At 43.0% G+C, this 72,089-nt stretch overlaps 1 protein-coding gene across 1 annotated transcript; it reads right to left on the minus strand.

Annotated features, from left to right (window-relative positions):
* Positions 1-18,763: 18,763 nt before the first annotated feature.
* olfml2a (olfactomedin-like 2A) lies at positions 18,764-53,702 on the minus strand. The gene is made up of 8 exons (XM_034092036.2): positions 53,470-53,702; positions 36,983-37,246; positions 36,217-36,324; positions 35,376-35,552; positions 34,596-34,842; positions 26,026-26,337; positions 25,705-25,890; positions 18,764-21,048 (listed from the first exon to the last, which is right to left on the minus strand). Exons 1-8 carry the CDS (start codon positions 53,536-53,538, stop codon positions 20,444-20,446), a joined length of 1,968 nt encoding a protein of 655 aa, XP_033947927.1. The 5' UTR covers positions 53,539-53,702; the 3' UTR covers positions 18,764-20,443.
* Between the last annotated feature and the right edge of the window lie 18,387 nt (positions 53,703-72,089).

Consider the following 72,089-nt stretch of genomic DNA (forward strand, 5'->3'; position numbering starts at 1 on the left):
TGTTTATTAGAAGCATCATATAGTTGAGTTTGGCGACTAGGCTCGGGCATCATCACTCCATAGATATACATAGCACGATGAGTGATGATTAAATAACTAACCCCCGAGCCTACAGGTGGAAGCTGGGGTGGTGGTGGGGCAGGCAAGCAGCAGCAACATGAAACACAGCAGCACGAACATGAACGCAGCAATAGCAAATGAACGCAGCAATAGCAAGTGAACGCAGCAAGCAGCAGCGACGTAGCTGCAGCAATAGCAGCAGCAAGCAATGCATGGAGAGAGATCTGGCAGGTTAAATAGAGCGGCTTATTAAGGAGACTCTGATTGGTTGGTTGTAGAGCGGCAAGGGGGCGTTATGTATGAATGCAGCATAAGTGCTCGAGTTGATTGCCTGAACTAGCTCGCAGGCTTCGCCCCATTTAAGTCAGACAACTCACGTGTTCCTTTAACATGTTTATTAGAAGCAGCATATAGTTGAGTTTGGCGACTAGGCTCGGGCATCATCACTCCATAGATATACATAGCACGATGAGTGATGATTAAATAACTAACCCCCAAAACTGCGTGGAGATTAGATACTATCCCCCAAAACTGCGTAGCCCGAGCCTGACGCTGGTGATGTGAGACTGATAAGTAGAGGGCCTGGCGAGCTGCCATGTGGCCATTCCCCCTAAGCACAGCGGCTTTAAGGGGAATATACTACTAAGTGAGACTGCTATGTGTAGGCCTGAGGAATAGCCCAGAGCCGATTCTTCCCTGAGCACAGCGGCTTTGAGAGGAATATACTACCTATATATGCTACCTAATGAAACTGCCATGTGAAGGCCCGGGAACAGCCCGAAAAGCCATCCCCCTTAAGCACCGCGGCTTTGAGGGGAATATACTACCTAGTGACTGCTATGTGAAGGCCCGGGAACAGCCCGAAAAGCCATCCCCCTTAAGCACCGCGGCTTTGAGGGGAATATACTACCTAGCGAGACTGCTATGTGTAGGCCTGGAAGTGACCAGTGCCGACCCCCCCCCCCAGCACCGCGGCTTTGAGGGGAATATACTACCCATCAAGACTGCCGTGTCTAGGTCTTTGAGGCAGCGACAATGAGCTTTCCCCCCCAAGCATGCAGCTATGAGGGGAATATACTATAATGAAATAAATATAATCTAACCCAGCAACCACCTGGTATGCAATAACAGGATTCTACAGATATACATCTTGAACGTTACTCATCATCGAGTAGTGCAAGAGCTCATGGTTGTTTGTGCTGAAAGGATCTCATTCATGTGAGGCATGATATAGCGCTGGTGGGCAGAAGATGACCGACGGCCCAGGATACTCAGGGTTGAGGTAGGCGGATATAGAGCTGCGGTTGTGGCTGTGCAGATTCTTAAACCGTGGGAATAGCGATCTGGGGCAGGTCGCAGCTTAGGCAGAGATCACGCAGCTTGGAGGAGAACCCTCGTCGTTGGGTTTGCAGCCATCGAATAAACATGGGTGCCAACGCATGTGTCAGAGGGCAATGATGCGAGAAGTTCAGCATGGAAGATAAAGGACAAAGAAAACAGTGTTAGTTTTAGCAATGATTATTCGGGGTTCCTTGACTCCCCAATCAGAAATGTCAGACATTGAATGTTTCAAAAAAGTGTGTATATTTGATCTCCAAAGTTAATTCAGTAAGGGAGAGATTATGCTGAGGATTAAAAGGTGAGAGGTCTGTGTATATTCGCCACCTGAGAAACCAATAGAAAGCTGTAACAACTGCATCGGACGTTTATCAATGTATAGTGAAACCCCTTTGGCTGAACTTATACATTAACCTTTGCACGGGTGCGAAGTTAAGAGGCAGTCTTTATCATTGCGTGGAGGACCTGCCTTCTTAAGGCCCTTGAGGAGCAAATTAATTAACTCTAGCGTGGCTTAATACTTAGCACTTGAAGATTGCAGGATTCGAATGAAAATACAATTAATGCATGAACAACTATTATATCTATTGCATAAGTACACAGAGGAGGTTGGGACAGAAGAAGATAAAGTACCAAGCTGAATTGTATGCTTTGAATCATGCTCCTGGTTGGAGGCAGAATATGGGAAATCCTTGAGGGCTTGACGTGTAGATCCAGAGTCATTTGGTTGAACGAGGGCATGGCAAGCTGGTGGGGCAAACCACTCATTGTGAAATCCCCCGAACCAGCAGAAGGCGCAGCATCTGTAAGTAACTAGAGAGGATCTGAGGACACCGCAAGGTCATTATAAAAGAATGAACATAACCTTCTACTCATCGCAGAGGGGCTAAGACCAAAGATCTGAGCAATAGCCATCTCTAAGATTGCATTCATGCCGAATAGTCCGCGTCTTTACACCAGACGCAAGTGTATTACATCGTTTCATTTGCAGAAGGTTGGGTTTGCGTTCACCCAGGCAACCTCAAACAGACTATGAACTGTAAACTAAAGTCATTGTACGGAGATGCTTTTTCAACAATTGGCGGGACATTAAGCGGATAAAATGCAGATCCCAGCCATTTCTACAGTAGCCTGCATCATGGAGCATTGGCAGGTTATTTTCATACTGCTGTTAATCTGGAGAGTACCTCAACAGACTATGCGGCCGGCGCATAGGATTATAAATCAGACAACGTGCATTAAAAACATTATAACACATAATGAGACGTTATGCAGTGAGGAGGTTTCACCGATGACAGGTGGCTCTGATGAAATTGTACCACTGCCTTTTCTCTGTACACAGGGGACCAGTGAGGTAAGCAGTCACCAGAAGGAATGCATGACCCTCTAGGTTACTGGATGTTCACAGCATAGATAGCAAAACAAGCGATGACGCGCAAATAGTTGTTTCCCATGTTTTGATGCGGACTATGTCACACCAGCAATGAACCTCTCCAGAGTTTACTAGCGAGCGACCCGAGACCACCTCTTTTAGGCGGAGCAGAGGTATCGGACTGCTTCCACACCAATCCAACGAACCGCATCAAGGGGTTAACGCTACAGGGACCGATTCAATAGTACTAACAAAGCAGGTGTGAACGTGACCTAAGACTATGGTGCCTTAAGGTCATCACGTCATTGGAGGCAGTCACAATTTCTACAGGCTCGCACTACCTGTTAGCATCTGGCATCTGTTAGCATCTAGCTCTCCTGCTTACAAACTTTTAGCCATCCCTGCTTATACAAGTAGTAGTTTTAATTGTCTGCGATCTGCCGAGGCCGGCTGTACTGAGGTGTTTTACCTCCGGAGACGGAGCGAAGAGACGGAGCGGCTCCACCTGTTGCTGCCTGCGATCTGCGATCTACGGAGGCCTGCTCCCACCTGTAGAATACAGCTGTACTGGAGAGGTTTTTACCTTAGAGTCGTCGCGGAGAGACGGAGTGGATCCACGCTTCGGGCTTGGCCTGCTTCCACCGGGCGTGTGCTGCTGTACGGAGGAGGATTTTACCACCGCTGGGGCCTGCTTTCCACCTGTCCTGGTTCTGCTGTTGCAGAACCTGCTTTCACCCCGGGGATACCACGGAGGGACCGGAGCGCTTCCACGCTGCTGTTTTCGCCTGTCCTTTGCTGCTGTGCTGATTTTGCTCCAGGAACATCGCGGATACATACGGGATTCTGCTGTGCCTGTTAACTGTTTTGGACTATGAGAAGATCTCTAGTCACCCTGAGAAGACTACTGGATTCAGGTCTGTTCTGCCACCTGCAGTGGGCATCCCCTGCAAAGGTTCGGATGTGTTGCTCAAACAATTACCGGTTGCCTTGTCACAGACAATCTGCTCGACAAAATATGTTTGTCTATTTTGTTTTCCTGCGATGATGGTTCTTCAGGACTGCTTCTTAAGCTCAAATCACACTCTCGCAGACTTTTCCGGTGTTTCTAAATGAGATGACAATGTATATGTGTCGTAGAGAATCCAGCATAATGCTTCTGGTGTCAAAGAAACGTGGGCTACTATGGCAACCAAATGCACATTTGATTGTAAAACCTTAAAATATATATGCCACAGAAGGCATATGGGATGTCTGCTTTCCCTGCCATGTCATCTACAGCGCAAAGAAACGGGAACAATTTTAGTAGTTAATACTCTTAACAGAATAATTGTGAGGAACTAACGGCTCAATAAAGAAACGTTGCTAGAATAATTCCTCCTAGCACTAGGCTAGGGGCCTGTTGTGTTTTTAAACGTTTAAATAGCAGCACGTGTAATACTCCTGGCTCCTTCAGTGCAAACTTCAGTCTTGAGTGCAGGTTTCAACAGACATGGGTCCCTGGGAGCCAGCATAACTTGCTAAGAAACCTTGATTTAAGCCTGTGATAAGGTAATTTGACGAACATCTGTGATTAGGAAGAGCTTGGAAACGATTTGCAGCATGAAGCCTCCTGAGGCACACCCAGCGAGGGGCAGATATTGCAGGTAGAGCTTAATTCCTGTGAGGAAAAACTCTTCTTTGGTAGGTGATTAAATGTACATGGCCGTTTGGCAGAGAATGATTCATGGTATTCATAGAAAAGACACTGTAGGAGATTGAAGTCTAAAATGATGGTCAAAAATGTATCGAGCTTCCCTTCATATTCACGTGATGGAAATTATTAATTTATTTCCGTTTTTAATTTCATTGATTTATAGTAGGCCTAGTATAAATACTTATATACAATCAACTTCTGTATAATTGCCTCAAATATGACTTACTGCAGGCCAAATATTTCCATAATAAAACATTGCTTATGCAGAATAGTATTATATACCTGTCAGGAAGCAAGAACTCGTGGCTGGATCTGGGACTCCAATTCCCAGACTCCCCGGGAGTGTGACGTCAGCGGCACAACGTGGTTGAACGCGGAAGTAGAAACATTTGTTTACATTGCAGGGAGAGGAAATCGAGTTTGTTCACGGGAATATATTGTGCAATTAAAGGCTTCAAGCGCTGATTTTACTTCGAGAAGGTAGGACAGGATGGCAGGTACTTTGGGAATGCAGGAGTCAGCTTGCTCCTGCCTTTTTTGGTGTTTAAATACCCACCGACCGAGAGACAGTGCGACTCTTAGCTGACACACAAGAGAAGGGTTGTTACCAGAGCTGGCGTAGAACTCGGGACTTCCTCTGGCCCAAAGGATATTAAAAGTTACTCCAGATGAGGACGGAAGGGACACCTGAATGTGTGTCGTGCGGGAGCTGTGGCTCGTTCCAGCGGCGTCTGAACCATGCTCTGAGCTAGCCTGTGTTTCGGGAATGAGGCATTTCTTACGGCTTCTTGCGTATGATGATTCGGTTCCGGAGTCGGAGATTGCAATAGACATTTGCAAGGACAGCACCGGCAGGCAAGCAGCAGCAACATGAAACACAGCAGCACGAACATGAACGCAGCAATAGCAAATGGACGCAGCAATAGCAAGTGAACGCAGCAAGCAGCAGCGACGTAGCTGCAGCAATAGCAGCAGCAAGCAATGCATGGAGAGAGATCTGGCAGGTTAAATAGAGCGGCTTATTAAGGAGACTCTGTTTGGTTGGTTGTAGAGCGGCAAGGGGGCGTTATGTATGAATGCAGCATAAGTGCTCGAGTTGATTGCCTGAACTAGCTCGCAGGCTTCGCCCCATATCTGAGTACTTCTACTTTTATTCAAGTACAAGATCTGAGTACTTCTACTTTTACTAAGTACAAGATCTGAGTACTTCTACTTTTACTCAAGTACAAGATCTGAGTACTTCTCCCACCTCTGGCTGAACATAATTTGAACAGTGCAGCATTAATTTGCTGACATGTTGAAGTGCATTCACACAGTGAGTGTTTGGCTCAGCTCTCTTTGAATGGAGCTGAAGAAGTGACTCATCAGCAAAGTGATTTCTGATGCTTCTTTCATTTCTCAACCCAGGACGGGAGGTGCTTTTAGAGAAGCAAGCTCTTGCTCTTTTGTCCTCACATGTTCTACAATATAACATAAAGCAACCTCTCCGGTATTGTTTGTTTTTCATTGGTTTCTATTGCTTTTCTTCACAGCAGATGAGCTGTGAACAACCTCCTCTGTGGGTTCATGTGTGGGGACTTAAACGGCCTGCATTAGATGGATCATTGTAGGACTGAGTTGTGGAATGACATAACACCAGGCCATGCTTTACTGTTGTGTTGTTTCTGGAAGAAGTACAACAAATCAATCCTGTTTCCGATGAGGCGACATCTCAACACCCCCCCCCAAAACAGCTGCAAAGTGGTGTTGATGTAGCGCCTGATTGGAGCTGGCGTCTGTGCTGGGTGGGGCTGGGTGGGGCTGGGGGGGCTGGGGGCAGCTGCTGGGATGGATGTGAGGAGGGGAGAGCATTCACTCTCTGAACCCGCGGTACATTGTAAGTGTCCTTACCGAAATGTCCCCCACCCACACACCATCAGGTTTTCCATTTTCACACAGTCCAATTCTCTCCCTCTCCTGCTCAGCCTAGAAACTTTGTTTGTTTTCTATATATTTGTTCTTTTGTTTCTCCAAAATGTAAAACAATAGGAGGTGTTGCCAACTAAGAATGCGATCTGGAAGTCATTTGTAGATACAAAAAAAAGGGGGATTTCTGTCTGTGAACTCCACCTTTCTGTCTGAGCCCGCGTAAAAGGGTCGTCCCTGCCTCAGTTCTTAGAGACATGGGTTATTACAGTAACAACAGAGCAGTGGAATATCACATTGACCACAACGCAAACAAAAAGCAATGAGAGCATGACCAACTGTTGAACAAGAGACACTCACTTGCAGTGGTAACTACCGTCATTTACAAGCTTTTATTGTTTTTTTAGTGATGTTGTTGTTCTTTGAGCTCACAGGCCTACTTATGAGAAACGTACTGCAGTGTTCTTAGCGGACAGGATGTGGAGGGAATGATCTCCATACATGTTGGACTGCTGCAGTCAATGTGTTCGCATGATGTCATCATTCAGACTTGTGTAAGTGTTTTTATACTCAGTCCAACCGATTGCCATCATGACTCTGAAGGGGCCCTATCCTGCTGACGTCCAGTTTCATATTAGTATTTAGTGTCTCTACTGGGACATGTCTGCATGCGTTAATGTTCAAAAAGTATGTCTGTCAGAAAACTAATGAAAATCCTAGAGAAGCCAGACAAACAAAACCAAACATGACACAAAGCTGCACAGTGTTGATGGCTCCTGGAGGTGCTGGTTGAAGTCTGGAGGACCCTCAGCGCAGAGTCCTGCACGGGTCTGATTTTCAAGACCCGCTCCCGCCCCGCACCCGCGACGTGCAATACCGAACCCGCCCCGCTACCCGCACATATTGCCAATTAGTTCCGCAACCCGACCCGACCTGTCGGCACAAGATCCGCGACCCGACCCGAACCCGCATAGCCTATATATGAGCAGTGAAAACGTGAAATTATTAACACACGCAGTTGCATATTTGTCTCAAAAAGCGTGGGATGTTGGTTATTTTCTCCATCTAGGAACCAAAAGCCTCCCAGACGCTGGGTTTCGCTCTTGAGGAAGTGTTATTGAAAATGCTGTATTCTCCGCTAGAGAGCTTCACCTCAGCCATTTTGAATGTGGCGCGCTCAGCAGCAGATTGATGCGCTGCAGAGGTTATGATTATGCACGGTCCCGCGGTGGAGAGGTCTGAGGATTTAAACATTAAACTAAATTATCATTATTTCAATATATTTACTATGCAACACCCGCGACCCGACCCGCATCATCTTTGTTTTACCCAGAACCGAACCCGGAAAAAAGCGTTTGGAAAAATACCACCCGCGAATCACCTTTTTTGCGGGTCACCCGTCGGGTACCCGCGGGTACCCGACCCGATGCAGGACTCTGCCTCAGAGCCTGCCAGTGCTCTGACTGAAGCTAACTCTGTGAAGCATATGTCTTTGCACGGATGGACTGTATTACCAATGCTCGGTTTGTCCTGCCTTTCATGTTTCCATCACTTTCATCTTTACCACTACAGAGCATTGATCCAGCTGGAGCAGCTCTATTGTTCCTGTGTGTTGACAGATGTATTTGACTGTCACCACAGTGAACAGCTGGAGCTCCCCTCCTTGCCAAAACATTCATCTTCAATCTATTTAGGAAAGAAGTACAAGATTCCATGTGGTGTTTTATTAAGGGCTCCTTTATCCTGTTATCGCATCATCTCATCTGAAGGCTTTTATTATCAGATTGAAGTGAAGCGTGTGCAAAAGTTCACTTCATCGAGAGGACTAATGGATGAAGTTGAACGATTATTTCACTTTGATAAATAGCATTTGTTTCCAAGCTCACATGCCAACATGTGTGGGTGTTTTGGGGTAATCTTTGTCTCTGTCTCTGCTACAGAATGTTAATGTGAGATCCTGGCACAACCTCCTCCTCCATGACTTCCAGAGGAATCCATTGTATCTGGTACAAAGGACTTCTTTGGAGTTGCTCGCCTCAACATGAGGAAAGCCCCTTCTGCAATGAACTTGAGCCATTGTTGAGTGTGTGTCAGCTTCCATGGACAAGCTCAGAGAACAGAACTTCCTAACAGGATGGTTATTGAGTATGAGACCCCCGGGCTTTATTTTACACATGAGATTCCATAAAGCTTAGTGGATTGACTGAAGGTTGACCAAGCAAAAGTGTCCATGCAGCTCTGAAGGATGGTGCTGCATGTTCGCTGTCTCCGCTCCGCTCGTACATCCTGCTCAGCCAACCTTTTCTCTAAAATGACTGCTACGGGAAATAGTCCAAAGGGCCTTAGTTAAAGTCACGTTGAAGTTCTCTACATTCTGTTCTGCTCAACACTAGAGCTGTCACAAGCCCCATTTCCGTTTACACATTCATTTAATTTCATTTCAAACCTTTATTTATACAGTTAAATCCCATTGAGATAATTGATCTCTTTTTCAAGGGAGACCTGCTCAAGTAGTTCCACATGAAACATAAACACATAAACAGAACAACAAAAGGACATCATACAGAAAAGGACATCATACAGCACTCCAATGTGAGCACTAATGTGTTTGCAATGCATGTTATTGAGGAGATTTCCAAATATGAACCTAAAGGATCCTTCTGTAGGATCTGTATGGAACACACATCGCTCTGCAGCGCTTTACACCTTTGAAAGCTTGGGATATTTCATCTCCCTGTAAAAGCGTATGAAAGAGAGAGCTGCATTTTGATTGACAGCAGAAATATATGCCATGTCAGTCATGGTGTTCATCCCTTTGGATCGATTCGTGCAAAGGAAGGACAAGGTGAGTTTTTACAAGTCTCAAGTTGGTCTTAACCCTGACTCGTCTTGAGTCAACACAGAGAAGATGCAAATCAATTCTCATGTCCTGAACAAGGCACGAGAGCATTTGATCAAAACTGAATTTACATTTGAATCCCTGATTTAAAGACATGCCTCACAAATGTCGGCAGTAGAGACTCTAGCTATAGAACATTAACAAGACGACAGAAAATACTTTCAAATAACTTAAACTGTTCATATGTATTAGCCACATCTGAAATATAAAGAATGTTGTGTTTTAACGTGTAGAAATATACAAAGTAGTAGTTTGCTTAATGGAATTCTTCTTGTCTGAAAGTGCTGGACTTCACTGCCGAACGTTGCCTTCTGCATTTGCAACGTTATTTCTGCTGTTTTTGTTATTTATTAAAATAAAGGAATAAATGTGTCAGTTAATCACTTCTTTATTAAATGATGTTACAGTTTACTTTGCAAAGCTATCACTTGATGTATCGATTTGACATTGCTGGTCAAAAGGCGATCATTGGTGATAAACAGACCATAACAGTGCACTGCAGAGGAATAGCTACAACACACTGAATGCTTCACTCATCTTTCTGTCATGTTCTTTTCACAGTCTGCAGAGGTGATGCAGAATCGAAATCTGCAGAATTAAGCTTTTTTTACGTGGATAATTGTTATGGAATGCTAATTTAAGATAACAAAGTAACATTGCTGCTTTGATGGAATTCTTGGGAAAATCTGCCGATGTTGTCCGTGTTAAAGAGCCCGTGACACGGTTTTCCCCCATCATCCAAACCCATCAATTTGAGTAAATATTGTCCCCTTGAAAACCGTTACTGAACTGATTTTGGATATTTGTACTTTGATAACCATTAATCTGCCCTTCAATGTCCCGCCAAATGATGTGTGACGTCATTGCGGGCACAGCGCTCCAGCTGCACCGTTCAGGATCCCAGCTTCTGCATGTAAACGCACGATGGCGCACACAGCAGCAAGCTCAGACAGCGATGACAGGTTAATGTTGAACGTGTCTGAGAGCTCATATGAGGCTGAAGGATCGGTTTATGTTGTATCTGTTAGAAGTTTAGGAATTAGGTGCGTCAATATGGGCGATCATACGGTCATGTAGCCAGTGGTGGAATGGGACTAAAAATCATCCCGGGACTCTCGACCGGCCCACTTCGGTACCGCTAGTGAATTGTCAACGGGGGGAGTGGGGGGTGTGCTAGTGACTTATCCGACCGGCCCACTGCGGTACCGGCCCATCGGGATTCGTCCTGATGGCCAGTCCGCCACTGCACCTAGCCCAGTCCATGTAAACTATCAACGGGGGGAGCCTCGCTGCGGGGAAACGGTGGACCTAGTGTCCCGATCGGAGTGGGAATAAAACTAATAATAATAATCCGTGCATTTTATCCATTAATTTCCCCAACATTGTGGTAAAAAAACCACACGTTTAATCCATGTTGGTGTACTACAACTACAAAAAGCATCGGTTTGTTTTCTCATCAGGAAATGCAGACCGGCTCAAACAAACGATCATTTAATGTATCATATGTTCGCCGAATTGACATGAAAGCACTAATAAATGTAGTTTCATCCACTTGAGTTTACAACTACAAAAATAATCGGTTTGTTTTTATATCACATCCGACGGGAGGAAATTCAGCAGCTCTCACTCCCGATTTTTAATCCTAATGTAATCATCATCTTCACCACGATCATTTAATGTATCATATGTTCGCCGAATTGACATGAAAGCACTGACACATATGAATATACTGTAGTCAACTTCATTACAACGTTATTAACGTGCCTAAACTCAGTAATTCACCATTTCTACGCATGACAACACACGTTGTCCGTGTTTGGCTCTCTCGCGCACAGTGAAGCGTTCCCGCATTGACGTCACTTCCGGCTTCCCCCAAAACTTCAAAATGAGTTGAAGGAATTTCCCCGCGATGTTCGAAATGATTGATATTTATCGGAACGGTATTGCACCTTCTTTTTTAAACTGACGGTTCGAGATGACTAGTAGCCCAATATTTCATTGCACAGCAGTTGTTGGGATGCTGTCACAGGCTCTTTAAGTAACAGTCAAGCTGGGTCATGGTGGCCCTGAAGTGCAAGACACCGCAGCATTTCAGAAAACACTACAGCATTTCAGAAAACACTGCAGCTGTGATTGGTTGTTTTTGCTGCCAGTCAAGAAATTACGCTTTGTGATTGGTCAGCACCCGACAGCGCAAAATGTCCCAACACATCAGCCGTTAGCTGTTAGCACTCAGAGCTCACAGCTCCTCATATCTGTTCAGAAACTGGACACAAGTTAAACAAGTACAAAGCACAGACTGCCTGTGTCAGGGCTTCTCAAACTCCGGAGCGAACCCTGTGTCCCATTATAACAAATAAAAATTATACAAAAATAAAAACGTTCTGATTCTGATGTAAATTAATGTATATTTTCTTGTGTCTGACGCGTTGTGAGAATCAACGTGCATATATATTTACTTGTGTGCGCGAGCGTGACACGCATTGCAGACCGCAAGTGTACCTTGACTTTCTTCTTTCTGCTTCTAATGCCATTTTTGCCGAGGTTCAAGGTATTAACTACAGACAAACAGTGCCATTTCTCCCACTAGTTCAAGCCACCATACTGTATGTATTGAATGTGTGTGTGTGTGTGTGTGTGTGTGTGTGTGTGTGTGTGTGTGTGTGTGTGTGTGTGTGTGTGTGTGTGTGTGTGTGTGTGTGTGTGTGTGTGTGTGTGTGTGTGTGTGTGTGTGTGTGTGTGTGTGTGTGTGTGTGTGTGTGTGTGTGTGTGTGTGTGTGTGTGTGTGCTTGGACCAGAAGGGATATGAGGAGCTGACGAAGCGTCATTTCTTGACTGGCAGCAAAAACAACCAATCACAGCAGTGCTTCTCTGGCTGGCTCTGTCCAATCACAAACAGAAGTGTTCTCCCTAAAGGAATACCCTTTCCGTCCAATGTGAAATGCTGCAGTGTTTTCTGAAATGCTGCAGTGTTTTGTGAAATGCTGTAGTGTCTTGTGAAATGCTGCAGTGTTTTCTGAAATGCTGCAGTGTTTTCTGAAATGCTGCAGTGTTTTGTGAAATGCTGTAGTGTTTTGTGAAATGCTGCAGTGTTTTCTGAAATGCTGCAGCGTGTCTTGCACTTCAGGGCCACCGTCATTTGGCGCGATGTGTAGCTTTTCTTTATGTTTAGAGTGAGACTAATACACAGAGGTCCTCATGAATTGTTGCAGGGTGTGTATCTGTACATGTGGGCTTATCATGCAATGGAAAGTCCCCTCATGAAGAGAAACAGTCCTCGGTATAGCAGAGGCCTCTCAGGGGGTCCTCAAGGAGAGCCTCTTCCTACATTAACCCAATTACGACTTGAACAAGAGTGACGAGGCTCAATAGTGCAATTCCTGCCTTCACAGTGGCATGTAACATAGGGACAAAGGCTCCACATCAAGGACCACTGCAGGACTGAGGGTACATGATGAGAATGTGAGGTGATGAACAAGAGGCCCTGCTGATGTCAACAGGATCAACTTGAGCACTGATTTAGCACCAGGAGAGCCTTTGTGTTCACCATGGCGCGCAGGAACTGAAGAAGCATAGGTCATGTGAGATGTCAGTCTTCATCACCACGGCTAGCGTGGACTTTGTTCCATTACAACAACATGTCAACATTTCGTGACAGAGTTCATGAGTGGACACACCATCAGTGCTGCGCTCATCAAACCTACGGCCTTGTCGTGCACCCATTAATGAACCTCATTATGTGGGTGCAAAAGAGAACACAGTGCACTGAGATATCCTAAATGAGGACCACATGTGTAGACTTACTACATCCACTTCTCAGCTCGCAGTATATTTCATTGTCTCCCTTCAGGATTGCATGATTGGAGCCAAAGTTCAAGATTGAAATTCCCAGCCAAGAAATCAGGCAGCCATGCCCTTATTACCAAGACCCAGCGCTGCTTTCTTACTGTATTTTGGGACTACGATCAAGTGGAGCATGGCGGCCTTTACCCCAGAACTGAACACAGCTCATGAGAGTTTTGTAAATCCAGAATCAGAAGATTTGACTCATCATCCCTTCAACACAAAGTGAGTCCTGCTATCCTATCATATTTACTGGGTCATTGCAGATTGACTTATACCAGCGTTTCTCAAAGTGTGGGGCGCAGAGATGTGATAGGTGGGTCGCGAATGGACGCGATGAACGGGAGATCATTATTTTATTTTTTTTATTAATTATTTGGACCTCAACCTGGGTCCTCGCGGGCGCTGTTACGGCCCGTCCACACGGCGGCGTGCATGAAGCTTCAACGCTTCTGCCCATTCACTTTGAATGGGGTGACGTCACACTTTGCCGAACTGCATTGTGGTTCCGTCGCTTCGCATTGCTGGCTTCAAAAGTTGAGCAATGTTCAACTTGTGAAGCTTCGATGGAAGCGTATGCCAGTACATGCTCTAGCCAATCAAACCGCATGCTTGTTTGTCCGGGGTGGGAGATTCATGTGATTGGTTGTTGGTCGAGTTTCAGACACGCCCACCGGCAAGCTTCAACGCACGCCGCCGTGTGGACGCTGCATTACGGCCCGTCCACACGGGCCTATGTTTCTTTTATTTTTTTAACGCAAGCCGTCATCGCAACGGAGGAGCACACAGCCTCTGTGAGCGAGCAAGACAGAGAGAGAGAAAGAGAGAGAGAGAGAGAGAGCTAGAGAGAGCACACCTTTATCTATTTATTATAGCCTAGTTGTAAAAACTAAAGTAAGAAATCATTCCAGTGTGTACTATAGGACAGTAAAAAAACAAAAAACAGTTATTAAAATATGCATAAATAAAAATATGCATAAATAAAAAGAAAGAATGCTAACTAGGTAACATAAGATCAGATTGATGCATTTCACTTCAACATTTAAAAACAAATCTGTTAAAATGTGCTAAATACATACACTGCAAAAAAAACAAGAAAAAGAGGAGTAAAAGTAGACCACGACTTGTTTTATTTTTTGAAAGTAGCTCTCATCCTAAAAAAGGTTGGAGACCCCAGTTGTAGAACGATACATTAGACCATTTTAAGCTTGGCCTACCGTTTGATTGGAGCGATGAGGAACAGGCGGGGCTTGAAAAGTATGGGATTAGTTTAGTTTCATAAAGATAAAGCAACACTTTCTCAGAATAAAGGAAAACTAAGAGTTTAAGAGAAAGAAAAACTGAGTCAAGCAAAAATAAATGTAATGTAAAAAATAAAACTATAAGTTGCAAACAAATCATTTGTGTAATCATGTAAACTATAAGTCTTTTTTCTTTGTTTTAACATGTCTTTGTGTTTGCAGTTCTCTTTTCTTCTTTCTCAATGATCAGACTTTTGCTCTCGCTGCAGCTTTCTCGTTTGCGCTCCCTCATTTTTTGTTTTCGATTTTGACACAAACGTCCCAGGTGGGCGGGACTTTCAGGGGTGCGTCCCCATTGGCTACTCAGTTTTTGAGTGACAGCCCAGTCCTCCAGCGATTGTACAATGCAGCTGCGGTGCGGTAGCTAGCTGAGCGTGGACAGAAGACCCCCAGAACAGAAGAACTAGCATTTCAATTATTATAATACTACAAGTGAAAATATATGTAAGTATTGATCATTTGTGTTGTTTGTGCTGTACTATACGGTCTGTTTCTTTAGTGTGGTAAGTGAGAAGTAAAGCTGTGCTATGAAAGTTAGCTTGTGCTACCGTTAGATCCATAACAATGCAAGCTAAGTAGCCTAACAGCAGGGACTACATAGCTAGCAGTGAGTGAGCGTTCAGACACCGGCGCACACACTCAAACGGACTCGTGCGCCTGACTCTACCAACAGGCTTTCATGATTCTGTTTAGATACGCAAGTATAAGCCTTGATAGCTTATTTTATGAACACGCTAATTTGATATGAAAATCAAGGCTGAGTTAACTACTTCTCTTTGTAGGAAAACCTACCGTCCATGATGACCCTGAGCTGAGTTTTATTTGTTAACTTCATAATTTTCATTTCCTAAAACATTTATGTTCCTCTCATATCAACAGTGTGGATCATTGAGACAGCGTGGCGTCCAGAGTCTTATCCCGCTCCCCACTTCCTCTGAGGGGACAGCACGGAGGGGGGGCATGAAGAAAGACCTGCACCAGCTTCATCCACGCTGGGCGTTGCTGTTATCACTGGCTCAGTGTCATTTCATTTGACCAAATGTCTTTACATTTAATATATGTATTATTATCCACCTTTTTGTTTTATGACCTTTTATTTAAAACATTCTTTGAGACTTCATCTTCTGGTTCAAATTTCAATAAATGTAATTTGTATAATCACTCTTTTGTCTTTATTCTACATGAAAATGTTAGAGATTCCATTAAAATCTGTTGATTATTCAGATCTTCCTCAGGCTAGGAATAGTATGGAGAGTTTGTAATGCTAAATGTATATCATTTTCTCACAGGATGTAGAATGAGACAACCGTTTGTATCCATTGTGTATGAATGCCTCAGCTCTTCAGACCAGCATAGTGAGATGTGAGCATGTTCCTAATAGAGAACCGCAGTGACGCGTCCTAAAACCCGGAAGTAAGTTAGCATTTTTACCACGTCCGGTTCCTTCGATAAAAAGCAATGCATTTTCTCCATAGAATTTTGGAAAATAGCTCCAAATAAGGTCTGTGTTTGAGACAAATTGAAGAGACGGATCACGTTTTGTTCTACGACATTAAATACATCAGCAGTGACCCCGCTGGTGATTTCTGAAGAGTTTACGTGTCTGAAAAACGATGGTTGTTACCGAGTGGCTGAATAGGACTACAGAAGTTGTCCAGGCCGTTTTACGTCATTACACCGAACACGTAAACACTCCCGCTAAGTTTGTTTGCCCTGTTCCTGCTTGAAAGCAAGTCCCTGCCTCCTGCAAAGTGTTCAAACAAAGCTTCAACTTGTACCATTTAGAGTCTGTATGTTTGAATATGGATCTTAAGTCGGCGTGACGTTGAAGCAGCGACCCTGCTGTAGTTCCTTTATAGCATAACGTTAGCATTTTGCTTCTGGCGACTAGATTTATGCTTCGAAAATGATAAAAGTAGGATAGACATGTGGAGATTATCCGGCTGAACAAAACGTGATCCGTCTCTTAAATGTGTTTCAACCACAGACCTTATTTCCAGCTATTTTCCAAAATCCTATGGAGAAAATGCATTGGTTTTTGACGAAGGAACCGGAAGGAGTTTACTTCCGGGTTTTAGGACGCGTCACTGCGGTTCTCTATTGTGTTGGCAGTGGCGGCTGGTGGAACATATTTTTGGTGGGGCTATTGATATAGTGAGTAAAACATTTTTTTTTGGGACAAATGACCCCTTAAATTAGGACTTCTGGTGATGTAATGGCGCGTTTCCAGTGCAGCGTGGAGCTCGCTTTAATGCTGCGTTCAGACCGGACGCGATGCGAATATTCGCTTCGCTCTAAACGCTCCTATGCATCGCTCTAGTCGCTCGCGTTTCATCGCAGCTGTCAGCTGTGTTTACTCGCATCATTCAAACAAGACGCGCTGGCTCGGGAGCTACAGCTACAACAACATGAAAATATTTTACCGTGATTAAATTGTAATACACGTTTCTAAATGATGCCGACGTAACAACATACTGATACCGGTTAGTAAAAATCATGAATTAATGCTTTGACAAGTCTGCAGACAGACGGCAGGCGAAAAACCTTTTAGAATGCTTGTTTCCTGAATGGAGCTTGGCTAAACTAACGCTATATATGCTCCGACCGTCCACACTCACAACAACGGCCAACAGACATAAATAAACCAGCGACTGTATTCTCCATGACACAGACAGTCTGTGGTTTGTACTTGTTTAACTTTTGTCTAGTTTCTGAACAGATCGTATCTGTCTCCGGCTGTTTGAAGAGCAAGCATGTGAAACAAAAGATAGCATTTACCTGTTTGCATCCAGCTAGCCATGTGAGAAGCCTTGTTGATACGTTTTGTCTTTTTCACGAGCCTGCTGTGATATATACAAATCGGGTTGGTCCGGTCCAAGGTCTTTAAGTATCAATTTATCTCCCAAACTTCTCCTTTCAAAAGGATTGGAGAGTGGCTCTTGCACGGAATTGGGTGCGGACCGAGGTGCGGCAACTCCACCTGCACATCCAAATACTGCGTCACCTTGGTTACTCACGAGTCTAAACAACAAATCACGTCAACGCACGTAAGCAACATGGGCGCCAACGTGAGCGCCCACGTGACCAAAATATTTGACGGCGCTGATTGGCTGAAATTATGTTTCGGCGGCACAGATTACTATTGAGACTTTTGCAACCTGCTGGTTGCTGCTGTTTCGCTCGGGGGCTCTGCCCCGTAATGATAAACTAATGCCATGGGCAAGGCCAGGCAGGAAACAGGTGACTTATCAGTAACTTTAGACATCGTAACACAATTTTAAACGAGATTGTATTGTAGATTATAAATTTGTGTGATACTAATTGTATGATATTTACCTTGTTCATTCAAAATTTAAATATAAAATATATATTTTTTTTAAATATTTTTTTTTTAATTTAATTTTAATTTTAATTTTGTATCTGGCAAGAGGTGGGGCGGCGCCCCTAGCGCCCCTATGGGCCGGCCGCCACTGTGTGTTGGTATGCAGCCTAGGTCTGCTCTGTTTCATAAAGCAAATCTGCCACTTTTATATTGCAGAATTTGTTAAATTGAAGCAGTATTTAATTGTTTGTCCTAAACATAGCAATATATGCTTTTGGAATGTAACATGTCTTTGAAATATAATAGTATACAGTTTATACTGTGTATCACCTTTAGCTTGAAAATACATAGTCGTGTTTATTTTATCTATAAAATAAATAAATAGACGGACACTTTATCAATCCCAAGTTGGGACATTATTTAACAGCAGCAGTGTGTTCAGGTATTACAATATTTAAAGTTGGAATAAAGTATAAACTATACAACACAAATCTAATGCACAGCAATCCATAAGAGAAGTCCGATATGTTCATGAAGACTCCTCAGGAGACACCAACACTAACGTGGCCGAGTAGACTCCGGAGTCTGTAGTGGGCTGTCAATCAAACTGAGTAGCCAATGGGGACGCACCCCTGATAGTCCCGCCCCCTGGGACGTTTGTGTCAGAATCGAAAACAAAAAATGAGGGAGCACAAACGAGAAGAGCTGCAGCGAGAGCAAAAGTCTGATCATTGAGAACGAAGCAAAGAGAACTGCAAACACAAAGATATGTTAAAACAAAAAAAATACTTACAGTTTACATGATTACACAAATGATTTGTTTGCAACTTATAGTTTTATATTTTTAATTAAATTGATTTTGCTTGACTCAGTTTTTTTTCTCTTAAACTCTTAGTCTTGCTTTATTCTGAGAAAGTGTTGCTTTATCTTTATGAAACAAAACTAATCCCATAAAAGGCCCACCTGTTCAAAGTGGGGAATGGCAGAAACAGTTTGAGAACCACTGACTGAAAGACACAGACACAAAAAGCTGGTTTCAAATATTGTTACATTTCATGACATTATTATTGATGTACAGTATAAAGACTTTGCAAATATACAAGTTATTTGTTTGAAATAAGCATGCCTTTTTATGGATAAACTTAACAAAACACTCCTGATAATTCAAGAACAAGCTAAATAAAAGCCACACTATGTGTACTGTCAGAGTAAACTCAAGTCAAAAATGAAAACATGTAAGGTTTGTGGTGACTATTATTGAAGATAGGGCCGCTAATGGTACTGTGCATTGAGATCAAATTGTAACACAATCAATACTAACAACAAATGTAATGGTTATGCAGAACTATTAACAATGATGAAAGCCGCTGAAAGACCTTATCAATTCAACAAGATGAATGGAAATTATAAAAAAAGCAGTCTTAAGCTTAGAAACATGTGTCAAAACAACCCTAAAAACAACTTCAATGTGAAATGCAGCATCATGAGGCCGGAATAATAATCAGAAGTGGTTCATGATCAAAGTGCTTCTTGATAGGATGGAGTAGATGGCAAATGGAACAATAGTTTTACAAACAATTCTCAGAAGAAAAACTACTATAAAGGCAGAAATAATCTCATTGGTTGAGTTAAATGTTGGGAATTGAGAAAAATAACACTTTATGTGTAGAAATATTTGAAGCCCATTTGAAAGGTAGAAGACAACGCGGTATCTGATGTCACGTAGGGCACCGAAAGCACACTTTCATTACATGATCCACATTAGCTGTTTCATTACTGCTGCACCATCACCGCACTATTCCTCATTGGCTTCCAGCTGACTAGGAACGTCCAATCGTATTCATGCACAGGTCTTCATGGAATCAGCATTGCCCGAGGCTTGGTGGCATAGTGACAACTCGCAGAACTGTGTAGCTTGCAAGGTACAGTATTAGCTGTCTATATTATTGACGGTTCCTCTGACTACCATGGTTACAATTATGGTCACGAGAATAGCCCTTAGCCACTTTCAGACCGATAAATAAAAAGCGGTGAAACACAGATTCTAAGGAATATAACTTTCTCCACATTTGAGGTCAGCACTGCCAAGATGGTTGCAAGTGAATACCAGCCCTGCTGTAGATGCTAAGGTTTCCTACCATTGACTTAACTAAGATATAAAGTCCATTTATGTTTTTATTTCAGGGGAGATTAATTATCCCTGGAAGGTCTTGGATGCTTCCTGAAAGATCAGAGCATGTTATGCCCAATTTGGTCACGATGCTCATTCCTACTCTCTATAGGGTTTGTGTTGTAACTCTGCTGTAAGACATTGAAAACAAAATACTGTAACTGTGTATAGCTATCTGTTAGTAAGTGTGCTAGTAAGCCAGCCTGCTGACATTTCATAAATGAACATACACAAAAAGATCTATGATAGTCAAAGATCTTCCCTATGAGCTTTAACTCAACCTGTGAGATTATTTTCACTGATCATTGTCCATTCTATCGACATAATGAATGTCCACATCCCAATACACATTTAAGGCATGTTTGTTTGGTACACTTTGAGGTCAGGTGTTGGAATAGCATGCATTGGTACTGGAAGGCTGCCTTAGGTTCATCCTTAGTCCTGAGTCCAATGGGGCCGCTTCAAGGCTGTTAAATACTGAGCATCTTTCTTAGTAGGTGCAATACTGGCAGTCTGCAGTGATCTGTAGCACAGAGTAGCTCACGGGTCAACAAAGTTTACCCGATATGTCAGCTGATGGCCATTGTCCCAAGCATACAAAACCTTCTCCTTGGGGTTGTAGTCAATCTGGGTGGTGTAGGAGTACTCATTGGTGAAGTGCAGGCGTGGGATGGCCTCAGTGTTTGTGTGGGTGTCATAAGCATAGTTCACCTCTCCTTCCTTTTGGTTGTACACGTTGACGGCGTACAAGACACCACAGATAATGAAGCAGTTTCCGTAGGAGTTCCGCTTGAGACCTGTCCTCCAGGTTGTTTCCTTTTTCAGTGACAGGTCTCCTGGATCCAGTTTACTGATGACTATCACCTCTTGTTGGTTGTAGTCATAGTCAACAGAGGGGTAGATCACCCACAGGCCGCTCTCGTCCACTGCAAAGTCAATGTCCGAATGACCCCTCCACTTCCAGGGGGTGGTGTCCTCGTAAACCACGTCGTGCAGCAGGGTCCAGGCCGCCACATATCGCATCCTCAGGTCATACTTGATGATGTTCTTGGTGAAGGCTCTGTTGTAGTAGAAGGCTCCATTGTAAACCACATGGCCTGTGCCTATCCAGTTGTAAGGCAGTTTGAAGAGGTTACTCCATCGGCCTACAACAAACAAGAATATTAAATTAGCTTTACTCGTTTATCAAGCATGGGTAAAAACTAATTCTGTCAAAATTATCGCGTTAACGGCGGTAATTAATTTTTTTGAATTAATTACGTTAAAATATTTAACGCATTTAACGCATGTGCAGAATGGCCCGCCCCATACATCCCACCAGTGGCAGCGCCATGGTATGGCGGTAGGCTACACCCATACCAAGAAATGGCTTAGCCCCACTTTGAAAAATGATGTTAAAGTAAGCTAAATAAAGTCTGCCAACTCGTGCCGAGAATTGCACAGACAGCAGTTAGTAAGATTGATTTCAGTAGCCACCTGTCTGGAAATACCGAAGACCAGAAACGATTTTGAAAACTTTTGTCACGTAGTGATCATCTTCTCAATAGAACATCTTTGATAATGTCTTCTGGCCAATCAGAATCAAGATAACGGCGTGGTGTTGTTGCAGGAAGTCCCAACGGAGAATACTTTTGCTGTAGTACAGGGGTGCACAAAACTGGTACGCAGGTTATGTGTGTAATCTGAAATGCGTACCGTCACTTGTGTCACAAAGCGCATTTGCGTACCGACGTACTTGTGAAGCTTTTCCAGAAGGCGGTTAGATCACCGGACGACAGAGTCGGTCTCCGTGTGCACAGACAGGGCTGCTGTTAACGTCGGTCTGTACAACGGAATTGTGCCAAAACTACGCCAACCGGCTGCGGAGGGAGACTCCCCCCTTCACTGGAGAACTGCGCTAAAACAGCTGATCACAACGTTCACGCTCTGTGGTCACGAAGTACTCCACTAGCCCCCCACCCCCCCCTGTCGACTTTCCTGAAGTACTCCCCCGTTGATAGAAATCAACACGTAATGAATTAAGACCCCACGGTTTGATGATTGATAGGTGTGTGGGCTCTCGTTCATTTTGACACACATGCTATAATAAACATAGATACTGTATGTTAAATGGATATATCCGCCTTCTTTCATTTATCTTTCCATTCCTACAACAATATACATAAAGAAATGGCATATTTTGGACATAGTTCGAATGGTGATTAATCATGATTAATTAATTTTTAAGCTGTGATTAATCTGATTAAAAAATGTAATCGTTTGATAGCCCTAGTAAAAACCCAATTATTTTTTGCCAATAAAAACATTCTGTTGCACAAAAAGGACCACTGTTACAGCTCTGATGCAACTGGCTCCACCATATCCAATAACTGCCATTGTGTAACTGTCTACCATCAGGAGTTTCTGCTCCACTGTGGCTGCAGTGAAAAGATACCCTGAAACATCAAACATTTGACTACCACTGTTCTGTTCACTAATACCACCTTTGTTATCACCCTGAAACCAAATTGTCAAGACAACTACCATAACCTAGCTAGTTAACTAGTTAGGAGTGTAAATCAAACTTTTAGATATTTTAGCATTTATTCACATGTTGTTAAATTACACAATCTTTGCTGAAATCATAAAGTCTGCCATCATTTGATTAGATTTGATGAAATTCAGGGTCCATCAATACGACTTATAATCCTATGACCATTTAACACAATTAATAATATATAACAATTAACCAAAAGTAACAAGTAGGGCAATAACAGTTGAGCCTCCCATTGTCAGACATAGCGAATATTCAATTTGCAATACATTGAATGAGCGTGGTCTCAGCCATGCGAACAGCCCTATTAACGCAACTATGAAAGGACATGCTAAACTGATGCTCAAATGCTCAGGTCGCAAGACTTGCAAATTACTTAACATGTTCTTATACCTCGAGATTGACTTGGACTTGCCACCAAAAACTGCTATTTTAATAAATGTAGCTTAAAATGAAATTTTTTTCCATAAAATTATAAAATGATTCAAGTGTTTGGTCAACTGCCAGCCATCCATAAGGATAATACTGTATATAGCAAACTGGTCATTGATGCAAATGGTTACACAGCTTATTTCAGAACTCAATTCTCTGCACTGGACACTTCAATCTCTGGAGGACCATGTTAAAAAAAAACATTTTAATATGTTAAGGCATATGCTCTGTGTGTTTTAAGGCGTTCTATTGCTATATAAAAGCACTTTCTAACTCTGTTTGAAAGGTTTTCATAAATAAAGTTTAATATTGTTATAAGTTGGATACATTTCACGAAGCATATAATATGCCTTTCAAAGCACCAATGGCAACGTTTGTACAATGCCAGACTGTGTCCACATCGGCTTCATGTGGCAGTGACACAGTTTGCTCAGGGGTTCACTCCAAAACAAACACCTTGTGTACTGTAGAAGTCATGTTCTAATCACATCCTATCTGCTATCCTAACCTTACAACCTCAGGAAGTGTGATTTAGATAATGATAATAAATAGAAAGCCCAGTGAAGGACAAAAACAACGTGCTGCAGAACACCCCCCATCCCCGTCCATAAGGCCAACCCACTCTTAATCCCTCTCCGCTGTGCCCAGTTCTAAGGAAACGCTGGAGCACATGTCAGGGAACAGCAGGCCTCACCAAATAGCTAGTCATCCGCACACAGCTGTGAGCCCCCGCCCCACAGGATGCCTCGCATGTAGGTGAATTTAGAAATCCCATTGTCCAAACACATCTAGATCAACAAGGCAGGTCCTACGAGGGAAGAGCTTCTTAACTCTCTAAAGCCCCCGTCACACTGTCCCGAAATTGACACCAGATGGACACACGATAGAGGAAATGTTCAAATTCGGCTCTGATCGTAACAACATCGGGCCGTTTGTGAGGGCATCTTAAGCCATCGTAAGACCGCCGGTGGAGTTTCTCAGGCTCCGGCAGCAACTTCATGAGCGGTGGCAAAATCTTTGGCATACCAAAAAATTGGCGAAAGACCTGCGAAAGTTCATTTTCTTGTTGAATTCGTGTGTCCATGTTGCCCTTCGTAAGGCCAGCTTGTCAAATTGTGTCATCTTCGTCTTTACTTCGTGTGATCATCGGTGCCATCTGCCATTTTTCGCTTCACGAAGACAATACGAAGGACACAAGAAGCTGCCCGATTGTCTTAGGAAGGCAACACGACTACGTGAAGCCCTCGCAATGCCGTCGTGTAGCCATCGTATTATAGTGCGATGACATCGAGATTGCATTTATTGCACAACAAAATCATGTAAACAGATTATGTAAATAACCCAATTTGTGTTCTGTGAAACTGAAAAGGATATTACATTGTGTTTGTTACTTTCGTTGCAGTGGTGTGTCTTAAATGTAATTTAGGTTAACTTCCTGTTTTATTTAGATGCTTTTATTTTGAAGGCGAGTTTACGCTGTTGACAGGAAGTTGTTGTTGCTATGGAAACCTCATGACGGAGATAAGTTACGGAAAAGTAAAGAATGAAGTGTATGTTTAAATGTTAGCACCCCCCGAAGAGGCACAAGCTCTTACGTTGAGTCTGGATACATTCTAAATCATCAGTAAAGTCTACGACCATATTTTCCTGTGTGGTTCGGGTGCCATCGTGTGGCCTTCTGTAGGCATCCTACTTGCTCCGGCTGTTGCTTGGCTGTTGACCAACTTTGGGGCCAACTTTGGGGCCATCTTCGTGCGAAATTCACAATTCCATATTCGTGTGTCCATCTGGTGTCAATTCCGGGACAGTGTGACAGGGGCTTTAGAGAGTGTAATCCAATTGCTCAGTGGATTTGGAAGATGTTAATTTTCCCACCCACGGAAGCCAAAATCTTAGACTTACATTCCAACGATCATCAGTCTCACAGAGCTCATAGGATATTCACCATGAATCAATGTCATCAATGTATTTTTTTTTAAAACAACAACTATAGGCTACATTAAAACAGGACAACACCAGAGGTATGTTGTTTTCAGATGGATGGAAATACAGTATGTGTCTCTCTAAAAGGCTTAATGTCTGTCATTTTAATGAACCCAGGCTTACACTGTTAAGGACATGGTTATGCTTGATTGGAAAGCAAATGTTCCATTGCTTAGTCATGGCCTAAGGGTGTTGTTCTACGTGGATTAGATGGGGTTACACAGGAGTGTTTGAGTTGGTACAGTATTTTGAGTACTCATTGATCTACAAATAGAAAGGAACTCTACTCTTGCAGCGAGTTAGGGAGCAGAAAAGAGAGCAGATGACAGAGTAGATAAAAGCACGCTGCAGCTTTAAATCCCAGTGTCCTGTTTTATTGAAAAGTCTTTCCTTTCATGTTTGTTTTTAGTTCCTGTTTTTGTGTGTTTTCCCAACTATTTTGTTTGTCTATCCTGTCCTTACTATGTCCACCTGTTCTCCATTAGCCCTGCAACAACTTGACCCGCTGTACACTCAATCCCCTCTTTAGTTCTGCTTGTACTCGTTTCCTGGTTTTTGTTCAGTCTGTCGGAACCTTGTTTGTCGTACATTGGGAAGATCTTCTTCTGCCTTGCCCCTCCTTGCACCCCCTTGCCTTGCCGATAGGTTCCTGTCCCCTGTGTTTGGGTCCACCCTGCTCCACTACCTGTGACAGCTACGTCAAAAACAGATGGTTTTTTTCATAGTTTGACCTTTGAAATCAGAAAACCAAGGTCAATATTAAAATAATTAAAACTTTGGTTTAACAGTTGATCGTTTGTTGGCAGTTTATGGTGGGCCAATGGGAAAATGTAAGAAGGACTAATTGGAGCACCTTGTTTGAAGTTGTCCACATTGCGGAACTCAACCAAGTTGTTGCCATAGTAATAGTTAGTGACATAGATCTTGGAGTCTTTAGCCAGAGGGTCCTTCATCCAGGCTCCCTCATTACGCCCGTAACTGTGCTGCTTCTCTGGCTGGTCAATGGATGCCAGAGTCCCTTCACAGCTTAGGATCTTCCCTGGAAGAAGCAAGCAGAACATTCTTATCAATTATTTATACAGTGACCTACACACTTTCCTGCTGCTCAATGTGCGTCTGTCATTGCTGCACAGATTGCAACATGATCCTGAGCTCCATCACATCTATCACATACCTGCTCTGTGGAGATTGGGCCGGCTGTTGTTGTTGGAGTTGTCCAGCACCAGCACAATAGTCGGAGCGGGTGCTTCAGATGCTGGAGTGCCAGGTGTGGTGACAGCAGTGGCTGTGGTGGTGCCAGTAGTTGTGGTGCCAGTAGTTGTGGTGGTGGTACTTGCAGTGGTAGTGGGGGGAGCAGCAGTGGAGGCAGTGGGTCCGGCCGCAGTGGCCTCCAGGGTTTCCAGGGTTTCCAGGACCATTTCAGCTCCTCCATCCTCTGACTGGTTCTCTGTGACGTGATGGGCTGTGTGTGTTTTTGCAGAATGGTCTGGCGGAGGATGGTAAAAAGACAGTCAGGCAAAGATAGAGAAGGAAACTGATTCAGACAGAAGATCTATAAAAAATACAGCAGGTGGCAAAACAAGGTCAGACAGTCTGATAGAAGAGAGTAATAATGATCAAGCATTAATGGTTACATGAAGGCAGTATAATGTGGTGCTCCTCAACAGCAGGATACATATTATGATGTGCTCTTTGCAGAGCACAGAAAACAATAACTTCCTTCCTCTTTCCTTCCTCCCCAGTCTGTTCTGCCTGTCTGCTCACTTAAACTGCTTTTCACACAATACTGAGTAATAGTTGTTGAGTACACCAACCTTTTATGATAGAAATGTATAGTACGGTCCCCAGCACATAGAAACTTCTGGATGCTAACTTGCATATGTTGGGCAGTTTGCACAGTTAGCACAGGTTGTGTTTATTTAATGTAATAACATTATAGCCGATGTAAACAGTATTTCAAAAATGACTTGGCCGATTTGAACACATTTGGAGTGGTTTTGGGGGTATTGAGGATGCTAAGTCCCTTTCTGACATTTTCACTATCAAAAATGGTAAGTGGAAAGTGGCCATACTTGTACCCACGTGGGCTGATTTTCACTACCATGAGTGGTGTTGCGACCATTGGATATAGAGAGCAAGATGAACATTAAATCTACCAAATAGACCCAAAAGCAATCAAATCAGCCCGCTCCGTACACTACAAACATTGGCATTTTTTGGTTAAAACTTGGTTTGGAAATTGACTCATTCCTCAATTACCCCCACGCCAAAATTGTCCAAATCGACGAAGCCATTTTCATAACTATTGTCCACATAAGCTATAATGGTAATTGCTGGTTAACACAACTTATGCTTATTGTGCCCAACATATGCAACTTAGCATCCAGCAGTTTCTATGTGCTGGGGACCCTACTATACATTTCTATCATTAAGCTTTGGGTCACTTAACATTTCCGGGTTCCCTATAGGGCTCTGGAGGTGCCAACTACTGGAGGATATATTTAGCTTTTAATAAAAACGGGACGGAGATTCTTCATTATATCTATAGCTTTTAATGGAAAGTTATGTTCTCATAATGTTTCAAGGTTCTTTATTTAGTCATACGGACATAGCTACAGTGTAGTTATGCCGATACAAATCTTGTGCCACAGGCTTCTCCAACAGTGCAACACAAAACACAGATCTACAGAAAAAATATAGTGCAAGTAAATAGTACTACAAAAAGAAAAATAGTTTTAAAAAAGTGAAATAGTGCAATAGGAGTCAATATGCAAGTTATTGAAATAGGATATATAATAGATAAATAATTTTTAAATAATTTGTATGTAGCAGCCAGATGAATAGGGATGTTGTTTCAACTGTTCAGGTGTTTAACAGTCTATGGCCTGTGGGATGAAGCTGTCTCTGAGTCTGGTGGGTTTAGTCCGGATGCTGCGGTACCGCCTGCCAGACGGCAGCAGACTGAACAGTTTGTGGCTGGGGTGATGGGGTCTTTTATAATCCTGAGGGCTTTCTTCCTGAGCCGCTGGGAGTAGAGGTCCTCCATGGATGGCAGCTCCGTCCTGGTGATGTTCTCTGCAGTTTCCACCACCCTCTGTAAAGCCTTACGATTGAGGGCGGTGCAGCTGCCGTACCAGGCCGTGATGCAGCCAGTCAGGATCCTCTCTATGGAGCACCTGTAGAAGGTCAGGATCCTCTCTATGGAGCACCTGTAGAAGGTCAGGATGCTCTCTATGGAGCACCTGTAGAAGGTCAGGATGCTCTCTATGGAGCACCTGTAGAAGGTCAGGATGCTCTCTATGGAGCACCTGTAGAAGGTCAGGATCCTCTCTATGGAGCACCTGAAGAAGGTCAGGATGCTCTCTATATAGCACCTGTAGAAGGTCAGGATCCTCTCTATGGAGCACCTGAAGGTCAGGATGCTCTCTATGGAGCACCTGAAGGTCAGGATGCTCTCTATGGAGCACCTGAAGGTCAGGATCCTCTCTATGGAGCACCTGTAGAAGGTCAGGATCCTCTCTATGGAGCACCTGAAGGTCAGGATCCTCTCTATGGAGCACCTGTAGAAGGTCAGGATGCTCTCTATGGAGCACCTGTAGAAGGTCAGGATCCTCTCTATGGAGCACCTGAAGGTCAGGATGCTCTCTATGGAGCACCTGTAGAAGGTCAGGATGCTCTCTATGGAGCACCTGTAGAAGGTCAGGATGCTCTCTATGGAGCACCTGAAGAAGGTCAGGATCCTCTCTATGGTGCACCTGTAGAAGGTCAGGATCCTCTCTATGGAGCACCTGTAGAAGGTCAGGATGCTCTCTATGGAGCACCTGTAGAAGGTCAGGATCCTCTCTATGGAGCACCTGTAGAAGGTCAGGATGCTCTCTATGGAGCACCTGAAGAAGGTCAGGATCCTCTCTATGGAGCACCTGTAGAAGGTCAGGATCCTCTCTATGGAGCACCTGTAGAAGGTCAGGATGCTCTCTATGGAGCACCTGTAGAAGGTCAGGATCCTCTCTATGGAGCACCTGTAGAAGGTCAGGATCCTCTCTATGGAGCACCTGAAGAAGGTCAGGATCCTCTCTATGGAGCACCTGTAGAAGGTCAGGATCCTCTCTATGGAGCACCTGTAGAAGGTCAGGATGCTCTCTATGGAGCACCTGAAGGTCAGGATGCTCTCTATGGAGCACCTGTAGAAGGTCAGGATGCTCTCTATGGAGCACCTGTAGAAGGTCAGGATGCTCTCTATGGAGCACCTGAAGGTCAGGATGCTCTCTATGGAGCACCTGAAGGTCAGGATAGGGAGGGACTAAACGCAGGGAAACGACGCAAGTGAGGGACGCAAGGATTCAATTTAATCGACCTGAGAAGGACACCAAATAGGTCGATTGTTTAAGCACCTTAGATTACGACCCATAGCCACGTTTTAAAGTGTAGCACCTCTAGTGGTCGTAAGAAACAACATGCTCCCGTTTATTCACAAATAACCCTCTCTGGAAAATCCTAAATTGTGGAATAGTTTGGCGTTAAAATGCTTTTTGATTAGATTTTTAGTGAGAAGTGTATATTGTACTTTTAGAATCCACGTCCAGTGGATGTGTAGGATCTATAGTTTGATAGATATTATGAAGATGATTTGAGGTCTCGCCAGGATAACGTTTATGCCGCTTCCATGTAAAGTTAGCGTGGGTGAAAACAGTTTTTCCGGTCTCTACGTTTTCATAATAAAAGCGGATATATTCCCCTCACTGTCAAATGATTACACAGTGATATCTGCATTACTCATCCACTAAAAAACATCAGTTTATCCTTGTTAATTACACAATATTGATTGGTTTAAATGGTGTACAATGCTTTTGTGTTTTTAACCTTCGATTCAGAGAAACAAATAGGAGTTTAGACACTACAGCTTCCGAAGACACTACACTACCCAGAATCCCCAGCTATCGTTTGGGACTACAACATCCGCCTTGCTTTACAAACCCCGTGATTATTCATCAAGCCCTGTGATTGGATGTTGGAGTGGCAGTGCGCCAAGGTTACGCTGAGCGTCAACAGCCCTTTGAAATGGAATGGAACCACGGCAGACTTTCCAAAACTGGAATTGGACGGGTCCAGCCCCCCCCCCCAGAACTACACATGCTGGCTATTGTGTGTTTCACAACATGTTCTATGGCACGTCGCTTTATAAGACGTTTTCGTATTTCCCACAATTAGAAGTTGCCAGTATTAAACTGTGTACACCCTGGAGGTTTAGGGGATACAAAACACAGTGGTGTTATAAAATGTAAAACATATAATTAATAAATGGGTGAATTAATATACCCACATGACACCTAAGGTCAGAAGAGCTTTGTTTAACAGCTGGTCTTATGTCTGTGACCCCTCCTGTTGTTCATTGATAAGCCTGAAACATGCACTTGTCAAGGTTCAGAGGCAAATGTTGCAAATATGGCAGTAGCCATCGATCGTCTTAAGATAAGATAAGATATACTTTATTGATCCCAAGTTGGGAAATGTTTTTGATACAGCAGCATACTACTTTGTTCTACTCCACTATAATTCAGAGGTTAACCTGGTATTCTTACTCCACTACGTATTTGAGTTACTTTGCAGATTCTGATTAATTATGTGAAATATAAACAACCCTTAAATCAGACTTTAGTTACACCTGAGTCAAATTCAGGGAAGGTGATCGTCAAGTGCCAAAATAAACTATGCAATATATTGGATATTAAGTACTTTGTCAGACTTCATATTTATCTGTGGATAACCCCAACGTTTTTTTTCTTATTCAAAAGAAGACCTTAACTTAAAGCATTCTTTAATGTTTAAATAAAGCCTTATTAGTTTGTCTGTTTTGCACATCCTCCTGTTAATATCTTTGGACATCCTGCACTAAACTGTTTTATTGTAGATATCACTACAGTATCTTCTTGATATTTTCAATTTTGTATGTAGGCTACTCTTAATATTTATATGTTTTCATCAAATAAAACTTATTCAACAACAAAATGCAATAACGTGCTTTAACCACTAGGCGGTGCGGGTTAAAAAACAAGTGGTGGAGTTAATAAAACATTATAATATCAAACATAATATGACTATTAATTTTATTGTGAAATTAAAACAGAACGGTAAAGGAAAATACAGTTTCAGTCTCTCGATGTGAAGCTTATGCATTGTACCATGAACCTGTATAGACCTGTAACAGTCATGAGGAGTTAGAAAGGTAGTAAATAATATCTTTAAAAACTACAAAAAAATCCCTTTCTATCAACTGTGCACCGTTATGGTGTAAATATAACCTATCTACCAATTGGATCAAATATAAAAGTCAGCTGAATTAGTGTTGATACTGCAAGGAGACGTATTGTGTGAAAAAAAATGGAAGATGTTGTTTAATTGCTAATATGTTTATGATCCACGTCACGTATTCAGTTTTGGCGGCATCTCTTCCAGTTTGTCAAAAGGTCTTCTCATCAGGGCTCTATAAATAAATAACTACGGCAGATATGTAATATTTAATGCAGCCGAACCGTGTATTACAATGCCGTTATGTGATGACTTCCAAAGAGAAAAGCAAGAACATTCGGAATAAAGTATTATTTTATTTAAAAAAAATATTTTTCCGATTTCATATCGGATAAACACCATATCCCAACATGCATTGCGGCTAAAACAATCGATGTTTTAGCCTATCAAAACCTCTGAAAAAAGAAAGGTGTCTCTCAGAATCGAAAGAGAAAAAGCTATGGGAAAAACACAAAAGCATTGTACACAATTTAAACCAATAAATGTCGTATAATTAACTAGGATAAACTGATGTTTTTTAGTGGATGAGTAGTGCAGATATCACTGTTAAATCATTTGATCATTGGTTTTATTATGAAAACGTCGAGACCGGAAATACTGTTTTCAACCCGTAACTTTACATGGAGGCTGCCACATACCTCAAATCATCTTCGTAATATCTATCAAACTATAGATCCTACATATCGACTGACGTGGATTCTAAAAGAACAATATATACTTCTCGCTAGAAATTTAGGATTTTACAGAGAGGGTTATTTGTGAATAAACGACCCTCTGTAACGTTTGCATTCAACGGGAGCACTAGAAGGCGAAAACTTTAAAACGTAATTATAGGACGTATTAAGCGCTTTAACAAACAACATATTTGGTCGTAATAATTGGGTCTGAACAATCGGCATATTTGGTCGTATGAGTTGGAGGACTTGTTGCATTTTTGACCCACTTATGGAAGCTTGGGGTAGTAATACAAAAACTACAATTTCTTAAAATGTAAATTTAAAATGTGAATGGCATGATATACATGTTTTTTGAGGAATAGCTGGAATATGAAATTATACAAAAATGTAATTACAAAGATACTTCAAGAAAACCACCTCACCGGGTCCAAAAACACCCACTTATGCATCTAAGGGTTAAAGGATTTGCACACGTCTGCCCTGTTTAAAACAAAAGGACAGCCAGGGCTCCTGGTCCTTCTGTGCCTCCACAGCCTGGCTGCTCTCGAAGTGAGCAAAGCTGTCAGCTCATCTGGGAGAGATGCGCACGCAGACGGCGGCAGCAGCGGCGGCAGCAGCAGCGGCAGCGGCAGCAGCAGCAGCAGCAGTGAGATGTGGGCTGATTTGCCGAAGGGAGGGCGAGGGAGAGCCTTATATCCATGTCGACAAGGGGAATAAACATGATCCAGTATGTTTCCCCAGCGCGTCGGGCAGCTGATGTGCTGAAAGTATCTCGGCAGAACTTTCTTAATGTTGGCGGTGTTAAAGAAGTGAAGTCCAACTTTCTGATGGATAATATAAATGTTGTCAATGAAAACCATGACATGATAAATGATGATGAAGTTTGATAAATGATGATAATCATTGTGTTCCTGCCTTCCTCCTGCTTTTGCAATGTTATATCTCTACCAGAAGTGTAGTTGTGATACTTTTGCTTTTTTTGTTTAGTCTTAGGGTTTTATGCACGTGTGGTCAGCAGAGGGAGAGCCTGCTCTGCTGCTGCTGTCAGACAGGTGTGGGCACATCACAGCAGCATCTTCCCCACACTGTACACTGAACACATGGCCCTGATGAGGGAGTACAGACAATATCCTGGAACGTTTTACACAATTTAAGTGTTTTAAGATTATATTTTTTTATTGTACCTTTAAATAAATGTAACTCTACTTTCCCAATTTAAAAAAATATATAGTTATCTGCTAAAAGTGTTATCTCATTGTTTGAGTGTATCTGATGACTGTGTGGAGAGCAAATGAAGAGGACAGATTGTTCAGTTACCATGTGTGTTCGGTAAAGCAGACGGGACACACGTTGTACTTTGTTACTTTACTTTGACAAAGATCTAAAACCCCTTTAAACTATTAGGATACTGTGATGAAGATATTAAAGTATTTTTGAAGGACCGTGCCAGTTAATGAACTGAACAAAGGAACATTGTATGTGCTTTTTCATAATTTGAATGGGACAGTTCATCCTCAAATAATATATTTCTACAGCATCACCGCACAGGAGAGGGTATATTTTAAACCTGCACTCTATTTGCATGGTAATGTGAAGGTTTTCAGACTGGACAATGACCTCTGTGAACTCCTGATTGGCTACAGTACAAATGCCTCAGTCTGAATGTCACAGGCCCTGTTGTTCAAGGTCTCTTTCCGAGATGCCTTTATAGTTAAACTGTTAGCAGGAGGCGCTATAGGTCAAAAAGTGTTTGTTAGCATGTACTCTTTTTCTTCTGCTTCCACTGGTCACAGTCAAAGTGATAGGTCAAACAGAATGATAGATGAACTCAAACCAGCTGCTCCAGAACGCTGTGCAGCTAAACCAACCACTCACACTGAAACTAAGTTTGAAAAGAGGCATTTCAGGAAAAAAACGAAAAAGCATGAAGATGTGGGAATGTTCCCTCGGCGAATCAGAGTTCCTGCATCCTGCTCTTTGCCGGAGATTATGGAAATGCAGCCGCCTGGTTTCAGTGATTTGACAAGGGTGGCTGGGCCCTCTGAGGTCACACACGGCAGAACACGCGCTCTGACAGCGTTGTGTGCTTGTGCCCGGTGCAGACGCAGCATACCTATTCACTCAACTAGACTTAAAGAGGATTGGAAGGAGTCAGGAAATGTTTTCTCTGCGATGGTGAGGGTCCCTACACACTGAAGCCGAGGCATGTCATGGACATGGCAGCACTCCTTTGAGACAGCATTCCACTAGCTCCAGGTATTTTGTACAATACAAAGATTTGAATTTGCGCTCCCATTCAGGGAGCGCAAATTCAAATTCTACCCCTCAACCAGAAATACAATCCTACGCTAACTACATTAGCTCTGCGAAAAACCTTAAATCTTTTGAGGGGACCTGGTGTGCACACAGCCATGGATTCCTTATTTTATTGCATGAGCTTCAGTGTGAAGTTTGCAACACAATAACAGCCATACCTCACGCTTGTGTAAAACAAGATTGTCAGGAAAGCTTTATATTGTCCTCTAAATCCAGCTAATTATGATCTTGCTCTTCGACTGGAAGACTGCTGCCTGATCCAGCAAAGTCTCACGTTGCGTTGGATTACATTGCTGAAGAAACACATGTGGACCCTTTTCAACACCAACAGAGATCACACACAATGATCACACACAGATGAGCGCAAACTTAGAGCAAAATGTTTGCTTTAGCTGGTGGCTTTTTTATGAACACACCACTATGCTTGGAGAAGTGAAAATCCCACCTCCTCTGTGCTCATCGTCGTCACTCTTGGCGGCCTTGTAGTATGTGATGCCCCTCACCACGCCGGGCTGGTGGCCAACCACCTTGGCTTTTGCTGTAGGGTCAGGCTTGGCCGGCTTCCCAGGTTTAATGACCTCTTTCTTGGGTTTTACGACCTTTGCTTTGGGTGGTTTGGCTGAAAGTTTGGCCGCAAGGGTCTTTTTGTTAGGAATCTTTACAGCCTCCTTGGTTTTCTCTTCATTGGTATCCTGCAAACATGACATTCTGGTTATTTCACAACACCTGGTAATATTGGCCAGTGAGTCTTATCTGCTGACCATGCTTATTAAAAAAGGGTGGGGTTAGATAGTATACCTACATAAGTATTTAATGTAGCGAGTCCCTGGGACGCATACGTGGTCATATGAGTTGGTCACCAATAAAATGGGCATTAAACTTAATTTGATAGGTTATTTTGAAAATGTAAAACCTGAATTTGCAAAACATTATAAAAATCAATATATAGCAATGTAAGACATGTTATTTGCAGAATATCCAAGGGACATTTAAAGTATGATCAAATCCATTCAAATTTGAGTAAGATTTGTTATGTTTTTCTGTCACTCCTTGAGATTGAATTCAAGGTTTAAGGTTCAAGGCTTTTATTTGTCATACGTACATAGCTACAGTGTAGTTATGTCGATTAAAATCTTAGGTCACAGGCTCCTCCAACAGTGCAACACAGTAACACTGAAAAACTGAAAAAAAAGTGAAATAGTGAAAGAATTGTGTTTCTTGGAACCTGTGCTTTGGTCTCTGAGGAGTCCTTCTGCAGCAGCTGCAGGCTGAGGCTGGAGATGTCCTTCTTGATGCTCATCATAACGTTGGAGTAGTTCTCGTATCTCTTAAAGTGGTTGGTGAGGCTCATCATGCTGTCTCGGACAAATTCATTGTCTCGCGTAAGGTTTGTCTTGATTGTCTGAAAGATAACATCATAAAAGCAATTGCAATATGTTATGTAACATAGGCTTGTATACAGAGTCACAAGAAACACCTCTCAATATGTCTCCTCCCAATCCTTTCAGCATAATGATGTGAAGAATAGGCGCTTTCACCTGTACTTTTCACAGGAATAGTTACCGGAACCTTTCCCCGGAACTTCTATTTCCTGGAACTATCTAGTAAATCGCGTTCACACCGGAATAAGTCGCTGAAGGTGCTGCTGGGAGCCAGTCCCCGGCCGGAAGTTGGGGACTGGCTCTCAGCAGCTTCTACTGAAGCCTTCCGAGTAAATCGCCAGAAGCGCCGACACCTCCTCATCACTCCACCGCTCCCATGTTTTCTTTTGTGTTGCCATAAGTTAGTCTCTCTCCGTTGGTGCGCTGGGCTAATGCTAATAATAAATAAAGAGCAAATAAAATGGCGGCTTCACAAAAACCTTTCAGAGTTTTACGGGCCGTGGTTTGCAATTCGCCCAGCCAATCAAAAATGTGAACCTTTTTAGAGAGCAGGGACTAAAATGGGGTGAAAAGGTTCGCAAAAAAGTTCTAGTTCCAGATCGTTTTGGTGTGAACGCAAAATAACTATCGGAACTATTCCTGGGAAAAGTACTCTGGTGTGAAAGCGCCTAATCGGTTGCCTACCTCTTCTAGGGTGTTCATTTGAGACACCACCTTGTTGATGTAGGAGTGAATCTTCATTAGATCCATGCTGTAAAGTGTTCCCTCCAGGAGGTCCACCATGGATTGGAGCTGGTCATTCATGCAATAAAAGGAAAAGAAGTAGCATTATTCACCTTCTCCTGAACACAGAGCTGACATCTTTATGTGCCTCTGCGTAACTGTAGTAATAGCTAAAGTGCCCTCAAAAACATTTGCTCTGATCACTTATTGACATCCAGTGTTCTCAGTCTGGGGCTCAATCAGAGTCTATGTTAATTATTTGTGTATGTATTGGCTCAATCTATAGTTTAAAGTGGAGACTGACATCTGGAACTGCCTTCTGTTTCATATGGTACATAGCGTGCTTCTCCTGCCTGTGAAACGACCTTTAATGCTTTTAAGCCTTGTACTTTCAAGCACTAACCCCAACCCTAACAACATATATGTATTTATTAAAGATTATTATATCAATTATAATAATTTGTATTAATTAGTTTACTGCAGAACTGAAATAGAGGTATGAAAGTGGTACTCGGGATCTTCGTGGCTTTAAAAATAAGACTCTTATTAAAACCCCTTTATCTTATGACTAAGTCAGAAAATGGTAATTTAACTATTTAAATAGTTTATTTTATGTAAGATGGAATCGTCTATCTTGTAGAAAGAAATGCTGTCCATCGTCCATCAGAAAGATGATACGATCAGATAGATGTTGTACTTAGAGCAGATTTGAGTTTCATGTCACCACCTTCAGTAACTCGGGGGCCTGTTTCTTCAGCTTCTCCATCTTCCACTCGTTCTCACAGGGGTTGAGGGAGGACGAGGGGGCCGTGCACGAGCACTTACAGTCGGATCCGGAGCTGACTGTCTCCACGGTGTAGTAGTCCTCCACACGCACACTGCCGCTCCGCAGCCGCTGGCAGGCGTCCCTGCTCAGAGGGCGCATGATGCACTTGCAGCGACAGTCTGAGCCCTCTGACGTCATCCGGACCGGCTCCGTCTCCCCAAAGATCTACAAGACACAATGATCTATTTTCAAATCCAAAGATACTTTTTTATTTTAGCCGTTTCTTGTGCTGTCTCTATAATCGCCATTTTGTGTTCACTGATGGCGCTTTTCCACTGCAGCACATAGCACGGTTTGAGCGGAATTTTCCACTATGGGTAGTTCCGGCTCAGGGCTACTTTTTCACATTTATTCTGGCCCTCCAAAATCGAGGTTCTTACCGGGCCAACAACCGGTCTAAATATGCTAAACTAGTGACGTAAACACTCTCGACTAGCGATTGGTCAGAGAGAATCTTCACAATCGTTGCGCGAGATAATCCTACCAAAACATCAGCCGTTAGCTGTTAGCACTCAGAGCTCACAGCTCCTCATATCTGTTCAGAAACTAGACAAAAGTTAAACAAGTACAAACCACAGACTGTCTGTGTCATGGAGAATACAGTCGCTGGTTTATTTATGTCTGTATAGGCTGTTGTTGTGAGTGTGGACGCAGCATATACAACATTAGCTTAACCTGATCAATCCAATCTCCATTCAGAAAACAAGCATTTTAAAAGGTTTTTCGCCTGCCGTCTTGTCTGCAGACTTGTCAAAGCATTAATTCATGGTTTTTACTAACTGGTGTCAGTATGTTGTTACTTAAAGGTGACATGTCATGCTTTTCCGGTTATTACCCGTCCCCTTGTGTGTTATGAAGGTTTTTATGCATGTAAACGGTGTGCAGAGTCAAAACCCTGAAAGTACACCATGTAGGGAGTAAAACTCTAAAACAGAAAATACCTCCCCAAAACGCCTCGTTGGAGATACGCAGTGGCGTAACTATCGACGGTGCAGCCGGGAGCCACAGCCGTCCAGGGGCCCATGCAAAAAAAAAAAAAGAAATGTTATATATATCATTTTTTTTTTTTTATATATATTTTATTTTGGGGCCCCAATGGCATTGACTGGTTCACGCAGTCTTCAAAGTAACCTAGCAACCTAAATACATTTTTTATTTGTCTGTCCAATGACCTTGCTCCCTTTCATGTCATGTGATACCTTGTGTCACGAGCGAACCGTTTAATCAACATCAAAGGTTATATGTACTACACAGCTATAGCAGCAGCAAGATCGGCAGAATTATAACAAATTGAATAGCAAACCAAAACACAAGAGCGGCGCTCAAAAGAGAAAGGACAAGAGAGAACAGGGAGATGTAAAGGCTAAACAGACAAAATTAGACCGTTTTTTTTGTTATACATCGTCCTCGAAATCGAACGCTAACGTTGGTAATGTTGACGTGCAGCGGCAGCCGGAGCCGGAGGCTAACGATAGCTCACCTGCCTCACCACCATGCATCTAGCTCCACAAGTGAAGCTGTATATTATAGCAACCGGTCCATGTAGGCCTATCGGCCCATTCCCCAGAGACACACATCAAGGAAACAGGTGTTTCTCCGAGATGTATTACACCACCACTACCAGAGAAGGTATCAAACTGCCACGGACATGGCTGTGTTACTCCCCCACCCTGGACTGTGCCTATTGTGAGCCGTGCTGGCTGTTCGCAGACCGAGGTGCACTGTTCTACAGTGATGCGTGGACATGCGTTGTCTGCGAGGATTGACTCACATGCACAATCTCAGGTCCATGTCGGAGCGTGTGTCATATATGAACAGTGGAAGAAAAATGGGAGAATCAATGCAAACATGGAGAGGAATGCAAGGAATGCTGCTAATTACTGGAGACAGGTACTTGAGCGTATTGTCAACATTACAATCACTCTGGCCACTTGTAACTTGGCTTTTGAGGACATAGGGAGATTCTTGGACAGCCCAACAGTGGAAACTTTCTCAATATGATAGAACTTTTAGCATGTTACGATCCGGTTCTGAAAGAACTTGTTGAGCGACCACAAGGTTCTGTGAAATACTTGAGTCCAGCTGTTCAAAATGAGATAATCTACATAATCGCAAAGCGGGTGCAGTGCGACATTCAAGTAGAAATAAATAATGCTCCGTTTTATGTTGTTTGCATAAGTAGGCTATATTTTTCGTTTCGTTTATTTAATTAGTTAATTTCAAGATAACTTTGGGAATTTTGTTTGTTTGTTATGAGTTTTAAATAGATTTTGAAAGTGGAGAGAGAGAGAGAGAGAGAGAGAGAGAGAGAGAGAGAGAAAAAAGAGCAAGCAACGCTGAGTTGGGGGGGGGGGGGGGGGGCCAAATAAATCTTTGCACCGGGGCCAATCACAACCTTGTTACGCCACTGGAGATATGTCACTGTCCATTTGATTCTTCCGGGGACATCATGATGTCATGTCGTCCCCGGAACGAAATGGAACAATCCGTGGAGCCGTTACGTTACGTCCGCGGAGCCGTTACGTCAAGCCCCCGCTGATTGGTCCAAATTGACCAATCCACGGACTTCCTCACACACTCAGTGCATGCAGCTCTGCTGATCTCTCCTCCCTCGCTGCAGGCTGATAACAGACAGTTGGGATCGCGACGAAATTCTCTCTGCAGACCCATTCTCACAGCGTTTATCAACCTTTTTCTTTCTCAATATCAAGCCACACTTATTGTTTTTACTTCGGCTGTGACTTTGTGTGTGCTCAGGGTGAGTTTGGCTGTGTTTCGCTGTGTATCGCTAAACAAGGAAATCACACCTCCACGGAGCTCAGCGTGATTCACAACGTCCCGACTGGTCCCGACCAATCGGAGCACACTGGGCTCACAGGGAGGGGGGGGGGGGGGGGCAAGAGCTGCAACGAGCCGTTTAGTGGAGAGAGTGAATACACATACTTTACAGAGATGCTGTATGCGAAACCAATATGAGTTTGGAAACTTGCACAGTATAAATCTATTCTAGTAGACCTCAACAATGGAATTATGATCAGTGGAAATGGCCATAACATGTGACCTTTAAGTTGTTGCATATATCAAGCGACGCTTGCAGAATTTTTGAAAACAGAGCTACAGAAATGGCAAAAAAAAGCTTTTACGCAACGCCGCTCCTCCCCGCCGAACAGCCGATCGCGAATAGTGAAGTATCTCTTTAATGAATGGAAATATATTTTTATTGTGGCTTTGTAAGAATTAAACAGACCAAATTGGATATCAATGTCATTGATTGCATGTATCCAAACTCATGTCACTCCATTAGGCTAACCTCTGCTGGACTTCAAATACATTTTTATTGTAGGGAAACAAAAGCAAGGGAGATCTTGAAAGTAGCCACAAGCTTCCTGTTGCATGATAGCAGGTGTGACTAAAAGGAGAGCCTCAGAGAACAACATCACAGGCGCATAACCAGCTGGCTGTGGATGATGACGGAGCTTTGGCAGGCCATGCACATGACTTCCTAAATAAACAGGAAGCAATGCATGGCAGCCTGACCAGACATTCCACATTCACCCTATGAGACAAGCTAGCATACAGTGGACATAGCTTCATACCTGCCAACCGTACCGGTTTGGGCGGTAGTCTACCGCTTGACATGTTTCTACCGCCTACCGACTTAGCTGGCTTTCCCTACCGAATTTCAATCTTCCCAAACTATAGCAAATAAAAATGACACTACAAAGACACTGGACTTGACTTTTGGCGGACACCGTTTGCAGCGTGTCTGTGATCGCATCATACAGACAGTCCTCTGTGTTTCTGAAAGAGAAACAACGTGCAGACCGGGGGTAACGCTGACTTTCCTCTGCACCCCCGGGGCTGATGGGTAATCACTCCCAAATGAGTTTAAGGGAACAGAGACGAGGCATTTGAGTCCTGCAGGATTTCCCCGTTAGTATCAGTGTCTCGAAAACACATGTTGGCGACTGAAAGACATCCAGTGTTTGGTCTTTTCCTGAAGCATCCTTCACCTACAGTGTCTCAACTGAAAGAGGACCACACACACACAAAATATAATACCATTTTGAGATTTGGGGATATGTATCTCCCATTCTTTCACTTTTCAACACCAAACATGTCGTTAATGTCTCTGTTTAGTGAACTACAGCAATCTGAAAGCCTGTACATTATTTATATCACACTTTATCAGAAGAAAAATGCAGGAAATGACTTTTTTAATGCAGTATTTTCTGTTTTATGGCGCAACACAAAGATATTTCGCTCTGTGCAAACCTTTGACTCTGATATGTCAACAACATGAAACAAGAATATGAACCTGGCTTTATCCAATGTTCGCACAGGAGTTCTACATCCTGACACATCCTTCATCTACACTGTCTCAACTGAAAGAGGACCACAAACACATTACAAATATAATACATTTTGAGATTTGGGGATATTTATCTCCCATTCTTTCACTTTTTCTGACATTTTCAACACCAAACATGTCGTTAATGTCTGTTTAGTGAACTACAGCAATCTGAAAGCCTGTACATTATTTATAGCACACTTTATCAGTAGAAAAATGATAGAAGTGGTCCTTGGTATGAAAAGGTTTGAGAAACACTGATCTACACTGTCTCAACTGAAAGAGGACCAGAAGCACATTACAAATATAATAAAATGTGGAGACTTTGGGATATTTATCTCCCATTCTTTTACTTTCGGGCATTTTACAGACCATGTAATTACTGGGGTTCCATTTCTTCTGATTACCTAATTTGGGCGTGTACATTTGCCGCGCGCAAACCTACCTCTTTTGGATTTGGAAAGGTTGGCATGTATGTAGCTTGCATACAGAAATTCAACTAGACAGATTAACTGCAAATGTTATTCATGTTCATATTATATATAAATATGTACAGATGGTGATGCTGGGACGGCGGACTGAGGCTTGCTGAGTACTTCACTTTGTCTCCTTCATTTCACTGGGGTGGGTGGGTTAGTTTAAGGAAACTTGGTTGGATTTGTTAATTATTTTTCTAACAGTTGTGTTCTTTATAATGGTGTTCAGACTGAAAGCAAAACCACATTTTAGATGTATTTGATGTCAATGTGTCTATTTTAACATTTATGTTAACTTTATGTTTTTAACTTTATAACTTGCATAGGAGAATCATAACAGAGAGAACTGAGTTGTCATCTGCTGAGATCAGTCTGAGCTGTCACTCAAACACAAACACACATGGACTACTGTAGCTTGCTAAATGGCTAGTTAGCTGGTTTGGGCAAATAAACTAGGATTTCAAAAGCAGGTGGTCAAATGTGCACAAATGACGCAGGGTTAGAATGTGCTTTGTGGTGTGTCCAAGCAGCAACCTCCGGGTCCAGGTGAAAGCAATAGAGAAGTGCCCTAATCCTGCATAATGCATTAACCCTTTCACAGTGTGATTACACCTTAAGAAAGTCAACTGTAACATTTGGCTCTCTCGAGAGAATGTTTTGTTTTGCTCCACCCTTTTCATGGCAGTGAAAAACCAAGATGGTTACTGCTAAAAGCTGGCGAGGGCCAAAATCCCAGACTGAAGGCTTTATAATCATGGACTACCAAACAATAAGTGATGTCATGGTGACAACCACTTCCTTTATTATGGTCTGATCACATCAAAATATGTGTGGTTCATATCCATATTGCTATTGAATTGCCACTGATAGGAAGGCCTAATGTTGAAACCCTAACCCTAAACCAAATGGAGCAGAGACCATGTCAGTCATAGCCCATGTGTCCCACCCAGGCACGTGAACACATAGACATCAAAGTGGGCTTGAGCCCCTGCCCTTTTTCTTCCTCCAGAGAAAGTGCCCTTTTTTCCCCCTTATATTTTTTATAAATGAATATACAGTATATCTACTGCTGTTCACGCACAGTTTTCCTTTCCAAAAATATATTGATTGAATACAAAATTAAAATATCAGGTTGGGAGATTAGACTGTGAAGCTCCGATGCTCTCTCTACCCTCCCTCCCTCCCTCCCTCCCTCCCTCCATGTCTCCTGCACAGTGGTGCGGACATCGGCAGTCACTTCAGACAGACAGGTAGTAGCACCTCCCACTTTACAGTATGCCGGCTTTTCTTGGCTTGTCTGAAGGTGAGAAGAGATGTCCCGATCCGATCACGTGATCGGGGATCGGAGCCGATCACGTGATTTAAAAAAAATCGGGGATCGGGATTTTTTTTCTTCTTTTTTTTTCTAAAATATATATTTTTTTATTTAATGTTACAAAACAAAAATGACCATGTTCACGTCTTAAAGTCATCCTGAGGACTTAGTTTTGGTTTAAAATTACACAACATCATGTATGTGTTGCTTTCTTTGGGCTTGTTTTCAGTTTTGCTTATTCCTCTCAAATCTGGCAACAGAGTGGGCGCAGTGTCTAATAGTAGCAGTAAGCTAACGAGAGGCTACGTTCAGCTGGTGACTCGGGAGTCGGGACAGAGAAAATGTCAGGAGTTTGGAAGTATTATAAAAATGAACGTGAAGGCAGTGTAACAGCCAGATGCAATGTTTGCAAGGCAGAGGTTCCGCGTGGTGGAAAGAACAGAGCTACGTTCAACACGACCAATCTAATACGCTACCTGAGAAACAAACACCAACAACAACACGGCGAGTACACAGCGGCCACTCAGGTAACGGCACTGAAACAACCGACACTTTCAGAGACTTTTAAAAGGAAAGAGAAACTGCCCCAGAACAGTGACAAGGCCAACACAATAACAGCCAAGATAGCTGATCGTCGTTGGATGACCAGCCGTTATCTGTTACCTTTTTTTTCTCTTAATGCATTGCATAAAGATCGGATCGGGAAAAATCGGTATCGGCAGATTGTCAAAATCAAATGATCGGAATCGGATCGGGAGCAAAAAAAGGTGATCGGGACATCCCTAAAGGTGAGTGGTGATGAACAAGTGACTAAACTGCCAGTGCCTCGAGTTTACAGCTAATTAGCTAAAAGACAATAACAAATATAGTTAACTGTGGTATGGCTACTAGCCAATGGATAAGTTAGCTCAAAGTTTAGCTAAGACAATTTATCATGGGCATACAGGCTAATGTACTGTACTTAAAGGTGGGGTAGGTACGTTTGAGAAACCGGCTCGAGATAAATGTTTTGTTATATTCCATGGAATGCTCTTAACATCCAGATAGCAATGAATATCTTCAGTGCTGTGACAAAAAAAACATAAAAAAACGTCATCTGTGGAAGCCGTAGTGCTGTAAAAGGCACGACCAATCATCTGAGCCGGCCCGGGTAAAGTAACTGGATGGCCTACCTGTCTGTCAGCCTTCCATCTGTGCACAAACTTATCTCGTGCCCTCATTGGTCATGTGCGCGTGACCGCCGGTGGAGTTTCTCAGGCTCCGGCAGCAACTTTGTGAGCGGCAACTTCGTAAGGCACTCGTGAGGGCATCTTGTCAAATCGTGTCATCTTCGTGTTATCATCGGTGCATTCACATTCACTCTGATCGGGGCGAATGCCCGATGGCACCGATGATAACAACATGCCCTCACGATGGCCTTACGAAGGGCAAAATTGACACACGAATTCAACACGAAAATGAACCTTCGCAAGGTCCTTCGGCAATTTTTTGGCATGCCAAAGATTTTGCCACCGCTCACGAAGTTGCTGCCGGAGCCTGAGAAACTCCACCGGCGGTCATACGATGGCTTAAGATGCCCTCACGAATGGCCCGATGTTGCTACGATCAGAGCCGAATTTGAACATTTCGTTTATCGTGTGTCCATCGGGTTGTTTTGTTGCACAACAAAATCATGTAAACATATTATGTAAATAACCCAATTTGTGTTCTGTGAAACTTAAAAGGATATAATATATTATTTTGAAGGACAGTTGACAGGAAGTTGTTGTTGTTATGGAAACAACATTACGGAGAAAACGTAACATTTTCTACATATAAAGACGGATAAAGTAAAGAACAAAGTCTGAAGATATCAGTACAGTATCATAGTACTGTAACATAATTGTTTTTGGTACTTTCATTGCAGTTGTATGTCTTAAATGTAATGTAAATGTTGCCTTCGTGTGTGGTTCGGGGCCATCTTCGTGCGAAATTCACAATTCAATATTCGTGTGTCCATCGGGTGTACATTTCGGGACAGTGTGACAGGGGCTTTAAGGGGAGACACTTAAAGTGAATACAGTAAAATGTGTATCTAATAACGTCATCACAATCGCCAAATTGATATGCCAAATTAGGCGTTAACTAGGCTTAATTAAAATGCGCTAATTTGCATGCAGTTACCAAGGCATTGCAGGTGAAAAGGGTAAAACAAAAAAACATATCACTTCGCAACTTCCCCAGATAGTTACTTCCGTCAAGTCAGTATTTTCCCCTGAAATGTTATGTTTAACTGCAGATTAGCTTTAAATCTATAGATGAATTCAGACATGGTAGTAAAACGAACACCATTTATATGGGTTTCTTGGAAGTTTTATTTCCATTAGAGTGAAAGAAAACATTGAAGCAAAATAGACCAAAATAACAAGTACATGAAAAAACGATCTTTTGCCTGTAATGTCCTTAAACAGTAACTTCATAATTGTGATTGTTGGCTGTTCATTTAATAACTAATAATTGTACTAGTTTGTTGTCTGCTCTTGTGCGTAGTGAATACTAAAGAACACCATTGTCTCTGTGTTAGCTGATCATTTTGTAGAATTCTGTTGAGTATTAAACAATTGCGTGAGTGTGAGGGTATTCAAATAAATTGGTCAGTAAGTCAGAGATGTGCAACTATATTTAACTTTTTGTTTTAAAACACTTTTTTATAAATGATTATGGGAAGTGCCCTTTTTCTCACTTGAGCACCCGCCCCCCAAAATGTCTGTGCACGTGCCTGGTCCCACCTGACCCAAGGATGGCCACACAGGTCTGTAAGCACCCTTCTTTCTAACTCAAATCCTACAGACTATTTCATCTTCAATCTTATAGTCTTCAGCCCTAACCTACGCTGACTCATGTGACATCCATTAAAGGTCACCTATTGTGCAAAATCCACTTTTTCATGTCTTTTGTAATGCTCCCCTCTGTGGAAAGAGACTCTGAAAGTTTCAGGAACAAAGATTCTCTCTCTTTTTGATCCATTTATATAAAAACCTCTCTGAAAATGAGCTGATCAGATTTTGGCCACTTTATGATGTCATAACGATTTTTTGTTTTGTGTAACCATTAGCCAGAAACCAACCAAGGTAACCCCCCCCCCCCCCCCCCTCCTAGTGCACCATTGAGTTCTTTGTAACCAAATGTCTCTCAGAGGGGCGTGTGGAGGTTTTCACAAATGCAGTATAGTTCCCAACACCTGGAAATGTTCTCTTATGTACGATCAGGGGAGCTCCCCTTTAAAGCCTCCCTGTAATAAAAACTTGTTTGACCATTTTGCACCAAAACGGAGACTCCGCCCTTTTAAGGTTTCATCTTCTAGATTGTATTTCAATTGTTTGTACGGCAGGACATTTTATTTGACAAAGGCTCAATTGACTGAAAATACAAGACTCTGATGTATGACTATACTGCATGTTGAATGTCCATATTCTCGCAGCTTTTATAGTACTAAAGTATCTCACGATACATTGTACTTTAATTGCACTATTCATAGCTCTGCTTGAGGTTCTCCCTGCCATCCCTCATGTGTTCAGCCTGTGTGTTGCTTTGGAGTAGACACTGCTGGGTCATGTGTGGAGGAGGTTCTCCCTGCCATCCCTCATGTGTTCAGCGTGTGTGTTGCTTTGGAGTAGACACTGCTGGGTCATGTGTGGAGGAGGTTCTCCCTGCCATCCCTCATGTGTTCAGCGTGTGTGTTGCTTTGGAGTAGACACTGCTGGGTCATGTGTGGAGGAGGTTTAGACTGCCATCCCTCATGTGTTCAGCGTGTGTGTTGCTTTGGAGTAGACACTGCTGGGTCATGTGTGGAGGAGGTTTAGACTGTCATCTCTCCCTGCTGAGATTAAGGGACCTGTGCAGGATGGGCGCACATGTGGTATCACTTTTTTCCAGAGATGGAGATCAGGACAGAGATTCTTCGTCGATGATCAGTGTTCCTGTCCTCATGTGACGGAAGTTAGTTGTAGTACTCTCAGCATATGAAGAAAACATTTGTGGAAACTCTGTGAAAGATTTACTGAGAACGCATGCGATGAAATCAACCTTATAAACCAAACTCTTGCATTTCTCATCTCTCCAAATTGGTAGAGGTGGAAGTGGTGGGGGCTCATTAGTGAAGGAATGCAGGCTGAGTGATGGGGGAAGATGTGGAGGGGGGGTCTGATATAGGGCAGGACTCCTGTGTGCAGAGCCGGGCCAATCCTGACCCATGTCAAGGGAAAAGGCACCAGGTTGACAAATCCTCCAGCCACATGAAAACAGAGTGGATTAGCAGATGACATGTCTTCAGCTATGCTGCCCTGCTCTAGCACAGACTGCTGCATGGAAACGGCTTCAGTTGCTTTAAGTAGAAGAAGTCAGAGGAATTCCATTAAGTAAAGAAGTTACTAAATGATTGCCATGAAGGCTCTAACTGCAGGAGGAAGATTTTTCAGCGTCATATCATGAAAAATCTGAATCATTGTGCCGGTCAGTGCAGCTTCCGCCTCCTCCTGTCAAATCATATGCGCTCATATGCCTAACGGACCATAGAGCATCCCATGCCGAGCTGACCTACCAGCAGGAGACCAGGCAACACAATTAAGAGTGCTAATAATTAAGAGTACAGAGTATGTAACGCATGCTTTGAGCTTTGAGACTTTGGCTTTGACCTCTCAAGTGCAGTCAAGTTTCAGGTCAAAGATAACACAGCTTAAACATGAACTCATGTCTGCACGATGTGAGTGGAAGAGCTGGAGAGAGCTCTATTAGATCAACCAGTGCAGCCTGTAACAGCTAACACAGCCTGACAGTGATGAAGTGAACCCCCAATTGTGCTCAGGACTGCTAGAAACACAAGATGTGATACACAATGGCTGGTGTTAGCATCAGAGTCAATGTTTCAGTTGCACTGGCCTGTTGTATCTGCAGGCTTGTTAATATACACACGGATATCCTCAGTGCTTTACAGCTGGGCAGAACACCGGACCTCTGCAGGTCTCCTGTAGCTTCATGTTCAACACATAATAATGCTCTGATCCCTGTAAGGACCTGTGGCAAAGTCAACTGTCTTCCCCCAAAGGCCCCCAAAGGCACCGTGAATAGCAATTTACATCAAAGCCAAGCTTGTGTTTTTAAAGGTTGGACTATCTCTTTAAAATCCACATCATCTCCTGTCTGAGGCGCTTAAGACCAAATCCAGGGTCCACATTCCAGTCCAAAGAGTCCGTCTGATTTTTAATCTAATTAGCTAAGCTAAAGATAAACTTACTCTGCCACTGTGAAGATAAACTTAGTACAAAGGGGGGGTTCTATGAAGCCTGCAGTCTGGAGATGGAGCATGAGGTCGGCAGACTGCAAACCACCACTCTGACATTAGCATGGGGGTGTTAATTAGCTGAACACAAAGTGTATCAAGCACTCGTTGCTTTTGTGGGTACACATGCACATTCCTGACGGGCTGCTTGAGTGCTGGACACTGAACTCTTCAGTCCTTACATCGCCTGGGATGCTATATGGCATTACTGTTATATTCTGCTTTACTCAGTGTGAAAGTTCCTCTTCAGCCACAGCGACATCTAAGAACTCTGGGAAACATTTATACACGATTTTGACACACTTCTACTTATTTCCCATCAATCAAATGATCAGTATGTGTTGAGGCTGAACATCTTCTGAAAGCAGACACACAAATCAAGCTGTCAATATGGCTCCTTAATAAAAGCCACATGCTATCCAAATCCATTCACAGGCACAAGGAGACACTTTCCTAATCAGTAATGTGTGTCTGGTGACCTCAACAATGAGTGGAATGATAGATGTTCCCAATGGGTTTTCCCCCGAGATTTGCTACAGCAGATGTGTTTACGAGATGTTAAAAAGCTGCAGAGTTTACTCACTGAAAGATACTGTACTCCGATTAATTGCGCAGATAAAAACATTCATTATTAAACATTTTCGGCCAAAAAGTCTGTGTTCAGTCTTTGTAGCTGCTGGTGGTTGGTTTGTATTCATCAGACTCATACAGACACACGAGTCCTCTCGCAGCACGAAAGCCAATAATGTTATATCCTAGGAAAATATTTATTTAAGATTAGGGAAGGCTTGTAGTTAAGGTTAGCAAAAGTCTATGACGGGACGCCAGCTCCCCCAACACTCCTCACACCCTCACTCACCGCGGTGCTGCATATAGATTACACAACTTCCTGCATTCACACAGCATGTTGGAATGTTCTGGGCACTGAAGAGACCATTTGCATGAGGTGTTCACTGTATGTGCACGACATGTATTTGAGGTTTTCTCACTTATCTCTGTGTCCTCGGTTTATGCATCCATGTGTGTGAAAAGACAAAAGGACACACAACCATAAAAGGTTATGGTCCGCAGGGAGAGATGTCCTGATCACATGACCCCAACTACGTGAAGGCATAGGGGCCGGAGAAAAACGAAGGCCAATGATTTGTTAACATGAGCCTGTGATATAAAGAAGGCTCTTTTGTTAAGGCTTGTGATACCATTATTGGAGACATTTGATGGGCATGCACATCCACTTATACTTTTCTATGGGTTGCACTGTTCAAAAAGTCCAGCTTTTTTTTAAGATTATTATTATACAGCACACTTGTGGTTTTGGCATCCATGTAATATAATCGATGAAATGGTGGGTCTTTTAATTATTTAATTTAAAGTTAATGGATCCGTCCAAGTCATCCCCACAATCTATGGACAGCTTAAAATCTAACAATCAGTTTCACCGTTTTGTGCCAAAGCCAGGCGACATCAGAGCTGAGCGGGGGGGCACCCGGACCTGCCTCAGTGTGACTGAGGTATGAGTCTCTCTTGTTTCCAACAGCTTGCAGCTCTGTTTTAACCACTAACAGAACGATAACGTTTACTCTTCATCAAGCCCCATGTGACATCTGCAACACTAGAACCACCAGGGGTCGCTGTATACCTAAAACCGCCAACGGGTCAAATGTACCCTCTAGTAGAATGCACTGATTTTCAAGGTACAAAGTTATTTGATTTATCATACTAGAACACAGGGTTAAGAGTGAGTTTTGATCGCACAGTGATTCAACTTATACCAATAGAATCTGTGGACTCTCAGCTTTCATATTATATCTATCTATTATATAGTTTGTGCAGATAGCATGAAGTATGAAATATCGCTAACGTGAGTTATGTGCAACGTGTCTATCTATCTCTCTCTCTCTATCTCTCTCTCTCTCTCCCTCTATAAGGAACCGCAGTAAACAACAGGCGTTGCTATAGCAACACGCCATGTTTATGTTTTCACGCGAGATCAATAGTGTGAAAATCACTGCATTTTCTATAAGGTTTTAATTTTAATCTGACTTCATATTGACCATTTTTAACAACAGAGGGTGCTACATAACGCACTTTCAGGAAAAGTGGGAGACTTTGATACAATCAAGAAACAGCTGGGGGTAAAATGTACCTGCTGGCGGTTCTAGTGTTAAGTATAGTTGGCATAACATGGCATGGGAAAATCTTGTTTTGTTAACATTGTAACAATCATATGGCAACCAGGCTTCCTCCAGCAGCTGGAGGTGAATATAATCAGAGAGCCCTGTCGCACTGAGCATCAGTCTGCTGTGTTCTTCTTTCCAGCTGACCTTGCACCGATTGTCCTCTGGTTTGTTTACAATCTCAACATGAAGCAGGTGCACACGTTGGTTCCCCCGACACCCTCTGCTGCCCTTCATGTCCTCTTCTAAGCAGGCTTTGTTTCACATAAACACCAGTGCCACCCGTCTGGCTACAGACATATGACTGGGCATCTTCAGTGGCCAGAAGACAGGAGCTGAGACACTGCTGCATGATAAACAATGGTGTAGTGAGGACGGACCCTAAATCCTTTGGCTGCCTTTGCTAAACTCTCCACCTGACCTGCTTCTCTCACATCATTATGTAAAGTAGGCAACAACGGGGCCTGGATAGACGACCAGGGCCCTTTCTCATTTCATCAAATCCCCCTCCTCGACTCCTCGGTCCTCCGGTAGTGACCCGGAAATGAATTTCAGTGCGCCATGTTGAAGGACATCTCATTTCTCTAAATGCACTTCGAGGACCGAGGACCGAGCGTGGAGGAGGCTCTCTGGAGGATACACTGATGGGTCCTCCACGGCTCCTTCGTGGATGCATTTCCGGGAACAGAGATGTTTCAAAGAGTCGTGACGCACGGCCGGACTTATCTCAGCCAATGACAGCTCTGCATGCATCCCCTGGATATTATTTTATTAACTGCTCAGTCTCATCCCAACGCGATGTTTACAGAGAGAACAGCTGTGAGGTCCGTGCAGAAAGGAGAGCAGTGTGTAAAATATATATCACTTAGGCCTACATTACTCTCTGTATTTGCTGTAGTTATATCTACAAACAAAGAGTCCATATGTTTCTAAAACCATTTAGTGCTTCACATAATAAATTACACAACGGCTGTAGCCTGATTATATGCTTTAGGAGCTGTAGGTGTGTGTGGTACAGTGTGTAGGTGTGTGTGTGTGGTACAGTGTGTAGGTGTGTGTGTGTGGTACAGTGTGTAGGTGTGTGTGTGGTACAGTGTGTAGGTGTGTGTGTGGTACAGTGTGTAGGTGTGTGTGTGGTACAGTGTGTAGGTGTGTGTGTGGTACAGTGTGTAGGTGTGTGTGTGGTACAGTGCGTAGATGCAGCGGACAGACAGGTCTCAGGTGGTTTGGTGTCCTCTGCTTAACTTGTAATACTTGTAAATAAAACTTTTGGCCCGTAATTTATTTTCCTCATTGTAGCGACCAGAGAGAGGGGGGATATATCCAGTCTCTGATAGTGTTACGTTATTATGAGAGTGCTCTGTTTGATTCTGAAATGGTATATATTTATATAAATATATATATGTGTGTGTGTGTCCGCATCTGTAGCCTGTTATTGTCTCATTATACCGCACTGTGAATGAATCAAAGTAAGTATAGAAGTCATCATGAACACATCTGTCCATCAGACAGAGGGCTGCTGTGCCTCCTGTCATCATTAATGGACGTCTCTTTAAAATGACCGCTCAGAGGAGAGGAGTTCTCATTTCTCTAACCGCCTGCTGCTTCCCCTCCTCTCCCCTCTCCCCTCGGCTCCCCTCCTCGACACCTCCGTTCGCATCTCCTGTGGGCGGGACTAAGTCTCGAGGATAGGAGTCGAGGAGGGGAGTCGAGGAGGGGAGTTAGAGAAATGAGAAAGGGCCCCGGTCATGCTCACTTCCTCCAAATGATGCTGGATGGGCTTCAGTCATTTTTACATTTCCAGATGTATTTCTAAGGCTTGTGTGCATACTGCATAGTCATGTTAAAACCACAAAGTGACAAATATGAACACAAAGTTTGAAGAACACTATTGCCTTTATGGAAACAAAGGGGACTACACCAAACCACACACTTTTGGTAAACAACAACTTTTACTACAACCAGCGCAACCTCACACTGTTGTAATTAATACTGCTGCTGCAACTATGAAGTCATTTGGAGGGTTAATTCTGCACGAGACAGCTGCTGATTGGGCCTCTGGTTGTATCCAGAGCATCAACTGTTGATAGTCACACACCGTACATGGACATGCATGCAACAGCCTCTTGTTTTATAACATGCACTGTGCATGTATTTATCCTTTGGCAGTGTGTGTGTGTGTGTGTGTGTGTGTGTGTGTGTGTGTGTGTGTGTGTGTGTGTGTGTGTGTGTGTGTGTGTGTGTGTGTGTGTGTGGGTGTGTGTGTGTGCGCGCGCACGCACGCGTGTGTGCGTGCGTGTATGTGAGTGTCTGTGTATTTGTGTGTGTGTTTGTGTGTGTGTTTGTGTAGTTGGACTAGGCTGAGGGAGAGTCCAGCAGCTGCACAAACAGAGCACACAGATATACTGTTACCCCACTGAGAGCCATCCCTGCTCCCCGCTGCTGGCAGACTGGAGGGATCATTACATTAAACTATTGTTGTCACACCAAAGCCCTCAATGGGAGAAATGAATCAGAATGATGACACATAGCCTACACCCAGCTTCAGGCAGAAACATACAGGGAGGGAGTGTTGGTCAAGTCTCGTATTTCTCTGGAATAGGCACCGACATGGTGGGATAGATAGGATAGGATCTTTGGAAACCCGTGTCTGAACAGCCCCTGTTTCAATACATTTATACAGAGCAATAATGCAAACATAAAATATAAGAACACTTGTACTAATCCTTTTCCGTAGTTTGTATTTTCTTACCTTGCTCTGTGCAGACGCATCCTTACACAACACCAGCAGACAGGCGAACAAGTTGGTGTATCTCCACATGTTCTCCCCTGAGTGTTTGCGTTCACAAATCCAAAGCGACAGTCACTGCTTTCAGTCCAATTAGTGCGCCTAGTTTATCTCCATTTCCTTTTCACCATGGAGGATGATATAGAATGAGTCCGCCTGCCTGTGTGCAGCCTGTGGATGCGAGTGTGTGTGCTGAGGAGTGCGCTCTGACTTCACCGCGCGCTCCGTTTTCAGCGTGGCGCACAGCACCATCTGTCATCCGCTGTCCTGAGGGGAGGGGTCTGCACAGCGGGGATGCGTCTGCAGCCAGGGACTGCTATAATGATAATAATAATAATAATAATAATAATAATAATAATAATAATAATAATAAACAACATTAGTATTATTATTTATAATAATAATGATAATAATAATAATAACAAACAACATTAGTATTATTATTTATAATAATAATAATAAACAACATTAGTATTATTATTTATAATAATAATGATGATAATAATAATAATAATAATAATAATAATAATAATAATAATAATACAAAAGCTAAAGTCTTACATTCCCTGGGAGAATGTAAAACTTTGTATCTGACGTTTTAATGATTCTTTTTTAATGATTTGTTTATTCTGCAGTTTCAGTTTTAATGCAAGGATTGCTTCTTCCTAGAGATCAATGAGAAGAAAAGAAATACTTTTTAATTAAAATCACAATATAACACGGAAGAGCTATAACACAACTCAAAATTGCTCTTGAATTGTGTTATAAATGTATTGAACACATTGAGAAGTGTTGGAAACTGTGAGTTTACAGTGTGGAAGCCCGGCAGCAGATGCTGGAAGGTCCTCTGGCGCCACCGTGTGGACACACGTCCGCTCAGACAGCAGCTCGAGCCGCTTTGAGACGTCACGGGTTGGAAGACACTGAATGGACATTTGGACATGCAGGAAAAGAAATCCAGTGGACGGTTGACTTGATATTTAATAGAAACAGAATGTCAATGAGATCACACAAAACACCCAGTGATTTACCTGCAGGAGAGTTCCAGGTGTGAACAACGAGAAGTGTACCTGTTCCATAGCATGAGAGTTCCAGGTGTGAACAACGAGAAGTGTACCTGTTCCATAGCATGAGAGTTCCAGGTGTGAACAACGAGAAGTGTACCTGTTCCATAGCATGAGAGTTCCAGGTGTGAACAACGAGAAGTGTACCTGTTCCATAGCATGAGAGTTCCAGGTGTGAACAACGAGAAGTGTACCTGTTCCATAGCATGAGAGTTCCAGGTGTGAACAATGAGAAGTGTACCTGTTCCATAATACAAGATGCTCGATGTGGTAAGTGCAAAAAAACACATTAATTCAACAAGTGACATATAAGCTAACTGATAAAAGGGTGTGCCGTTTGATTTTGACACAGGGGCCCGCTGCAGGAGATGAAGCAACAGCTAACCTCAGAGTTAAGCCCTTATCGTGTCAATGGATATTTAGTTTAGCAGTGAATATGAATGAACAGTTGTTAATGAAATCAACAGTCAGCTCTCAGGGCCCATGTGGTTCCGCTCCGTCAACATGCTCTGTGTTAACAGCAGTAACCACCTGATTGTGTTATTTCAATTGTATGTTATTATGTTTTAATGAATTTCCAATGTGATGATGATGGATTTCACATACAATACATTATTTTGCAGCACTGGCTTAAGACTTTTTAATTTATTACATGAGGTCGTTTTTATTCAGGCCCTTTAAAAAAAAGTATAGGCTCAAGAGGACAACACTTGTCTCACTTACTTCTCTCTAGCTACAGCGTCATACACACACACACACACACACACACACACACACACACACACACACACACACACACACACACACACACACACACACACACACACACACACACACACACACACACACACACACACACACACACACACACACACACACACACACACACACACACACACACACACACACACACACACACACACACACACACACTAAGAACTCTATTTCTTACTGAAATATCATTCTTTATTAGTCCTGCAACGAGGAAATGTCTTACAGCAAAGGGACAGTGCAGATACAAAGGCGTAAATAAAGTAAGTCATACAATAAGTGCAATACAATATAATCCAGACTTACATATTAAGTAAAGAGCCAATATGATAAATATGAAGGCTTCTCCTTAACCAACCAAAATAACAGTCACAGTCAGAATCTAATGTCAGTGTTAGCATTCACGGGGTTAGGAGCAGTACTACTCTGTATGCAGATTGACCCTAGTTCAGAATAATATATATGATATGTTTTATAATGATTGATCATGAAAGTGTTCTCAAAGCTGGTGAAGGTGCAGCTAGTCTGAAGTACTTTGTAGACTGCAGGGTAGCTGGTGGATTTACTCCAGGTGGAACTAAAGTCTGATTTAAGAGTTCTTTGTATTTCACATCATTCATCCACATCTGTGAAGTAACTAAAGGTATTACATGTAGTGGAGTAAAAGTACACCATGTACCTCTGAACTGTAGTGGAGTAGAAGTATGAAGTAGCAAACAATTTAAATACTCAAGTAAAGTACAAACATCTTAAAAATGGTACTTAAGTAGAGTACTTCTTTAGAGATATTAAGCTATATTTGGGTCCTGTAACAATTGTAAAAGGTGTCCTCTCTGTGGGACAAATAAATGTATTCGGATTTCTGATTTTGTACTTAAGTAAACTTACTTGGGAAGTAACTATAGTACATGTCATCAAGTACTGTACTTAAATACACATTTATGCTACTTTGTACTTCTACCCCAGTCCCACCAGAATTCAGGGTAAGGTGTACTTTTACTGCACTACATTTATTGAATACCTTTAGTTACTTTACAGATCTGGATGAATGATGTGAAATATAAGCACGGTTTTGTGCATGATCTGTTTGGCTTTGATTGGGGAAAAATCGATTTGTGTGCTGCTGTAGAAACTGCATGGTCTTATTTGTATCTTGGTTTTATGGAGATCATAGATAGACATGCACCCCTGCGTACATTTAGAGTGAAGGGACGAGACAATCCTTGGTTTTCTGCTGAGCTGTCTAGTCTCCTTCATGAGAGAAACAAGGCCTGGGCAAAGGCTAGGCAATCAGGCTCAGAGGTAGAGTGGCTGCGTTTTAGGCAGCTAAGCAATAGCTTCACTTCAAATGTCAAAAGTGCAAAGTCGAAGTACTATCTGTCAGTAACCACAAAGAACCTAAATAATCCTAGGAAATTTTGGAAAGCCATACAATCGATATCAACCGGTGAGATCCGTAATGAGCTGCCTCCGTGCCTTACCACAGCATCTGGCTCTATACCGGACAGGGCCACTATTATATTAGGGTTAAGTACATTGTCAGAATAAGTGAGAAATGGATTTAACTTCTGTTAGACAGCTATCATACTGAATACATATTTACTGTGAATGTATGCAAAAATGTATGGCATATGGCTGTCTAACAGAAGTTAAATTCATTTCTCACTTATTCTGACAATGTACTTAACCCCAAATAAAAGAACCCAATAAAAAGAGTTGTTAAATAATAGTGAAGTCACGTTGTAAGAACAATAACTCATCTCTCTCGAGTTTTCTTTTTGAGCTTTGCTAAAAGCCACTGTGTCAAGTGTCCATCTTGGGTTGCCGTCCGGAGTTGTCCAATATGGCGGACCATCTCGCACATGCGCAGTACCGATGGGGCAGGGGGACGAATCGGGTAGTGACAGTGGGTAGCATATGACAATATCCGGAACTACCGGAAATGATAACTGCCGTGAAGTATTTCCAGTATTATTAAAAATAATGAATTACAGCCGTAAAAATGCAATAAATGAAAAGCGATGAAAGAGAATATGAGGAGAAGAGGCGTGTTTAGTTATATATTGAATCTGTCATCATTCAGGAATACTCCTCGTTAAATGTTGCATTTTTCTTGACTTTCCTTTTAAGACACAGAGCCCTTTGCTCAGCAACATGGCGATTGTTTGGCATTGAACCTTTCTCTTCTCTGAAAGGTCATTTCAGACCGTAATGTCCTTCAGTGAGGTTGGCGGAACTTTTCATGAATTCCAAAAACTTGAGATCTTCTGGCTTTTCGTCAGCTGATCTCTCACTGAAGTCGTGGTTGTATTGCTTTACCAGCAGTTCCTCCAAGCTGGTTAATGATGCGATTGACTGCAATGGTGGGACAGCTGTTTACAATTTGGCGGTCTCCTCTCAGCAGTCCATTGACGACCCACCCTAGCAGGGTTCTGACAGCATAAGGTCCATCATCATCACTGTTCACCACCTCCCATGGTTCCATGAGTTGAGGCATTAGCTCCAATTAGCAGCTCCACGTCAGCGTCCATGACAGGACGTTTCAGAGTTTAAGTGGGGCCATGCACTTAACTCTTCCTGTTTTGGAATGTTGTCACGAGTCACAGGCATTACAGCTTGTGTGAACACATCAGGTAGCTCGTAGTAATTGTTACTGTTGAGTGCAGCCACCTCCAACCCAGAAATGATGTGACTATCCACAAGCTTTTCCTGATTCATTGTTCTCAACAGGAATTTGGATTCTCTTCCTCTCATCTTAAGCTCCCTCATCGGTTGCTCTGGGCAACAGGTGGCCGTGCTACCAGGATCTAGGAAGGCATAAGTGTTTATCACTGTGCTGCCGTTTGTAGCCTTGTCTCAACGGGCACAATGGGCCAGGCACACTCCTGTCCTCCAGCCCCAATATGGCCACATGTTTTGGTAGAAACGTTGTGATCCTCTGTTGATGTTTCGTGCTGTATGTCCTCTGATGAGACTTCCTTTCTCGGTGAATGATGTGGAGGATGGTGGGATGTTTTAAATCACACACTTGGCAGTACAGGCGGCTGCGGCAGTCCTTACTCATGTGTCCAACAGCTAAACAACCAAAACAAGCACCCTTTTCTTTCAGAAAACTAACTTTCTCTGTGTGCATCATCCTCTCCATTTTGTAGCACATCTCCAACTTGTGATCCTCTTCACACAGCAGACAAGATATCCTTCTTGGCCTATACGGTATGCTATTCTCCTTTTGCTTTTCAGGTGCAGTTCCACGATTGACAGCTTCAACAGAAGTAGCAAAACTGCTTCCTTTCTGGCGGCCGCGAGGCTGGGATATGTTGTTTCCACTTATGTATTTTGGTGAAGAGATGGACGTGTCTTGAATGTTTCCAAACAGTGGATCAGAGGCAATAGATACTTGTCGCTCAACAAACTTGACAATATCGCTGAAACCTGCTTGACGATGTTGCCTCTCCTGTAGCTCGTAAGCAAGGTTTCTCCATCTTTCCCTCATTGTATAGGGCAACTTTAAGATCATCGCCCGCATGTTAGTCGGCATATTCATCTCTGACATGTAGCTCATGTCCTCCATGGCATTGCAGCAAACACGGAGACACAAAGAAAAAGCTTGCAAAGCTTTAACATCCTCTGCTTTCACTGGTGTCCATCCAAGCGCTCGCTCCATGTATGCAGGGGCTATTATTTGTTGATTTCCAAAGCGTTCTCTCAAAAGTGTCTTTGCTCTTTGGTATCCCCTGTCGGGTGGCAGGTGGTGACAGCTTTTAACCAGTTCTTTGGGTTGTCCCTTGGTGTATTGTTCCAAAAAGTAAAGGCAATCAACATTGATAGCAGTCTTTGCTTCCACTCCATGTTCAAATGCTCATATGAATGAACTATACTCCAAAGGGTCTCCATCAAAGGTTGGTATTTCTCTTGGTGGCAGTGACAATGTTGACTGTTGCTGCACCAACAGTCAACATGATATCATTGATATCATTTTGCCTTTGCATGATGTTGATAATGTTGCCTTGATTCACGTTACTTTGCACTGAACCCGTATGTTGGTTGGTTTCCTGCACCAAATGTGTGTCAAGATCATGAGTGACTTGTGTGGCAGAGAATGTCTGCTGACATACTTGAGATGACGTGGGATTGAGTTCATAGGCTTTAGATCCATTTCCTTCTGGTATTGTCATTGCTGTGAATGCCTCCATTGGCAATAGAGTGTTACTGCCACCCACTGGTGGATGATGCAACTGCTGGTTTGAATCTTTGGGGCGGAGTATAGAACATTTAGCTTAGGAACCTTCCTAACGGAGTGAAATGACCCGGAAGTCCCTCAGTGGCAGCCATGATAAGTGCCAAGTTCCAATTCTCCAAATGAAAGGAAAGGAGGTTTCAAACTTCCTTTATAACCTCCTTTAGCTTAGGAACCACTGGACCTCCCTTGATGAAAGGAGAGGAGAAAATGCTGCCCCACAATGCATTGCAGCCGCAGCATTTGCCGTCACTCAACAGTCGGCCGTTCACGGAAACAACCGATTATGACCATACTTGCCAACCCTCCCGATTTTCGTGGGAGACTCCCGATTTCATTGCCCTCTCCCGGTTTCCTCCCAGGGTCATATTTCTCCCGCATCTCTCCCGATTTCTGACAAAATCAGATTTACTCAGGACTGTTTGCACTCAGACTTTAATACAGCTACACCATTGTTTGGTTTCCGTGGTAGCGCGTCTCTTTAGTGGCGCACGCAACTGAAAGTCTGAGAGGGTGAGCTGATAGTCACAGAAAACAGAACAAGAATCGACAACTATACCCTCTGCTCACTCCTTTCCTGCACTTACCACTACAATAAGCATAGATGTTAATCTAATACAGCTCCGGCGATCCACTAACACCCCCCCCCCCCCGCGGTGGTTTTGAAATGCTCCCGATTTCTGAGGTCTCAAGGTTGGTAGCACGATTATGACCGAGAAATGATATCATGAAAGTTACGGTGCTTATTAAGCATTTTAAAACGGTGGTAAGTTGCCAAAGTACTTTGTTCATCAGTATTATAATCAAAAAGAGAAATATGAATGTTAGTTTTCACTGAAATGATCAAATAAAGTCAACATTTCAGTCTTTACTGAGCTGTGTGGGGTTTGTTCAACTTTTAAAAGATGTTTGAATGGTGATATACACCGTGATAGATGTTAAGGACTAACGTTTATAATAAATACATCTGTATTGATTTTAAGATCTTTAGTTCATACAATCAAACGTATTGGGATCATTTGTATTAATGTGGACCGGAGGGAGAGGGTGACGAGCAGAAATTTCACTTTCCTTTTTTATTTCGATTCCAACTTTGGTCCTGAAGAATATGTTTCTCTGTTGTCCACGTTCATAAAGCAAAGCAGCAGCATCAGAGCACGGAGCAGAGTCTCTAGATGAGTTTACAGTAGTCCCTCGTTCTTATTAAACATCCATGTTGTCGTCCGCTGTATAGAAAACTGTAGTTTCCATGGTTTCCCCACAGCAGCAGACGCACACAATGACGTCCGCTGGCGCATCATAAACACGTCGGATAGTGAAAGTGCAGTCGATTCTCTAAAGTACCGCAGTCTCTTCTCCTAAGTCCTTTTGAATTCTCCTATCCACTATCCCTTAACCCCGTGACGTTTCACTCAGAGGTCAAGGAATAGGAGATAGGGTTAGAATTTAGGAGCTGATTTTTCGATTATCGGAACGCAACCCTGAGCTCCCCGACAACTGGCCATCCGTCCGGTTTTAGGTCGGACAGTCCGGTTTTCAATGTCTGTGTCCGTCTGCCGGCGCAGCCTTGAGCCGGACGCTCATTTGTCCTCCTTTTATACTTTTAGGGTATAAAAAAAATAGACAATTATACAAAGAAATACAAAAAATAAATTATGTGTAAGTATATACCCCGTAAGACTTTAAGAAATTATTGGCTGAATGCGATGTCAAATAAATATCTTGTATTTCATTGGTTAATAAACGAAAACAATTAGCCATGTGCTTCTTGACATCACGTTCACGGCAGGGCACTGTGGCACAGAGTGATGTTAGCGCTAGCCGACTAGCTCATGAGCCAACTCCACCTAGTTAGCGGTAGCGTTAAACCACAGAAATGCCGAAACTAAAAATACTTCATTTAATCCTGAATGGTCGAAAGAGCATGGATTCCTCACAAAAAGCCCAAAAGATAACTTCCATGCTTTTTGCACTTTGTGTCGTTGCGATGTGGACATAAGCAGCAAAAGAAAAGGTGCCGTCGACAGACATGCTAACACAGATAAGCACAAAAGCAACGATCAAAGCGCAGGTGCCTCTTCACTTTGATCGTTTTTCCGTGAAGCTTCATCGCCTCAAGATGACAAAATCTCTGCTGCAGAACTTTGTAAAGTTTATCATGCCGTCAAGCATCACCAGTCATACAGGAGTGTAGACTGTGGAATAAAAGTTGATCGCACAATCTACGACTCATCAATAGCAAAAGGGATGACCTGGGGAAAAACAAAAGCCAAAGCTAACATGTCCTAGCACCCTACTCTGTCCAGACGCATGTGGATTATATAAAAGAAAATGAACTGCATTATTCAGTGGCAAGTGATGCATCAAACAAAGGTACGATCAAGTGTTTTGTACTGAGATATTTTCACTTTGAGGAGGGCGTGAAACATGCACTGTTGCATTTTTACAGTGATAGCAACGAAAAGTCAGAAGCTATAACCAATCAGCTGCTATCTAAACTGGAGATGTCTGGACTAGATGTGAACAACATGTCAGCATATGCAGCAGACAACGCCAGCGTTAACTATGGAAAACACAACAGTGTTTATCAGAAACTGAAACTGGCTCAAAAAGACGTGCTCGCTGCAAACTGTTTAGCCCATACTCTGCACAATGCAACAAGATATGCAGCAAGCAACTTGGATATTGACATTGAAAATGTTGTATAGCCATTTTAACATCTCAGCTAGCAGAACGGCGCAGTTGAAGGAATTCTGCGAGTTTGTGGAAGTGGAGGAATGCAATCTGCTGCGGCACGTTGTCAGGAGATGGTTGTCTCTGCTTCCATCTATTGACAGAATCCTGAAGTGTTGGAGACCCCTGACCAGCTACTTTCAGAGTCTCGGTGAGAAGGAATCAATGCTCCAAGATTTTGTGGAAATGCTTTGGAGAGGATGGCAACAAAGTTACAGGGCTCTCAAGTCTCACGCATTTGGCGTGAGACACACGCATTCCACTCCATTCACACGCTCACACGCCACACCTTGTATTTCTCACGCAGAGATTTCTTTCCAGGGTACCGCCCACCAAGTTGCGCTGCAATTTTGTAAACAAACTAGTACAGAATCACTGTAGCCACGCATCAACCAATCAAAAGAATATAAGCTATCGAACAGCCAATAGGAGGGTTTCACTTGACGTCACACCGCTGCGTTCCTTTGGCGCGAAATTCCATTGGAGGTCAGGAAGTAATTTTCTACAGAGGATATAGCTGCTGTTACCATTGTGAAAATGCCGGTGTGTTGTGTAGTTTACGGTTGTTCCAATCGATCCGGCCGAGAGAAAAACAAGAGGTTTTACCGAGTGCCGAAGGTTGTCGTCCATAAAGCTGAGCAATTTAAGAAGCTAACCGAAGAACGCCGGGAAAAATGGCTTTCAAACCTACATCTGCGGTCGGGAGCAGCAGAGTCGTCTAATGCAGTGTCTGCAGCGACCACTTCATCAGAGGTATTAGCTAACTTGGTTTTTGTGGCTTTTTTTTATGTATTATTGGGTTGTGGTTAAATGCTTATTTACTTAGTAATACTGATCATGTTTAAGTTACCTGTAGTCTAATATGGACTTTGATGGGACTTTTTAGGGTGCCCTAGCGCTTTGGGTGACGTTGAGTCGGTAGACTGGGCTCCCACTGTTAGCCTCGGTTACCACACAACAAGTAAGCCCAGATCAGAGGCATCTCTTCGACGAGAGCAGAGGATGGAGCTCAAGGAAGACCAACAAAGACAATCAGAATGTGCAGAGGCTTTGTTGGATCTCCTGCAGACAACCGAGAGCCCAGAACCGACGCAGCCCCCGTCTGACAGCCCACAACCAGAGGACACCAGTGGGATATTAAATGACCAACAAGGTAAATTAACCACCAGCATTATTATTAAATATTACAAATGTGATTGTCAGAAAATCAATGCAAACTTTGAATTAGGTTTAGAAAATAGAGTACTAACTTGAGAATCTGCAATAATTGGAACAGAGAACTTGCATGTCTGTAAAAAGGTTGTCAAAAAGATAACTTCACAACAATTCACATTCATATTTGACTATTTTAAATAACTAATTATGCTTGCTACTGCTATATTGTATGCAGATGCAGGATGCCAGACTGATTTAACGATGGAGGACATCGAGAGGATGGAGGAACACAACAGAGCTGGGAGATCTTCGGACAAAGGCACTGGACACAAAGTTCAACCAGGTGTCCTTTGAGAACAACGAAGAGAAGACAAAGTTTTACACCGGGCTCCCCAACTTCTTAGTTTTACTTCAGGTTTTTCAACTGTGCGAGTCCTACATCACCTGTGGCCCTATGTCTGTGCTCTCCAAATTTGAACAGTTCATTTTAGTTTTGCTGAGGCTGAGACTAAATCTCCCTCTGAAAGATTTGGCTTTCAGGTTCAACATCTCTCTCTCCACTGCTTCTAGAATTTAGCACAAGTTAATTGACATACTTCATGAGAGTACAGCATTTATAATTGGGTGGCCAGAGCGACATGTACTTCAAGCTACAATGCCAATGGGATTCAGACATTTGGATGTAGAGTTGCTGTGATTGTTGACTGTTTTGAAGTTTTCATTGAGAGGCCCTCTAATGTACTAGCTAGAGCACAAACATGGTCCAACTACAAGCATCACCATACTGTTACATTTCTGATTGGTGTTGCTCCCCAAGGCTATGTCACTTACATATCTTGTGCCTGGGGAGGAAGTTAGTGATAAACAGATCACAATACAGAGTGGGCTCCTAAAACACCTGTTACCTGGAGATATTGTCCTAGCAGACCGTGGGTTCCATATTGGCGATAGTGTGGGATTTTACTGTGCTTCACTAAATGCCTGCATTCACCAGGGGGAAAAGTCAGCTGTCAGCATACGAGGTGGAAGAGACAAGAAAAATAGCTAATGTGCGTATTCATGTCGAAAGAGTCATAGGATTAGTCAGAAGAAAATATCAGATTCTGCAAAGCAGGGCTGTGCCCATAGAGCACATGCCAACAAAACCAGGTGAGGCACTAGCATTAATTGACAAGATTGGGGTTATTTGCTGTGCCTTGTCTAATCTGTCAGTGTCTGTCGTCCCATTGGCGTAAAGTCATGGAGCTGTAGTCTTGTAAATAAGAAACCATGTATTATTCAGTATCATTTAATCTTTTCAGTAAACATATTTTTGTGTTCAAGTCTTTTCAGTAAACATATTTGTGTGTGTTGTAAATTGTGTAGCCCCACTCAATATACAACTTTCATCTACATTCAGGCTTAATTCATTCAACAATATTCTAGAGATGACAATTGGTCTGGTGACGCTCCCATGTATGGCCATTGAGGGTTATTGTAAATGTAAATAAGAAACCATGTATTGTTCAGTCTTCTTAGTATCATTTAATCTTTTCAGTAAACATCTTTTTTACAATAGCAATATATCACACAGCCCTACTTCCTCTGTGGTCAGTGAATATGAAGGTGCTGTAATGCAGGTTAAAGAGCTGCCACTGTGCAAATAATGATGCAACAAGGAGAGAACCACAACTTCCGGGACCAGGACAGACCACAGGTGCTGGTAATCACGCCTTCTCTCCCTCCTGATCATCTTGCAACTGAAAAATGGAACAGCAGACAGGGAGAGGAGGCTTTTAGTCACCTGATAGTTATGCACTATCATGTTCTTGTGGAAGAAAATGAGCACACCAACTCTTTATGACTTTTACCTTTCCCCTTGTAAGTTTCTGTCCCAACACTTCAGGGAGAACACATAGTCTGAAGAAACTCAACTCTGGGAATGATGTTGTCCCACAGGTCCACATCACGCACAATTCTCTCTACAAAGAGGTCATTTTTAGTCCAGACAACAAAGTAGTCAACGTCAACGACGTGGAGCTGAGCCTGTACTTGATGGAAGTAGGCATGTCTCCTGTCCAGCTTCACAGTTCCCCCATCGTTGACGAGACAGAAGCCCTGTTCTCCAGCACACAGGCGAAGATTGGCCTCCTCTTGTTTGCTGTGTGGGCACTAAAAGTTCAATGAAAAGAAAAGTAATATATTGTACTGTAAATAAGTGTCTGCAGCTCAAAATGTATTAGGAGAGGATCCCCAGACTCAGGATCACGTCACAATCCTATACTTACCCGCTTTACTGTAGCACAATACTGAACAAATAACTTACCTTTATCTCACAGATACCAGTTCCATGGCAGGTGCACGTGACACATCCGTCTGGCGACGCTCCCATGTATGGCCATTGAGGGTTCAGCCAAAGCCCGCTGTCTTTACAGCTGAAACCCTGGTGGTGCAGACTTTGTACTCCTTCATACTGCTTTCGGGCAGTTGCCTCGTATTTGCATCCATACCTGTAATGTATACAACAAGGAACAGAAATAGAACATTGTACATTATAAAACAGACAAGTCAAATCAAGCAATCTGATTGGTTCTTAGCCGTGATATAATCAGCGTATACCACGGGTAGAATTAAGTTAAGTTACTTTTCACAACAAGTCGGTATCCCTCCGCGTCTGAGAAAAACTGTACAGTTGCGTTGAAAAGGAAACTGCCTGCAGTTTGCTTTTCAAACTGGAACAAGAAAGCAGCGGAGAAGTAACGGGGCAGAAACCCTCCTTTTTACGCAGCGGTCCAGACGCTTCGGGTCGGGCCGAACCACGCCCCTTAGCTGTGATATAATGAACAAATACCACGGCCTGTCGTGAGCTATTGCTTAATTATACCATGGTCTGGGTGAATACTCCATTCTGATTGGCTCCCTAATCCCTAATAAATACCTTGTTGCAGCTGTAGAGAACTTGTGTGCCTCTGGGTAGCATATGGACTTGATCAAGGACTTTGATGGCTGTGCAAGACTCGTCTGTAGAACCTGCTTCAGTCTTGAGGCTGTGATCCTTCCTGCTCTTTGGCTAAACCATATTGGTGATAAGCTCTGGTTTCTGGTCTCCTCCTCTACTGCCTGGACCTGTGGCTGTGTCAGTTCTTCCTGTCTGAAGTCCTGGCATGCATTCTGCAACTCTGTTGGGGATAGCTGTAGCATCTCTGGTGTCCTATACTGAGGTAGTGGTTTAGGTAGCTTGCTCACAGATTTAGGGACAAATTCTTTGTAATATGGTTCCCTGGACATCAGTGCAGCACTTCTTGGGGAATTTCTGCTCAAAGTCTTGAAAAACTGCATATACCTCTCTGATCCTCGCTCCAATTTTGAACCCTGGACTGTGGGACGCTGAAATGTGTGCTTCTCACCTGTCCGTCCAGCAATGGCATCATCCAGTTTTTGCTTTTTGGATTTTGCGGATGAAAAGTCTATCATCGCAACTGGAGCAGCAGGAATCTGCACATGTGAGAGACAGACCAACATGTATGTGAACATACATGTAGGTGCAGTGTAACAATGAGACAGGCAAGGACGGCATGAACAGCTGACTGACCACTGGGGTCTGAATACCTTTTTGACATGTGATGGCATTAGCCACTTGCACTTCTCAGTGGTGCAGGATGCAGTCTCTCTCATCTTCACACCTGCTTCGATAGCAAACAGAACTGCTCCAACGTGTGAGCAGGATTATGACAAACTGTATAGACAGAGACATACTAGAATAACTAGATAGATCGTAAAAGCTAGTAATGGTATAGCATGAATATTATAGCAGGCATTATTTTGTCTGAGCTTAAGTGTTGTGTCAAATATGCTTTGGGTTGGGATATTTATTTTATGTGCTGTAACAACCTCTCCATCTTCTTTAGCTACAATCCACGTTTTTAAATGGTGTTTCTCCAGACCTCTGGGAATGGTTGACCTACAAAATTGAAGCTCCAGTTAACAACTTGATAGTTAGTAACATACATTTAACAACATCAAGCCATAGCTAGCTAGTCTAGTTTTGTTACGTCCCCAGCTCGTTTCGGGGTAAAAGGGAAGCAACACATAACCAGATGGTCTTGGTAAAGAGGTTGTTTTTAATATTAACCTCAACATAGTGATATAAACAACGTGCAGGCTGTTCAAAGGCTCTGAGCTGTCTATACACAACAGTACACAAAAACGAAGGCCACAGAATATCACAGTCACGAATCAGGACACTTAAGACAGAAGTGGTGAGACGTTTCGCACAAGTACAACGCCGTCACCAAAACACAATATATCCTAAGCTAAACACATACACTCACATCAATATCCTAAGTACACACACCATAAGCACCCGAGTTAACCTCCGTTAACAATATCGTAAGGAAACACACATCATAAGCGCCCGAGTTAACCTCTGTTAACAATATCATAAGGACACACACATAAGCACCAATAACACACAAACATTCTGAGGTATGGTCGCATGGCGTCCTAGCACAGATCCAGCGCCCCGAATGTCAACAACGTGGCAGCTTAAGTAGCGTCATCAAGAGGCCTCGGGACCTCTGGTAGGAACGAAACAACGTCGCCGACGCAGTAACCATAGTACCTACATGTAATCATAACACACATACATATATATATATATATATATATATATATACACAGAACACTCACAGGCCAGTTAATGCTGAAAGCAAGGCGACAGCCGTAACCCTGCCTTACATGAGTCCATGTAGCTAAAGTTAGCTAGCTAGATGTCTCCTAATAATGCTACTTAGAGGTAAGAAGGTATAGGTAGTTAACACTCACCCGGGCAAAAACAAGGCGACATTTGTTTAATGCCTTTTTGGTGCCGAGGTCATTCACCCATCCACACACAAAGTAGTTAAAAGCTTCCAGGCTTTTATACGCGTTCATTTGGCTAGCCGTGTAGTAGGAGGTATGAAGGACGAGGTAGCTGGTGATATCCATCGCCTCGACAGCGGGCAAATCTGATAAATCACGAGAATAGTCGCTCTTTTTCAGCTGATACGGATCGTATCCGATGTGTACTGTGATTTTTTCACGATATCTGCGGCGTGCAGGTTCATTTAATTGTTTGACATAGTCGGTGTCCTCCATGATTCCTGCGTTGATGAATGATTGTGTTTTCACTTCCTGACCTCCACTTGAATTTCGCGCGTCGTAGAAGTCACTTGACTGAAACCAAACTATTAGAAAATAACATGGCTGTATCCGGGTAGGATTTAGACATTCTGCCCTATACTTTATAGACAGTAGTGCTGTAGCGTCGACGTGTCGACTTCAAAATATCGTCGACGACATATTTCCGCGTCGACGCGTCGCTACACACACGTGGGTGTGTAAACAAAGCAACAAGCAGTTCGCAATCGCACTTCAAACACAATGGAGACTGAAACGGCTACCACCTCCTCCTCACAGGATTGCGCACGAAGCCCTCAAACGAAAACATCTCGCCCTAGGTCTTCAAAAGCATGGGAATATTTTAAAGTTAGTCCAAAACGCAAAGATATTGTCATTTGCAGTCTTTGCCAAATGGAGTTGGCATATCACACAAGCACAACGGCTATGTTGGAACATTTAAAGCGGCAGCTAGCTGTGGTGGCTACCATTAGCAGCTAGCATTTGCTCTCCGATTTTTACATAAAAATGGAATTATGGATTATAAATTCAATCATTTTTTTATACATAGACGTTAAAAACCTATGGATTAACCGATTCAGCCGCGTTTTTTCTCATTTTAATGCCATTGAACACGTATTTTGATCAGATTGACAGCTACGGTGGTGAGACGATCTCCCTAGAAGCTCTGTAAAGGTACGTGTTGTGATGACTGTATTTGCTTCCCCTGTCGCGAGTCCGGATCACTCAGTGATGATACTATATACCTACATAATCTGTGGAGTCTCAGCTTTAATCGGATGTCTTGTATGTGCAGCTACGATAAGTAATAAGGGTACTTTTATCTTGAGTGATGTCCGTTAGCATTTTTCGCTCATGGGTCATTTAGATGCTTCTTATGAGACTTGTGTTTTGTTTTGGTAAACATGCTTTGTATCGTCAGTTAGCTGAGATTCTCCCGTTAATCTGGTATAACACATTAATAGGTTCTTAAATATTAAGATCCCCTGAGACACAGTATCGTGGAAAAAAAGTTGTTTACATTACTATTTTTACATTACGTTTTTTATGAATTGAACAACAGAAAAATAATCGTTAGATTAGTCGACTAATCGATCAAATAATCGCCCGATTAATCGTTTTCGAAATAATCGTTTCCCCCCAGCACTAATAGACAGGTAAGGGTTTCAACATTTTCCAGGATTTCAATACTTTGATTGAATACATTAATCAGTTCTTTACACATGGTGCTCTTTTTAGATTTCAGGAACTACTACCTTTCCATGGGCCGGAGGAACAGGACAAGGTGTGTGAGGAGTTCCTGGAATATCAGCTGATGGATATCCCCATGCCCCAAGATCCCACCACCTTTAATGTTGAGGAGTTTTGGGGGAGTATGTCCTCAATCAAGTGCAAGGTAAGAAATATTTGGCACCACATGACATACACATAATCAATTGAAATCAAAAGCAAAGCATTTGAGTAATAGAGTATCTTGGTTCCTTTTTTTAAAGGTGACCGGTTTGAGCCAGTTTGGGAGGCTCACTAAAATAGCTCAACTTGTTCTAGTGCTCCCTCACTCTAATGCCGACGCGGAGAGGGTTGCCACCAACACCTACAACAAACACACACACACACACACACACACACACACACACACACACACACACACACACACACACACACACACACACACACACACACACACACACACACACACACACACACACACACACACACACACACACACACACACACACACACACACACACACACACACACACACACACACACACACACACACACACACACACACACACACACACACACACACACACACACATCCCTTCACTAAGAATGAAATAAATATGTTTTTATTTGTATGAATTTATGTGTCATTTATCAGATAAAACCACCGTCCCCACCCAAAGCCCCGCCGCTGCCAAAATCTCACTCTGAACTCTGTTCAAAACTTGAGAGCCCTGAAAGTATCTGAGATGTATTTTCTCTTCCTCAGTCACATTCTGAAAGTGTTTTCAGACTGCATTGAAGCACTTGAGGCCAAATCATTCAGCATAACCTCTGTGTTTAAGGTAAAGACTGAACTGAAAGGGAAACTTGAGAGAAGGTTAAAGGACACATCTTTTGGCTTTGCTGTGAACAACAAACTCAAGCAGCTAACCCCTGATCTGGCAAAGAAATGTGAGGCTGATTTTCTTGTTTTCTATGAAAGAGCCAAGAAATACGTGAGTGAAAGGTATGACTTCTCTGAGAACAGCTTTCATAGTAAAGTGTCAAAGCTTGGCCTCACAACTGCTGAGTCCTATGGAGAATACAGTGATGCAGTCCAAGCCTGCAGCCTGAAAGACATTGACATGGATGGACTCTATGAGGAATATGGCATGGTTCTCAGCTCTTCAGAAATGGAAGGATGCCACAGTGAGGAGCGGTATCTCAAACTGTTTTCCAAAGCAGAAGTCCCACTTGTGAATCTGAGGAAGGTCAGCGCCTACATCTTCTCCATCCCATGTAGCAATGCCCATACAGAACGTGTGTTCTCAATGATGACCTCAGCATGGAGAAATGAGAGACATCGTTTGGATGTGGACAGTGTCAAGGCAGAGCTGCACATTTGTGTCAACTTCACATTTGAGTGCACAGACATGTACCAGAGACTCCTTACAAACAAAAAACTCTTGGAAGCAGCCAGGAAAGGGCAACAGTATCGAAAATAGACTTTCAACTTGTGGTTAGTACACTAGTCTCATTGTGTTTTGAGTGTGAAGGATTCAGTGAAGCCAGGATAAAAACTAAAAGATAATCCAAAAGTGTCCTCCTTTTTGGTGTTATGGAAATGGCCACCCTACCGACAACATCCCACTAGTATTACACATTAAGTAATTTCACGGCGAATTATCTGTTGGAAAGCTATAAGAATGACGGAGGCAAAGGGAACATCGACTAAACCGTTGAAAGATGAAGATAATAAATCCATCGCCGAAGTGGTGAGGACCTTGCTACGTGAGGAGCTAGATGCTAGCCTCGATCGAGTAGCTAACAAGATTGATGCTATACACTCAGAGCTAGCAACTGTAACGACAAGGATTACTTCAGCTGAAGGAGAGCTGGATGCTTTGAAAAATAGCTCTAAGAAAGATTCTACCGTCCTTTCCACCGTTCAAGAAAAGATGCTGGGTTTCGAACAGAAGATAGCGGATCTTGAGGACCGTAATAGGAGGTGCAACAGTCGGGTTTATGGTCTATGCGAGGACGCGGAGGGTGACGCCCCGGTGCAGTTTCTGGAACGCATGATATCCACTTGGTTCCCCGCTCTGAAGCAACTTAAACCTGAAATAGAGCGTGCGCACAGAATCTCCCGTGGCGGTCCCCCTACGGAGGGAGAACGGCCCCGGGCTTTTATCTTCTGCTGTCTACGCTTCTCCACACGCCAAGCTTTCCTCCGTGAGGCGAGGAAACACCCCCCTTCA

Source organism: Pseudochaenichthys georgianus, chromosome 9 (assembly GCF_902827115.2).
Source record: "Pseudochaenichthys georgianus chromosome 9, fPseGeo1.2, whole genome shotgun sequence".
In the NCBI taxonomy this organism is placed as follows: Eukaryota; Metazoa; Chordata; class Actinopteri; order Perciformes; family Channichthyidae; genus Pseudochaenichthys; species Pseudochaenichthys georgianus.

Bases quoted from the DNA above. Each gene is read 5' to 3' on its own strand.
- olfml2a (XM_034092036.2), bottom strand. From the start codon at position 53,538: ATGTGGAGATACACCAACTTGTTCGCCTGTCTGCTGGTGTTGTGTAAG. The intron at 36,325-36,982 runs GTGGTGACATGA...ATGAATGACCAG, and splicing joins AGGCCCCCGAGTTACTGAAG to CTCCAATCCATGGTGGACCT. The intron at 26,338-34,595 runs GTGGGATTTTCA...ATCCTCCGCCAG, and splicing joins CGACGATGAGCACAGAGGAG to ACCATTCTGCAAAAACACAC.